Genomic DNA, 72,089 nt, shown 5'->3' with positions numbered 1-72,089 from the left:
CAGTTTTTTTCCGCTTCTAGACGGCAGCCTTATGAAGAATTATTTTGCTTAAAAATGGTCATTATGTTAGTAAGATAGTATCTAGTGTCTTATGTAAAAGGCTACGTCTTGATCTGCATTGTATTTAAATAGTTAGCCAGGAAGATATTTGTCAATTTGCTAGTAGGAGCTATCTTGTATCAACCATGGAAACCTAACTTCAATTGCAAGTTATAGACTATTCTAGTTATTACTTATTAGAGCCTCCTTAGTTGAAATATTGAGTACCCTTTTTCATTATTTGTAAATCATTCAATTTTATTAAAAACAAATCATAGTAGTCAGAGCCCCAAGGGCAATACACCAAACAGAGAAATGATCTGTGAGCACAGAAAATACGAGCACAATAGTGTCACTACAATGCCGGTTTAACAGACTAAGTCAGCCTAACCCTGAAAAACAAAATAACAAACCAACAGAGCAATACAAACCTAGTAACATCATGACACCTTGTGAACGAAAACAAATGCCCCATCCTGAAAAAGCCTAGAAACAGCAGCCATCATCAAAACTAGCCTATGTCTTCTTAAAAGAGCATACTAGGATTCAAGTCCCATTTACAACACAAGATCCTGTTCAAAATAGAGTCATTGGCTTTGCATTTGCTTTCCAACATGCCCTCAACATCTCTCCTGATATCTTAGACAATTTGTTTATCACTCCTAACCCTGCTTGAATGGATTACAGAATTTCTTTGCTGCCAGATGTGATGCACAGCAACCCACCAAGCTATCTTGCAAATCACCAGTCTCAGACTATTCCCTTTAAGATAATTGGTATCCCAACCCACCATGTCCAGCCAATTATACTTGGCATATGAGGTCAAACAAAGGTCCATTGGTAACGCTGTGCCCATACTTTTGGAACAAAACACCATTAAGATGCCATAAATTCATACCATAGGAAGATTCCTTTTCAATCTCCAACCTCAAAACTCAGGAATTTCCCTGCTTCCTGTCTTAGTTTAGGATAGAGACACAGGGAAAGTGATGGGCTGTGATATGAATTAGAACCAAATGGGAGGTGAGTTGCTTTGAACAAATTGATGGGTCCTTAGGCACCTCTCCAAAGAACACAAAGTTCTCAAGAAAAGCTCTAAAAAGCTTGTTTCATTCACATACAAAAACTTACTTACAAGTGCTTACATTATGGTACTTATACTATTTGTGTGGCATTGGCAACCTTCTGGATGATTGGCAAGTGTCTAAAACCTATTGGCCAATGCTTAAACAATCATCTAACCTACTAGTTTGATTCTTAGACCTTCTAGTGAACCAATCTTGTGAAATCCTCCATGGCAATTACAAAAATGTAGGGGGACAGGGAATTCCCCTGCCTTAGCTCTTTGCCTCCTGAAAGTACCCCATAAAAGAACCATTAAGGCCAAATGAAAATCTAGGAGTTGTAATACAACCTGATCCAGTGAACAAACTAGGGAGGGAACCCATCAGGCACTAGGCACATGATTATGAAGTTCCACTCAAAAGAATCATAAGCCTTTCTCCTATCAGCCTTGATAGCACACATGGCGGGACCGTTATTTCTTTTGTAGTGCTTCACCAGCTCAAGACAGCAGTATGTTTTCAGAAATATTCCTATCCTTTATGAAGCCAGTCTGGTTGGAGCTCACAAACTCATCCAAGATAGATTTTCAGCTGTTAGCTAGAATTTTTGTGATACAGTTATGACTTATATATTAATTTGCAGCAGGTTGTAGGTCTGTAATCTGAGATAGAGGAGGGATTGGGGACTTAAGGAATAAGAGAAATAGCTGTGGAATTAAACTCCTAAGGAAACTTTCCAGAAGAGAAAATTAAGAAATTACTGCACATTCAGATTTTTTTTTTTCACTATTAGCCAGGAAACCTTGAAGCATTTGGCAGTAAACCCATCTGGACCAGCACTTTTGTCACTACCCAAGCTGAAAATTGTTTGCTGGATTTCTACTTCAGTTACCTCTCTAACAAGCTTTCCTTCACTGCTTCAGGCATATGGTCCTTAATTAACCCTGTAACAACTTCCATCATTTCACTTGCAAGTTATAGACATATTATATAGTTATTTCTTTTTAGAGCCTCCTCAGTTGATATATTGAGTGCTTTATTGATGATCCATTGTTCTATTCTGTATTATATTGCTTTCCATTGCCAAAATTTTGTCTTTGGAACGAAATAAACTATGACTGATTATTTTATTAGCGGTTTTTGAATCATGCATATATAGTACATCTTATCCTTTTTCTTATTCTAAGCATGCTGTTACTGTTCAGTTATACGCATTCAGTTTTAAGCTTTCAATTTCATTTTTGTTATTGTGTTTTCTGCTATTTTAAATGGAATTGGATAGGAGGGAGCTTGGAATCAACTTGTGCTTTTGTGTTTCAGTGAACATGGTGCTTTGCCTGATGATCATTCCCCCGGAAGCTTTGTGGCTAGTTTGCACAGGAGGATGGATTACTGAGAGTTGTCCGCAATCAAGCAAATCCGTGCAACCTTATTCATTTGATGGAGTCTGATTTCACTTTTGAATTGCATTACATCTTAGATTTTGTTTTTGTCAAGTATGATACTGATATTGATGTTAATTCTGGCTATAGGAAGACCACAATTTTACTGTTTATCTAAATTTCACTGGCATTGAAATTTCTGTTATGTTTTGTCAGTTGTGGTCTCAGAATTTGTGGCACCAGCATACTGTCCATCTAACCAACATAACTGATAACCTGGTTAGACTAACCAGTTGATCTGTGAGCTCAAATGTTGGGGAGGACTGTATCCATTAAATTAACTGCAACTATGGATATTCTCTTTTTACTCTTTTTTGGATTAATTCTTGGCTTATTGAAGTTTTAGTTGCGTATATAGAATTCTTTTTATCTATTGTAATTTAGTTGTGCTTTGACTTGTACATAAACCTTATATATATATATATATATATATATAGATTTCTGTGCGTGTTCCCAACCACTAGGATTTCCATTCTATTGTTACAAAGAGATTCCTCCAGAGAATGTGTCATGGAGTACACAATAACAATACACAAAAAAGCGAAATACTTTAATTTTTCAATGTTTTACTTGTTAATGGACACTTTACATTTACAAATGAAGGGGAACAATGTATGTTATTGCTGTTTTGTATGTTGTCTTCGTGCTTTTATGGTGCTGAAGTATTTCGTTTGTTCATTGACTAATTTATTGCCCAAATGAAGATATCGATATCGTTCCTAGTGATATGAAGCATATAAACTAGAAGCTATTATACTTGCAGCTTCTCTTATACTTTTTTACTGGGGTTCATGATCCATTGGATTACCAATAAATAAAATAAAATTGCAAAAGATTTCAACAAAAAGGGCAAGAGCAGAGCGGAATAGAGAGAATTGTAGTGATATTGATAGCTTCAATTCTGGTTGTGTCACTGCAAGCCAATTACCTACCTCCTACTCATACTTTTCGGCCTTCACATCATGTTAGTGTTCATTTGACTAATAAGATGGAATATTCACCTCACCTAATCAAGTTTGGCAGAGAGTAATACACGAAGATATTTGAGTTGAGTGGAATGTCTATCACTGCTGGGAGAAGACGAGAGCTGGGAAATAAATTACTGAGTCACTTAAATAAAATCAAAAAAAATTTTCACCAACAGTGGAAGAGAGAAACGACCATTTGTGTGGAGTTTTTATCTATAGACATTTTGGGGGCATTCAAGGAAACCATAATAACAATCATTCCTTTAACTTTTACATCACTTTTAGTTACTTCAGCATATCCCTAATGTCAAACTAAAAATATCATTCTTGCTGATGATGGATACTTGTGGTTTTATCTTTTGCCTAAAGCTAGTTGCAAAACTAAACAATGCCTTAAAATAGATAATCATTTTGTAATTGTAATATAATGTATAATTTGTTATCTAAAATTTGTTAAAGATAATTTTGCTCTCCTTGAAAATTAAACAATTTTTCAAATTACTTTTCATCTTTCTATCTCTACCAATATATCATTCTATTATTTTAGGTGTATTTGATTGATATTATTCTTGTATAAGGTGGTCCATATTTTTCAAAATTATTTTACAGTATGTTATTTTTTTTTTCCTATAACTAAACTTTTTAAGTTTTAAATAAATTATTCAAATTCTTCATTCTCTTAAAGGAGATTATCATAATAATCAAAATTCATAACAAACTTATACTGAATATGTATAATTTATTATCTAAATTTTATTGCACATAATTTTTTCTTCCTAAAAATTAAACAATTTCAAAGAGTAATTTCTATTACTCTATTTTTACAAATATATAGTCTTTTATGTTTTTTTATTGATATTATTATGCTTTTTTGAAATGGTCCATATTCTTCTAACTATTGTTATTATGTGTGGGGGTGACAAACCAGGGAGCCCATACCAATGTATGTGTTGGGCCAGGGGCCTAGCCCAAAGAAGAACTCCTCCTCGGCCAAGCAAGGCCGAGGACAAAGGGGATGGTTTGTCATTGAGAGTGACACTCCGGACCATTCCATGGAAGAAGATAAGTATTAAGAAAGAAAAGGATAATGGAAGGCCTAGAAATATTTAAGAGAAAGCTGCTACTATTGCATTAAGTGCTCTGCAACTAAACTGAACCCTGCTTTTCAACTTTTATAACCACTCCCAATGACTTTGGGGAGGGATTGATGGGACAAGTATCATCACTATCAACCTAAATCTACACGTGGACGGTGGAAATGGGAAGAAGATAGTATAAAATAGGAGGGAAGGACTGGAAAAAAGGGGGGCGAACAATATATATGAAGAATGAGTCTCCTCGGATTTACGTCTCTTCCTAGTAAATCTATGTCATCTTTCTTTCTTTATCATCCAGACCTGTTGGTCGATCGTCTGATTCGATAAGGTCCAAGTTTCCAACCCATTCTCTACAAATTCATTGTATTGGGCTCATTAGATCAAGACTCCATACAATTTGGACTTGGGCTTCAAAATTGTGACCCTACATTATGCATTATATTTTCCTAATTTTTTGATACAACTAAAATTTTTAAATTTTTAAGGAGATTATTATGATAACCAAATTGGATCAAATGGACCAAATGGACCAAAATGAACTGAAATTGATCAAATGTACCAAATAGGACATATGTGGACCAAATGGATTGAATAGATCAAATTGAAAAATATAAAGAAAAAGAAAAAAGTATTGTCTTCATCTCCATTATTCATCAAGTCTCAAGATACGAACTAAACAAAATAATAATAATAATTTACAAAATTACTTGAATTGGTATGGATAATTTTTAAGTGATATTCTCAGAAATCATAACATAATTCATGATATAGAGTTCTTGAAGGCCTGTTTTTTTTTTTTTTTTAAATGAATGCTTCAAATTACATTGCCTCTATTGGTCAATTAGCAAACATCAAAAAGCATGTTTAAGTTTAACACACTTAAGAAATTTTGTCATCATCTTCCTTCCCAAATACTTTGTGGTTGCATAATCTAGAACCTTTGTTTTAAATAGACTGTTTAAGTTTATTTGGGTGAATTATTATTTTGGTCATTGTTGGGTTAAAATTAACTGACCCCTTGCAAATTAATTAATTACCCAAGTTAATTAATTAAGTTCAATTACATGCAATAGCGTGGCAGCACAAACAAATAACCAATTATACTAAAATGCATTAGAAAATAAATTTGACATGGGTGATTTGTTTACAAATGGGGAAAACCACGAGGCAAAACCCCACCGGGTGATTTTAAGGTCACCACTCCCAACAATTCACTATTATCAATCACAAGCGGTTACAAGTATAAGGAATCTTACCAAACCCTTTGGCCTATCCCGAAATACCAACCTACAGTTGAACCCTTACCCCAATACCCAATTGGACTTATATTGTAGCGACAATCTTTCTGTTCAATGCAAAAATCCCAATACGTGACTAACCAATGATGCACAGATTCCAGTACGTGACTAACTCACCAACTTGAAGAAGATTGTTAGCTACAAAGTTCTTCAGTTCATCGACAATGAAAATTAGGAAGCTCCTGGGTTACAAAACTCTTGGCGTAAAGACCCAGTAACTTCTTCAGAGAGAATAATGAACTAGGGCACTTTCTGCATGTATTCTCTTTTCATTACCTTCTGACGACTTTTAAAATAATCCTTATATATGTCTAAGGTTGTGAAAAAAGAAACCCTATACAAATATACAAGCATGGGCCGAAAATCAGATTTGAAATTTCTGATTTCGTAAGTCTCGACAGAAGCAGTTTGCGTCAAGCTTCAACATTAAATCTCGATAGAATGGATGGCTTAATGACTATCAAACTCTCATTAATTTGTGGCCAAAACTAAAAAGGGATTTCTTCGCACCCCTAATAACATGTTTGTGTCATCATTAATCCATTACCCCTAATGTTCATGAATCATGACTCAAAAGAAGGCACTTCTTAGAGTGAATTCTATGGGCTAAAGACTATATAAAAATAAAAGGTAGCGTCCTAGACACCTTTTTTGCTTTTACAAGGACAAAACTTTGGGCTTGTCTTGTAGAGCCTTCATCAAAATGTTGCGCTGCATACCTTGAGAAGAGCAAAACTTATCTCTTTCACGAAAGAGGAAGTCTTCTTTTTACATTTTGAAGGTGCAGCAACAGGTTTCCTTAAATATGTAAGACAGACTACATTGGTCTCTCAATAAGAGTTCGGCTTGGGCTTGCGAAGAGCAGAATCACGTGAGTGGTGAGGGCTGTACTTATTTGGCAAGGAATGAAGTTGCTTGTTGCTTTTCCCTTAATATTTGGTGTTTCCATTTGCAGGTCCAGCTTTGGCTTTCGGCCTCTTCTTGTTTTTCTCCATGGGATTCACTTGATTATCCTCTGGACTAAGACTGTTGTCCCATATTCCACCAGCAGGTTGCACTAATGAGATGGCAAAAAAAATCTATTAGAGAAAAATTTAATTTTATGAAGATGCGAAATTAAATAATTTGATAATAGAAAATTTAATTCCACACACACATATCATCCTATCTTTTATAAAAGATTTTAATGACACAAAACAATTTTTTTACCAGTTTATAATCTTATTGGTGTGTGTGTGTGTATATATATATATATATATATATAGAGAGAGAGAGAGAGAGAGAGAGAGAGAGAGAGAGAGAATGCAAATTTATGATAAAGTTCTTTTGTATAAAATGTAATAATGAGTATCCAATTAGTGTTATTCATTTCTTATTATTCCAATTATTTTTCAATTCTTTTTTACCAGTCTATGGGATTTAGGATTCATTTAATCACGATTTTTGTCAGTTTTTTTCTCACCAAATTTTTAAATAAAGTGCTTTGTGCAATATTCATATTACTTATATATCATGTGCTTTATGAAATCCACTATACTTATATATCATCAAGCACTACATGATATGCGATTATTGACATTATATTTAGTTATAATTTTTTTTTTTTTACAATTAAAAGATCTTAAAATAAGAACATAAAATATAGGGTAAATACTATTCTAGTCCATAATATTTGAAAAAGTTTGTTTTTTATCCTTGAACTTTAAAATATTTATTTTTTCAATCACTTTTCCCCAAGACTACCAAACACTTTTTGCATGAGTGGGGCTAACTAAACTACAGGACCCTTGATAATCAGGTGCCTTATATGAATAATACAAAGATAATTTTATGAGTTAGTGTTATATGTTAGAGGAAAACTTTGTGAACATACATACGTACATGATATGAAAAATCATACACACACATATATATATCATTTAAAGAATGCACCACATATCAAAATGTTAGACTATTATAGTTGAAGGTTTCTACCGGTCGAAAAACTATGTTATGCTAGAGGTGTTTACAACTATACATTTAGCTTCTTAGAGCTTGTGAACCTTAATAGTGTGTAAGTACAGTGAAATTTTTATGAAATTTTTAGAATAGCCATTAAGAAACTTAAATCATACTGAATCAAATCATTTTTTTAAAATATATATATATATATATATATGTAAGGACACGATTCTGTAACGAACATAAACAGTATTGGGTTCGCACGTAAACAGGCCCAGACAATATGATTTGTAGAGCGTGGGTGTAAAGAACTAGGTTAACTGTGGTTTCACTTACAAAGATTCACTCTCAAGAACGTTCAAGATCTAATGTTGTTACAACGAACGTTTTCTCTAGTGACCAGGGCAACTCTTTTTCTCTCTTCCTGCTTTCTTCTTTTCTGTTTTTGTCTTTCTTTTTCTCTCCTTTTTTGCTTTTCGTGATCCCCTTCTTCATGCTCTTCTTTTAGTTTATATACTCCCCCTTGCGCTCCATCCTTACCGCACATGTGTAGGTTGGGTCCGGAGGATTTCTTTCTGTCCCATCTGGCACCTCCTGGAACTTCCTATGGGCAGCTGTAAGACTGCTTCCTTACTATTCAGGTATCACCTCCAAATTAATGCGGCCAGAGAGTTGGTTGAGAGGTCATTAATGCAGAGGCAGCTGTAGTTACAGATATTTATTTGCCTTATCTCTTCTATCCTTAGTCGGTTACTCTATTATTTACGGTGACTTAATTCTGAGATCTGATCACAGTAAGATCACGTCCTGAACGTCCTCGGACGCAATCGTCCTCGGACACGTACTGCCGAGGAGTATGATGTCCTCGGACGGATACACATCCTCGGATGGGCCACGGGCCCAACAATCCTGAATCAATTCTGAACCCTATGGGCCTATTGATCGAACGGTCCCCAAAATATATATTAATATCACAAGAAAAAAAAAATGTAAATAAAGTTAAAATGTAGTTTCTCAAAAAAAAAAAAAAAAAAAAAAATCAAATGTAAAAAAATATTGCTGGTTCATGCTTTGGCACCTTTTAAGTTAAAATCTATTTTTGTCTATAGGAGCAGCTTAATCTTGGCATCGATGAGCGTGAATTGGTTCAGGTGTCTTGTATATTAAAAAGGAAGTTTTTATACAAGAGGTCAAAACTTAGGGCTACGGTTTGTCTTGAAGATCTTTCACCAAAATGTCGAGGAGCATGTCTTATTTCTTTCACCAAAGAGTCTTATTTTTTAAAGTTTTGAAGGTGCAGTAATATCTTTCCTAATAGTTGTATTAAAAGTACTTTATAATGCCACTTATTTAACAAAAAGCAAAGGTTAATCAAATGAAAATAATCGGATGAATGACATATTTTAGCTTTTGCAATTATATTTTCATTATTATTATTATTTTACAACTATGCATATAAAGAAACTTAATTCTAATTGTTTATTTGAGAATCTTTTTTGGTGGATGAATTGTAATTTCCACAAAGAAAATAACCTCAATAGATTATCAACAACAAATTGTTTTCCTAATTGGTCCAGTTAATCATTGTTAAGTTTTATTAATTTTTTAGATACATTTTTTGGAGTTTTGGGTTGTAGGGTAGAAAAAATATGGTTTGAGAAAGTTTGTTTAAAACTAAAAGAATAATTTCCAATTTTTATATACTTTTTAATGATACACAAAATGTTGTAAATAAATTTTATAAAAAAATGAATATGTTCACTAACTTGCCTTTTGAATTCCTATAAAAAATTGTATTGTTCTCATTTTGGTATGACATAAAAGATAATGCATAAAAGATGAGTTTATAGATCAAATGGTAAATTACATCCAATTGGCATGTAAGTTAAGAACATATAGAAAATGTAATCCAACGGTTGAATTTTCAAAATATGAATTCAATAAAAAGTTATTGGGTGGTGTAACATTTTTTAGAATTACGTTAGGTGTAACTTGAACCCAATCTTATATTTCTTAATTCGATATGAATTTTGACAAATTTATTGTGAGATTACACCATCTTCATATATTTTTCATGCATACAAATTTTAAAGGTAATCAAAGATTAATAGCCATGTCATCGATCAATTGTCTAAATTCAAGTATTAGTAATTTAAAATAATGCATAAAAGATGAGTTTATAGATCAAATGGTAAATTACATTCAATTGGCATGAAAATTGGTATGCATGTTAAGAACATATAGAACATGTAATCCAATGGTTGGATTTTCAGAATATGAATTCAATAGAAAGTTACTAGGTGGTGTAATTAACATTTTTTAGAATTACATCAGGTGTAACTTGAATCCAACCTTATATTTCTTAATTCGATGTGAATTTTGACAAATCTACCGTTAGATTACATTATCTTCATATATTTTTCATGCTTACAAAATTTCAAGGTGATCAAAGATTAATAGCTATGTCATTAATCAATTGTCTAGATTCAAGTTTTAGTAGTTTAAAATAATGCATAAAAGATGAGTTTATAGATCAAATGGTAAATTACATCCTATCAGCATGAAAATTGGCATGCATGTTAAGACCATATAGAACATGTAATCCAACGGTTGGATTTTCAAAATATGAATTCAATAATAAGTTATTGGGTAGTGCAACATTTTTTAGGTTTAGTGGTTATTTCGGTCATTTTTTAGGTTAGGATGGTATTTTGATCATTTTTTTAGGTTTAGGGGGGGTATTTTGGTGATTTTTAGGTTTTGGAGATATTCCGGTAATTTTTTTAGGTTTCAGGGGTATTTCGGTTATTTTTTAGGTTTAGGGGGTATTTTGATTTTTTTGGGTTTATGGGGTATTTCAATCATTTTTTAAGTTTAGCGGATATTTTGGTGATTTTTAGATTTCAGGAGTATTTTGGTAATTTTTTAGATTTTGGAGGTATTTTGGTCATTTTTTAGGTTTATGGGGGTATTTTGGTAAATTTCAGGTTTCTGGGGTATTTATGTCATTTTTAGATTTAGCGTGTATTTGGTAATTTTTGAAAGTTTATTGGGTCTAATTGGTTGCTCAGTTAAAACCCAATTAAATTAATTGGGTTTAATTAGGTTAATACCTATTTTATAACCTATAGTTATTAAACTTGGACCGAACATTGACTCAGTTTATGAGTTGGGTCATTGGGTCATTGGTCAAATTGCATGGTCAAATAAAAAAAATTAAAAATTAAAAATATATAAAATTAAGTTTGAGAAATCATAACATGAATACGTAAATTAAAAATAAAAATAAAAAGAAAAAAAGAAAAAAAATAGGCATATGCCTAAATTAAACTCACCAATATAATTCAAAATCAATATTTCATAAGTAATAACATTAGAAGAAATAAACAAATTAATTTATATTTATTAGTAAAGTTAAGGTCAACTAAAACCTAAAGCAACAAACAAATTCAAAGTAACATAATAGTCAAAACTCAAAGAAGAAACAATGTCACACACTGACACTATACATGACAAAAATAAATAAATAAATAAATAAACCAAAGATGCTTAAACTAAAAAGCAATCAAGAAATAAAGTATTAAAAACAAAACCTCAACAAAAGAAGATGGTGGCGTAGAGTTATATGGTCATACTTACATGCTAATTGTTGGCCAAGTACATCTGTTCAGACTTCAAAGCATAAAAAAATTTATGCACAATAGCAGCTCGTAGCAGTAGGTTTTGAGAATTGTGAAAACTGAAAATTGATGATACACGTACAAACTACAAACTGCAAAGTGTGAATCCGTAGGGTAGGGCACTAGGAATAATGCTTTTTTAGATTCTTTTAGGTTTTCTCTTGTTTAAATTACCATCTTATCACACATTTATATAATAAAAGAGTCATTAAAATAGATCTATTAATGTAATTTTACATAATTCACAAATCCGGCCAGGTTAATAAAACCCAACCGGGTCACACAGGTTGCTAAAAACCCATCGAGTTGCACCGGTTTTGATCGGGTCATATACTTTTCCGATCCAATTGATCACCCGACCTGGTCAATGTGCTGGGTCATTGGGTCACCGGTCTGATTGGTCGGGCCGAACCGGGTTTAATAACATTGATTTAACCCAATTAATAATTTGGTGGGTTTGGGTCTTATTTAAGTAGGTAGGTTTGAGTTGGCAAATGAGTTTATTTTGTCACTCCTACCCAATATATAAGATTTAGATTTCATTAGAATAATTTTCATAGGGGAAAAATAAAATAAAGGTGGGCCTTCAATATTTTGGGCGCCAGCCTTCAAAAAAATAAAAATAAAAATTGGGCGCTAGAATTTTTTTTTCTTCATTATAATTATTTTTTCCCTTTAACCCTAAATCCCCAATCTCACGTCTCTCTCTCTCTCTCTCTGTCAGTCACGCCTTTCTCTCTCTCTCTCTCTCTCTCAATCACGCCTCTCTCGGGTACAATTCTTCTTCTATAGAGCCTAAGAAAGTGATGGGTTTTATCATTTTTTTTTAAAGATAATTGTTGCTGCGTTTATCCATGGGTATGGAGAAGTCTAGTTATAATTCCTTTCTGAGATCACTTTTCATTTGGATGAGGGTGATAGTGGGTTTTACGGTTTTTAAAAACTAATTTTATAATCAGTCTCAAGTTATGAGAGTGAAATAGCTTGGACGCATTAAAGGAGCCATGGCCATGGTTACATGTCCATCGACTCGTGATGGACATGTTTGCCATGCTTTGGTAATTTAAAAAAGAATATTATTATTATTTTTGTCTCTTTAGGACTCATATTAATGAGAATTGATATGCTTATCACCTGACTTTAGATATATTGGTTCTGGAATTTATAGAACACATTGGAAATATATTGATTCTGTTATTTTTGTAGTAACGGTACCAATGTATATAGGGAATCAAAATAATGGAGAACTTATGTAACCAAATACATTTGAAAAAATTTCACATGAACAACAGTATTGTTCTTTATTATGTAGTTTTTCTTGCAAAGTAGCATAATTCATATGCAGTTTTAATTTTCCACTCGTGTAATGAAGGCATTCTTTCTCCGTTTAATCATAAATTAAAGGATAACATATTTTTAGGTTAGGGTGGGGTCTGTACAATTATTAGACTGATTACATAAGATTACATAAGACATTTTAGACTTATTATCATAGTTTTACACATAGGTCTAGAGTACTCTAGACTACCAAGTAATAGAATACAAAAATTTCGTTGGCATATCCTTTTTTTGGGGGAACCACATATATCTAGTGTTTTGTTTGTACTATTTTTCAATTCGTATCCCTTAGATCCTAGCTTAGGTTTCATATTCCCTAACAGCTAGAAGCCATAAGTTTAATAATTTACCAATTAATTACTAGTTAGAGCATTTTATACTCTCGAAATAGAGAACAAATTTAGAAAAAAAGACAATTGGCCTTCATTTTTTTTGTTATTACAAAATTTGCAGAGGAAAAAGGGTGGTGAGAAATGATTCAGGGGCAACAAACATTGTAGATGTTTATTTGGTCACAGTGATCCTAGAAGTTGTAAAAAAGCGTTGTTTTGATTATTATTGGATGCTGAACTAAAAATTATATTCCTTATGGGAAACCATAACTTGCATAAGAGGAAGTGGTCATGTGGCACTAATGAGGACAATAGGAGGTGTTAGTGACACGTTGTAGACTGTCTAAAGCGTCTAGGATCATGTCCTATTCTAAATATGTCTACTTTGCCATTAATAAATTTAAGATTTAGCTTACTTATTTGTCTCAACGTTGCAAACAGCTCCAATTTATTTCTTTGATACTTGTTCATTTGTGCATCTCATAAGTTTACTCATTGTGTGGTAGTAAAAAGTTCTAGCATTAGAAGCTATGTTTTACCTTTATATTGTGACATTCCTCAAAAGATTTGAATATAGAATGGGCTATAGCCACTGGACTTGCATACTACTTGTGTTTGTGATTTCTTTTCTTCTTGCAGTGCACCTAGGTTGCCAGTCATTATCTTGATAACCCTTTTTTTTTTTTTTTTCAGTTTCTAAATAATTTTCCTCCAGCATAGAATTAAGCTTAGTATTCTTCTCTTGGCAGGACCAAACATTTAAAATAGTAGAAGCATCACTAAGGGTTGATGCTCTGGCCAGTGCAAGATTTAAGATTTCGCGATCAAAACTTGTTGACTCAGTCAGGTACCACCTTCTTTATTAATGCAAACTGTCACTTGAATATATTGTTGAGGATTTACAACATATTTTGTTCTGTTTAGTGGTCAAGTTATTGAATAACCAAATGGAGTAATTCCTTAAAGTTCTATATCATGTTAAACTTGGTAACCTTGTGGATTCTTTTGCCATTTGGCCTTAAATATCTCTGCTTACATTGACTAGCGTGGTTGAGTTTGTGGTAATCTCACAAAACTGGTTTAGTTGATCATTTGGGTGTATATGAGGCCCTGCTTGATTTAGTTTTGGTTTATGCCATGGTAGTAGTACACTATCATTGTGTTTTTTAGAATATCAATAAAACCAACTTAATGATTCTTTGCAGTGATCAACTCAACTCAAATATCTTTGGTAAGTGAATATTCCAGCTTAATAATTACTCCTGGCATATTGAAATAATGAGATGTTTATTATTGTTTTGATAGATTTGAGTATTTTGTCATCTTAGAACATATATGAATAATTTATATCGGGTGTTTTCGTTTTGAGTTTTGACTATTACAATATTCTTGAGCAGTGTGAAGTTTTGTTTCATTGATTGCTAAACACATGGTTTCGGTGGGAGAAAGATTGAGAGGGATTGTTCTGCACTTTTGCACTGTGGAAGAGAGACTGTTTGTTTTGCTTCTGTTACTGCATTTTTACACTGTGGAAGAGAGACCGACTGAGGAGGAGGAAGAATTTGTGAGGGAAAGCTAAAAAGGAAAGGTAAAGACCAGACTTTTTTTCTTTTAGAGACGTAAAGACTAAACTTAAAAGTGATGACTTGGGGAAACTTAAATAGGGTTGGGTGCTTTTCATGATATATTTTAAAACTAAATATTGTTGTGAAATATTTTAAAACTTTGTTGTTTCTCTCCTTGCATTACGTTCTGATAAAACTCTTAGTTCCTCGCTTAAGTCTATAGTTCTTCTCCTCTCCCCATCAGAAAGACCCCAAGGCCTCAACTATTATATTCTTTTTAATACTATCAATTTATAATATTTCAATTTTCATTTTTTGGTGGACAATGAATATATTATATTTTGGATAAGGAATAGACTTTTTTTTCCACTCTAAAGAGTAACCTTTTCTTTCATGCTGTTACTATGGAAACCCTGAAAATAACCAAACTAACTTTTTCCTTTTTTAATTAAAAAAATCCAATAAACTTTTCAAGTCACGTAAATAAAAGGTGATGTTATGGAAACTCTTGAATTCTATTCCAATCGTGCGTGTATATCTAAAATGACTTAAATCTTGGATACACAGTATAAGTTTTAAACTTATTTTGCTCACACTCATTTTTCAATATGGAATTAACCCACTATTTTTTCTTTTGAGAATACTAAGTATTTTTAATATAGACACACATGGGGAGAGGGGAGAAGGTTTTTCACACATGGGGAGAAGGGAGAAGGTTTTTTAAAAAACCTTCTCCCCTCTCCCTGTGTGTGTGTTAAAAATATTTAGTATTTGTAAAAATAAAAAAAATAAAAAAATTCCAATCGTGAGTACTAACAACTGCAAAAATTGGTTTTCATTTGAAATTAAAATAAGAATTCAATTCTAAAATTCATTATAGGATATAGGTCAATCATGTGGATCCTTTTTGTTTTATTGAGTTTCTATTCCTCTTCAATTTTACTACTAATAATAGTTAAATTATTGCTTGAATTCTATGAAAATTTTCTAGCTTTAAATAATACAATTCATCTTGATTATTGATATTATGGTTTTATTTTGGTGTTTTGAATTGCGCTAAGAGTCAAGTAACTTAATTAGTTGGTATTTTTTTGTGTTAATTTTCAAGTCATTCACAAGGTTCAAATCCTCCCTCCCCAATGCAACTATAAAAAATTTGGCGTTCTTTAATTCTATATCAAGACTGGTGTTGATTATTTCCTCAATTATGACAACCATTAAAATGATAATTTATTTGGTTTCTTTTACATTTATATTGCAATAAAATTCACAATTTCTCTTTGCGTCCATTGATTTATATATCTTTAATCTTTGAAATATGGTGGTACTGGTGGGTCTAGATACTGGTAGTTATTAACCCTAAAAGTTTTTTTAAAAAATAAATCAAAGAATTATTAGATTTTACATGCTTTTGCTAACAAGATATTTAAAATTGAATAATAAATAAAGTAGCACATGTATTGGACAGGTTAAAATGCTGGTTAAAAAATTTTATAGACTAAATTGTGCATTTTTTTTTTGGGTGCAATTCTTGCCTTAATTTAATGATATTATATATATATATATATATATATATAAATTGATCGGAAATACCTGTACAAATCACAATATGACACCAATCTAAACATAATAGTATTCAAACTATACCTCTAGAAACCAATTACAGGGCCTATACAATCAAGGAGAAAATGGGCTTTTGCCCTTTTTTTTTTTTTTAAAAAAAAAATCCAGCATTTTGTATTTTTGTCCCATTTCCCAAACTAATTAGGAAAATGCTCTTATTTTGAAATTCGATATTCTAAAACTTGAGTTTTAATTTAAAACTCGATTTTCTAAAAATTGAGTTCCAATTTAAAACTCGATTTTTGGACAATCGAGTTATAACAAACTGAAAATTAAAAAATAAAATAAAAATAGTGGCGTTTTAAGAAGCCTATAATGATGTTGAAACTCGATTTTGAGAAAATCGAGTTTTAAAACAGGGGCATTTTCCTAAATAGTTTGGAAAAGAAGGCAAAATGCTGGATTTTTTAAGCGAAAGGGGCAAAGGCTAATTTTCTCCATATAGTCAATGTATTTACAATTCTAAAATACACAGTAATTAGGAACACACTATTAGTTGTAGATTGGATGCTTTCCTGTTGAATATTTTACAAGGGAATTCCGGCTTCTAATAAAGCTTCATTAATTCTTGATAAGAACCCAATTTATGGAATGAAGAAGATTAGGAATAGTTCTTCAAGGAAACTATTCCTCTTAGAGATTTAGAACACAGAGAGAAGAGGAAGAACTCCTAGAGAGAAGAAGATACTTTTGCTTATTATTTCCAAAGATGGTGGATTACAAGTAACCTTAGCCCTTTATAGCAACTAATCAACAATCAACTACAATTATACATTCTATTACAAGTTGCTAGGCACTAACATTACAACTAACTAAATGATGGCTCAACAACCTATCTCAACTAACTGCCAACTCAAATAGCTTAGCAACTCAATCTCTTAGTTACTGTGCTGTTCACCCAATTAAGTAAGCCATCTAGCTAGTTCTAGTCAATTCCTATCATTCCTTCCCCTTTGAAACACCTTGTGCACAAGGTGTAGGTGAGGGAACTATACCAACCATGCCCTTGAAAGCGCTCAAGTCAAGTGTTGATGCATCAATAGCAATTGGTACAACAGTTTTCAAGAATATCAAGGGTGATCTTTCAATTGCACAATACTTTAAGGACTATTTTGATTACCTGGGAGATGTGCCCTTCTTAAGAAACTTGTACTTGCCTTGATTTTTGTGCCTTCCCAATAAAATTCCATATTAGTTCTAGGTAAGGATCCTTGAGTCTCATTATATTTTTCACTTCACAACATTAATTCAAACCTCATAAATTTTTCTTGATTTTGTGCACTCCACAAAAACTTTTGTTGGGAAAATGAAAACTTTGTTGTTTCTCTCCTTGCATTACCTTCTTATAAAACTCTTGGTTCCTCGCTAAAGTCTATAGTTCTACTCCTCTCCCCATTGAGAAAGTCCCCTAGACCTCAATCACTAAATTATTTGCAACAATATCAATTTATAAGACTTCAATTTCTATTCTTTAGTGGACAATGAGTACGTTATATTTTTTACAAGGAATAAACTTTCCTTCCACTCTAAAGAATAAAAATTTTCTTTCACACTAAGAAAACCAAAAAAATAACCAAACTAATTTTTTTCTTTATTTAATAAAAAAATCCAATAAGCTTTTCAAACAAATCCCCAAAAAAATGGATGTGGTAAAACTTAGAGAAATCCTAGACCTATAATAATCAAGTTATTTCATCTGACTTCGGGTTTTGTTTTTGTCCAATCAATCATATTTTACTCATTTTTCTTATAGGGGTTGAAAATTGGTGGGATAGTAGGATAGGCCCCACACTCTAAATCCTATAAAATAAGTTAATAAAAGGTGAAGTTATGGAATGTGGAAATTATAGGATATAGGCTAGTCAGTTTTGTGGATCTTTTTTGTTTTATTGAGTTTCTATTCTTCTTCAATTTTACTACTAATAATAGTTCAATTATTGCTTAAATTTTATGAAAATTTTCAAGCTTTAAATAGTGCAATTCATCTTGATTATTGATATATGGTTTTAATTTATTGTTCTTGAATTGTGTTAAGAGCCTTGTAGTTCAATTAGTTGATATGTTTAGGCGTTTCCAAGTGATTTAGGGTTTAAATCTCTCCTCCCCATTTCAACTATAAAAAAGTTGGTGTTCTTGAATTGTATATCAAAATTGGTGTTGATTAATTCCTCAATTATGACAACAATTAAAATGACAATGATCATTCTCAAAAAAGAATTAACTATAAAAAATTTATAATTTCTCTTTGCATCTATTGATTTATATATCTTTAAATCTCTGAAATATGGTGGCGACTGGTTGGTCTATATACTAACAAAAAATAGTATTATCTCACATCAAAAAAAAAAAAAAAAAGTGTTATCTTAAAAATAGGATTCTATCATGGTTATTAACCCTAAAAATCAATAAAAATCAAATAATTATTGGATTTTACATGTTTTGCTAACATGATATTTAAAATTGAATAATAAATAAAGCGGAGCATGCATTGTGCATTTTTTTGCAATTCTTGTCTAAATTAAATTAAATTAAATTATATTGTATATATTGATCGGAATTACATGTACAAAGCACAACAAAACATCAATCTAAACACAATTGTATTTAAATTTTAAACTACACCTAGATAACCATTACAGGGCCTATACAATCAATGTATTTACCATTCCGAGATACACTTATAAGTCAAAACCCACTATTAATTACTAGGAGGTTAGGATGCTTTCCTGTTGAATATTCTACAAGGGTGTTCCCAACTTCTACATAAACCTTCATTTCTCCACTGATTTAGTGTAGTTGCCTCTTTCACAATAGGGGTTCGAATGGGGAAAAATGGGAATGGATTAGGGTTTTGGAGATTGTTGAGGGCCACCACAAACATAGCAAAGACATTTTGAAGTTACCTAGCTACTACAACGAGCATCTGGTTCTGAATTCAGGTATTGATTTTTGAACGATTCCATTTAATTGATTATTTTTTAATTTAGAGAAGAGAATTTTATTATCTATTAGGATAAGGATAGAAAAATTAGGAATTAGATTTACGCTACACTACGCTACAGAGTATAATACCATCTAATATAATACTACTACTAGTATATATTTGTTTTGGTTTTGGTTTTTCAAAAATTGATGATGAGAAAAGTTGTTATTGGTGACAGGGAAGTTTGAAGTTTGAATTGGAAATAGAGAGATTAAAGGGGAGTGATGGAGGGCGATATCTCGCCAACATCAACATCAACATCAACATCAAGAAGCCTATTACCAGTACCCTCTCATCCGTTCACTGGCACCATCGTTTGGCTGGTGAATTTCATTACCGAGTTTCAGAACACATATTTGTTGAAAAAAGAAGATGCTGAACGCTTCTTCTATGTGGAGAGGCTGAAGGAGTGGTTATTGATGTTAAGGCCTGGGTTGATAACTGCGCACAAGGAAATTGGCAGCTCAAGCAAAAACAAACTTCCATTCCGTGAGTGGTACTGCAAAGTGAAGGATTTGGTATATGAAGTAGAAGATTTATTTGAAGACATTGAATTGGAGATTAGAGCCGAGTCTTACGAGTCTCCTCCATTATCGTGTGAGCTCTTTGAAGAGTTACTTGAAGATGAAGACGGCATGGATTTGGAACTTACTTATCTATGAAGCACGGGTGCGTTTCGGGACTCGGGTGCGGGTGCAGGTGCGGGTGCGGGTGCGGGTGCAGGACTTGGCAATTTTTGAAAAAATAGGGTGCGGGTGCGGGTGCGGCGGGACTCGGCGATTAAAAAATTATTAAAAATATGTTTATTTATATTTTCTATATATTTTTACTATTAAAATATTTTTAAAAAACACATTAATATACTTGATTCACAAAAAAAAAGAAAGAATAAGGCAAGAAACGCATCTGAGGTCAGAAATTCGGCCTCTCCGACGAGTTTAAAGGCCGATTTCGGCCTGTTTCAGCCGTATCGGCCGTATCAGTCGTCGGCCGATATGGACCAATTCTGGCCGATTCTGGCCGGTTCGGTGCGAATCGAAGCCGATTCGGCTCGAATCGAGCTGCGTTGGCGTAAATCTAAGAAAAAAAAAAACACAGACGCGGCACTGACGCGCGGTGAACCGCATCAGACGCCGCGTCCCGCGTCGCGCCGCGTTGGACTCGGGTGCGGCACCCTCCCAGCCGCGTCCGTGCATTCTAGAGATTAAGTACCTTTGGTCTCTAAAAAAACATTCACATTCTGCACTTCCTCCTCCTTCACAAACACAAACATTAACATTGTGGTCATTATTGCTTCAAAGGCAGCGAAGGGCAAACGAGTATCTCTTTCTCGAAAATTATATTCCTGCCCATATGCTTTGTACGGTAAAAAGAATGTCCCTCATTATGGCACATCTAGAAAATCTTGTTGAAGAAATGCACTCTTTACCCTCACCCTCACTACCTCCGTTCTCCTCCTCCTCGTGTAGTAACAAAAAAAACCCAGGATATGATTTACTTCCTTGGTATTTGAGAAGATGCCTGGAATTCTGCTTCATATTCACCCCTGGTTTCACCTTTTACAAGAAAGATTTGGTCTTATTATGGGTAGCTGGGGGACTTGTTCACCCTGTTGCTGGACGTAGCTTGGAGGAGGAAGCAAGCCATTACTTTGATCTAATGGTGTCTTGGAACTACTTTCTGGTCGCATATCCAGATCACCCTGAACCAGCTTTTACATCATTGGACCTGGACCTAGACCCTCCTCTGTACAAACTAAGATTTGACTGGATAAACATTGATCGCTTTACCATGGACCATGAATTCGTGCGCCACTGTCTGTTTGATGGTCTTGTCTCAGAGAAGGCACGCCATGCATCTATGGGTCGCTGTTCCATATCTGAAGGATGGCTACAACCTTCAAGGGGTTTACGCACAATCTTCCTTAGGAGGAGAGGCACCCACTGTTACTCCAACTCTCCATTGAATGATGCTGGGCAATTGTTCCTAAAGGTAAGATTCCTACGTGTACTTGATCTGTCACATGCCGGTTTCAAAAGTCTTCCAGATTATGTTTGTGACTTGCTCCATCTTAGGTCTCTAAATCTCTCCTATAATCCAATCGAGACATTGAGTAGATCAATCATCAATCTCTTTCGGCTTCGAACCCTGAACCTCTTTCGTTGTCATGAATTGACCAGCATTCCTGACAACCTGTGCTTGTTGTCTAACCTGCGCCATCTTGTTATTAGTCTTGTTAAATTGAATTTGATGCCTACATTTATTGGGAGATTGACCTCTCTTCAAACACTACTTCAATTCACCATCCTAAGGAAAGATGGGTGTCAAATTGCAGAGCTAAGAAACCTAAATAACCTTTGTGGGGAGCTTAGCATTGAAAATCTCGAGAATGTGGCAACTTTGGATGAGGCTAAGGGAGCAAGGTTGCATCTCAAGACTGGTATTCACAAATTATCCTTGGTTTGGTCCGAAAACGAACCTAATGCAAATTTTGACATTGCCCGAGGTCTTTGACCTCATTGCAACCTCAAGGTTTTGAAGATTTACAACTATAATTCCAAGTTTCCATCTTGGGTGTCAAATCCTTCATTCACACATCTTATATCTATCACCCTGACCAAATGTTTAATTGAAGAGCTCCCACCATTTGGTCCATTGCCTCTCTTGAAATCTCTTCAAATTGTGAATGTTAATGGGGTTAAACATATTGGCCCCAACTTCTACAGATGGGGAATTGTCAAAATTGCTTTCCCATCTTTACTTTCACTAAAAATTTGGCATATGAATGATTTGGAAACTTGGGCTCAGTGCAAATCCAGTGACTTCCCAGTGCTAAAAAAAATTTATCTGAGCGGCTGCAAGAAGTTGAAGAATCTCCCTAAGATGCGGCCACTTGTCAAAATAAAGATTTTCGATTGCCCGAAATTTTCACATGTTAGCGGTTCAAATTGATCTTTCAAACATATAGTAATCCTTTTTCAGGTACAATATTCCTCTGTTGTTTTGGTTTGTTTTGTTTTTTGTTTTTTTTTTGTTTTTGTTTTTTTGTTTTTTTTCTCAAGTAATATGATTCCTTTGTGTAAACTAGCTTCTTAATTTGACCTGGTTTAGTATATATGTTATCTACTTCTTCTTTTTTCTTTTTTTGTAGCATTTCACAATGTTATGGTTGTTATCAGCAGACACTGTAAAATTAGAAGTTACAATTACAATTAAAGGGGAACAATGTAAGTTGTTCTTTTGTATGTTGTCTTTGAGCTTTTATTAATATATTCTGATCAATAAAACTCTTACTTACCTATTAAAAAAGATAGTAGATATTGCTTTGAGTGATTTGGGGAATATAAACTTGACTCATCATGCTCCTTCTCTTCTAAGTTCTTGGTGAAGGGTGAGGTTGTGGGCTCAGGACCCATTGGATGTGTGTGTAACTTACCAAAAATAAATAAAAATCTTGACTTCTTGTTATGAGTTTAGTTTGTACCTGCCAATGAGCTCCAAACTCAAATGTAGTTTCCTTCCTTTATAATAATTGGGTTGAATCTGAGATTATGAGCCCAAAACTGACTTTAACCTACCAATGAAAAATAAAAACTTGATTTGTAACCTGAAGGCTGAAGTTCAACTTGTATGCGGTGTCCTATTGTCAATGCTAGCTTCTTTTCTTCTTTTTTCCCTTGAAGTTTCTTGGCCTCTTGTGTCAGCTTTGTGATTTATAGGAAATAAATCATATATGAGTGATACAGGGTGCAGCCTATCCCACAAGAAGTATACAAGATAAAATATTAATTTTCATATAGAAATATTTGGAAGTCTTAGGATGCCTTGCATTTCCGTGGGTGTATACTCTTGCATACTTCTTAGGTTATGCCCATTTGGCATGATTGGTAATATTTTAAAACTAAAAAACAAATGATGTCCTAAATACTAAGCTGGTGAGAACTTCCATAACAAGAAAGATTTTGGTTGCCTAGATCTAGCTAATTTTCCAAGATTAGGAGTGATCTTCAAAACATATTAAGGTTTTCATACTCAAAAATGACTCTCAATGAGTTATTAAAGCTACTTTGTGTTTCCTTTTTTAGCTTGTTTTTTCACCTGGATTACAATTCAGGTGATATATCAATCCCTACTAGTTCTCCTGGATGACTTGATACACGGTTTTGAGAAATGCAGAAGAGAGAAAGAGTCAGTCACGTAGAAATGCTAAATTAAATGGGTTGTAATGAAAACAAATTTTTTTAATGAAAAAGAAATTTACTAAATTAAATGAGTAGTAATGAATGTTATTGATAAATATAAGAAAGCATAAAAAAAATTATTAAAATTACTTTTATAAAATTGATGACACGTGGATAAAATTGCCTAATAAAATTACTTTAATGAAAAAGTACGCGTTGTTATATTTTATATTTAGAACAATTTTTTAAGAAATTTCTTTTTATATTTATGTTCTTATTTTAAGATATTTCTAATTGTAAAAGAAAATTATATAAGTAAATATAATTTCATAAATCACATATCATGTGCTTAATGAGATAAATTTATAGTGGATTTCATAAAGCACATGACATATAAGTAATATGAATATTGCATAAAGCACTTTATTTAAAAATTTGGTGACGACATGTTTGACAAAAATCAGGATTAAATCAATCCTAAATAACATGGACGTGATAAAAATAATTCAAAGCTAATTGGCATAGTAAGAAATGAAAAACACTAATTGGATACTCATCATTACATTTTATACAAGAGAACTTTATAATAAACTTGTATTATCTTTTTCTATTTCTCTACACATATATTCTAACAAAAATATAAAATAGTGAAAAAATTGTTTTTGTATCATTAAAATCTTATATAAAAGATAGGCTAACAATATATATATGTGTGTGTATTTTGAATTAAATTTGCTATTTTCTTACCAAATTATTTCTAACAGATAGTTTTGCCATCTCATTAGTGCAACCTGCTAATGGCATAAGGAAAAGCCCCTAGATTTACTTGTGAAAACAATCAAAGTCTAGAGGATAGTCAAGTGAAGCGCGTGGAGGAAAAACAAGATAAGTATGGTCACTTATATGTGTGTGTGTTGAATTAAATTTGCTACTTTCATATCAAATTATTTAATTTCTGCATCTTCTTAAATTAGATTTTTTTTTTCTAATAAATTTTTTTGCCATCTCATTAGTGCATCGGTTGGTGGAATAAGGTAAAACCCTATGAAGCACGGATGCGTTTCGGGACTCGGGTGCGGGTGCGGGTGCGGGTGTGGGTGCGGGACTTGGCAATTTTTGAAAAAGTGGGGTGCGGGTGCGGCGGAACTTGGCGATTAAAAAATTATTAAAAATATTTTTATTTTTATTTTCTATATATTTTTACTATTAAAATATTCTTAAAAAACACATTAATATACTTGATTCACAAAACAAAGAAAGAAGAAGGCAAGAAACGCATCTGAGGTTAGAATTTCGGCTTCTCTAGTGAGTTTCAAGGCCGATTTCGGCCTGTTCCGACCTGTTTCGACCGTATCAGTCGCCGGCCGATATGGCTCGATTCTGGCCGAATCAGCCTGGTTCGGTGTGAATCGAAGCTGATTCGACGCGAATTGAGCCGAGTCGGCGCGAATCTGAGAAAAAAAAAAAAAAAAAAAAAAAAACTCAGACGCGGCATTGACGTGCGGTCAACCGCGTCGGACTCGGGTGCAGCACCCTCCCAGCTGCGTCCGTGCTTTCTAGGTAAAACCCCTACATTTACTTGGCAAAACAACCAAAAGTCCACAGGACAATCAACCAAATTTAAAAAAAAATGAAAAGTATTAGATCCACTATTTAGCAAAAATAAAGCAGACAAAAAAAAAAGAAAAAAAAAAGGAAAATTTCACAAAAATTAGACAAAAAAGGGTTTCAAATATATCCTCTTCCTCATTCAGAAAGAAACTTCTCAAGCTTACTTGGCAATAAAGACCGAGTGAGGTTGTGTTTCTGTGTGAATCTTTGATTCCTTTTGTCAGTTTCTCTCCTTCTCCTCTATCTCTTCTTTTCCATGAATTTCTTAGTCTTTCTCTAATATATTTTCTCTTCAAGTTGTTTTCTTGATTTGTTTTCAAACTCTTTAGTGCTTTACAGTGGTAAGCACAAAAGCCAAATATCAGTCTATGGAAGAAGTACAGTGACTAGCTATGTTTAGTCACCAAAAAAAAGAAGCCAAAAGTCAAAGCTAGCCTATGTAGCACGGGTGTGTTTCGGGACTCAGATGCGGGTGCAGTGGGACTCAGCGATTAAAAAATTATTAAAAATATTTTTATTTATATTTTCTATATATTTTTACTATTAAAATATTTTTAAAAAACACATTACTATGTTTTGATTCACAAACCAAAGAAAGAAGAAGGCAAGAAACACATTAATATGCCTCTGAGGTGAGAATTTTGGATTTTCTAGCTAGATTCAAGGCAGATTTCGGCCTTTTTCGGCATGTTTTGGCTGTATCGGTCGCTGGTTGATACGAATCGATATTGCCGATACGGCACGATTCTGGCTGAATCAGCCCGATTCAAAGTGAATCGAAACTGATTCGGCGCGAATCGAGCTGTGTCGGCCCGAATATGAGGAAAAAAAAAAAAAAAAAAAAACTCAGATGCGGCACTGACGCGCGAGCAACCGCATCGGACGCCGCGTCTCGTGTTGGGCCGGGTCGGACGCGAGTGCGGCACCCTCCCAGCCGCGTCCGTGCTTTCTAGAAGCTAGCTATACCTGCAAATGGAAAAGCATGCATCAAGCAACCTGCACTCACATGATAATGGTCTTCCCAGATTCAGATTGAGAGATCAACGTAGTCTTACTTACATCTTTAAGGAAAGAAATTACTGCACCTTCAAAACTGTAAAAAATAAGACTTTCTCTTTGGTGAAAGAAATAAGACATGCTCCTCAACATTTTGGTGAAAGATCTTCAAGACAAACCATAGCCCTAAGTTTTGACCTCTTGTATAAAACCTTCCTTTTTAATATACAAGACACCTGAACCAATTCACGCTCATCGATGCCAAGATTAAGCAGCTACTATAGACAAAACTAGATCTTACATTTTATTTTATTTTATTATATATATATATATATATATTGCAAAACTACATTTTAACTTTCTTTACATTTTTTTTTCTTGTGATGTTAATATATATATATATATATATATATATATGATGATGCCGAAAAAATCATCAGTGAGTTACACAATCCTCGCACACTCGCAACTATACCTGCACAACAACATGAAAGGAACTAACAAAGAGCACCAGTGTGGTGCCAACTAAATACCCTCTGAAGGTCAAGTCAGAATGTTTTCACAACTCTAGAGTATCAAAGCTGGAGTGAATTATGCATACCTGTTTTCTGAGGGTATTTGGGCTTTTATCGTGGTGTAGAATTGAATTATTATGTTTGCGTAGCAAGTCTTTTCCATATAAGGAAGATCCTCATTAATGAGCGTATCTTCTGGAATCTTCTTTGTATTAGAATTCTATTCGTATTGGGATTCTATGGACTAGAGTTAACCGTGAGGTGCAAGTCATTTCTATTTAGGATTTCTTGCGGCCCATATAATGAATAATTAAGTGCCACGTTGCCTTTTGGTCCGTCCACATAGGATCCGTCTATTATTGGCCCATTTGTTTAACAGGCCGTTCATATAATCTGATCTATCACCTCCAATATTCTTCCTCTTCAATATATATTTAAAAAAAAAATTTATTTGATTAAGTATAATTTAATTTCCTTAATGATTATTCTAAAAAAAAAATTCTTAAAAATGCCACTGTATGTTGACATTATTAAGGCTCACAAGCTTTGAGAAGCTAAATATATAGTTGTATACACCTCTAGCATAACATAGTTTTTCGACTGGTAGAAACCTTCAACTATAATAGTCTAACATTTTGATATGTGGTGCATTCTTTAAATGATATATATGTGTGTGTGATTTTTCATATCATGTAAGACTTTAAAAAATCTTGTAAAAATATGACATAAATATACGTATGTACATATGTATTTTTTTTTTTTTTTGGTAAACTGGGATTTTATTAAACACAACTAAGCAAAGGAAACAGCAACAACAATGCTATGGCCATACAAAATTTCAGTCGAATCAAGATTCAAAAGTAAAGACACCTTCGACGGAGGTTCAAGAAAAACTACAAAATCTTGTGACAGATAAGCTCTCTGTCTAGCTAAATCATCCGCACACCTATTTGCCTCTCTATAACAATGCTGAATCGCCACCGAAGGGATCTCTCTAAGCCCTTTCCTATAGTCAACCACTATATTATCATTGCTATGGCTAAGTTGGTCATCCCTCTTTAGCAGGTCTACAAACCGATTTGTCATCCAATTCAAACACCACTGCCTGGATTTTTAGAGCAATACAAAGCCGGATACCATCTCATAGTGCCCAAAGCACTGCTGCTACACTTGTGGTTAAGCCAATTGCTCTTGCATATCCTTTGATCCACTTCCCCATTTCATCTCTAATGAGACCACCTCCCCTAGCAAGATCCAGGTTGCCTAGGGATGACGCATCAGAGTTTTCCTTATACCAGTTTGTAGGGGGTTTGGTCCATTTTACTTGGATGGTGTTGCAGCTAGCTGCATGCTTTTCATTAATTCCAAGGAAAACAAATTCCATCACTTGCAAAATGGTATTTTCCCTCACAGATCCTCGGGTCCTACCATCATTAAACATCACTGCATTTCTATGCAACCAAATATTCCAAATTCCTAGAGGGAAGACAACTTTCCAATCAATATTTTGTAAGGGTATGTTTGGTTGGGGTGAAAACAGGGAGAGGAAAATAGGTGGAAAATGGAATTTTCTTTTGTTTGGTTCAGGAGAGAAAACAAGAGAAACAGAAAATGGGGTGGAAAATAATCCTTTCGAGCCCACATTTTTTTGTCCTCCCAAATTGGGAGGAAAACTAAGGAGAAAAGATGATGAATGATGTAATTTACACAAATTCCCTCACTTTATTGCACTCACATACTCCTCTCACTTTCCCACTACACTTGTGACTTGATTAACCTTTTGCCTCTTCATCCTTATCACTTTCTAGCATCTTCACAGCACAGCAACGTGAACTCCTGGTTCTCTTCTCTCTTTTTTATTTTTTTTATTTTTTATTTTTTTATTTTTTTGTCTTGTCCTCATTAATTTCCGTTTGTTTTTTTTCTCCAGCCAAGGGTCTTTTGATTTCCTCTCTAGTTGAGACAGGTATGACCTTCTCCACTCTTTTTGCTATTTGATTTTTTTTTTTTTCCGTTCTTCCAAGAATCTTTCTCCTATATATATATATATATATATTTTTTTTTTTTTTTAGTTTTTTTTCCTTTAATACACACACACCATTGTGCTATTTTTATTATCTATTTCTTATTTTTTGCAAACCCATTTGGGATTATTGAATCTAAGCATATAAAGAATCTGTGTATTGTGTGTGAAACAGAAAGGTTCATGTGCTTTGATGAGGTTGGATTTTATTGTTTGGTATTAGTTGTGATTGTTAGAATCTGTTGGTGTAAGGTTTTGATTTATTAGTGGTTGTGTTTTGTGTGTGAAAGAGACTGTGGATTGTTTAATGCAGTTGCAGTTGGTTTTTATTATCTAATTTCAGTTTTGCTTTTTTGGAATCTGTTGGTGCAAACTTTTGATTTATTAGTGCAAGTGTTAGTGGCAAGAGCAGCACTTGTTGATTAAGATTCATGTCTTTGGTTATGTTTCATATTATATATATAGACTTATTTCAATAAGCTTTCTACAAATAGATGTAAAGAATGATTTTTATTTGTATTATTATTCATAAGTAGTCTATTTTACATGATTTGTTATGTGTATTAGTTTTTTTTTTTTATAGTGTTTCTTTGCTAGTTATGTTTGGGATGATAAGAACAAAAAATCAAGGGTAAGGTGCTTTAATTAGTAATTATTATGACCAATATGTTGATTAGTTCTCACTTGTGATGGATATTTGGTAGATGGATAATCCAACTAATTGGAATGGCAATCCAATCTTCCCAGTCTACGTATGGTCATGTCGATAATTTTTTTTTGAAAATGTCTTCCCAATTAACGCATAATCAATTTTTGTTGCCCATAAATTTTAAATTATATATAATAATAAAGAAAAGTAATATAAATGTATATGTATTTGTGTTACTTTTTATATTATTTAATGAGTGTAAATATATCTATTTCTTATATATTATATAACAAGGACATAATAGTCAATTTATATAAACTACATTTTCCATCCTCCCCTTTTTCTCTCTAACCAAACAAAAAAGTTTTCCACCCTCCCATTTTTCCACCCCTCCAACCAAACACACATGAGGGAAAACCAAATATTTTCTATCCTCCTACTAATTTTCCATCCTCTCGTTTCTCCACTCCTCCAATCAAATGGACCCTAAGTGAGAGTGAAGGGAAGAATAACAATTTTGGCGGAGCCACTCCATGAGATTGCTCCCATAGAAATCATTAGGATCAATTGGAGGCTGAACTATTCCAGAAATTTTGGGAAGAGGGGCAATCTTTGAGCAGGTGAATGATAGTTTCAAGGGCTAACCTGTATAGTGGGCAAAGAGGGTCAATGTCGATCCCTCTTACAGCAAGCAATGCATGAGATAGGATACTTTGATGGTAGCATTGCCAAAGGAAGCACTGCACCTTTGGAAGCAATAGGACTTTCCACACCCAAGAACCATGGAAAAGATTATGGTCACTTACTGATTTCTCCGTACATGCAATCTTATAGGCTTCCTTGATGTCAAAATCTCCATTTGTGGAGGATATCCAAGAGATCCTATCCTCACAAGTTGATGAAAAGGGAAGAGGAGTAGCTTTAATTTCAAGAGCCAACTGCTTGAAAATAAAGGACAGAGCGTGCCAATTCCAACCATTAAACCCCACAATGTCCTTGAGCAGTAACTGGTCCTCACCTTGATTCAAAGGCCCTTCAATTAGATTCCTCATTGTACCTCTAGAAAGCCATTTGTTAAACCAAAAGGAAAGGTTACCATTTTTGCTAGCAATCCATTTGGAGCCCTCCATGAACATATCAACTCCTTTTTTCATTGCCGCCCAAGTGGTGGGGCAAGTTTTGGACTTTAACAAGTGGTTTGGGGTCCTACTGCGCATACAATATTTTTTGGATAGGACTTTGGCCCATAAGGAGTCGTTCTCTTTTTTGAATCTCCAATTTAGTTTAGCTAAAAGCACTATATTTTTCTCTTTGGCTGCTTGCAAACCTAATCCCCTATCTTTTTTTGTTATGGTAATTTTCTTCCAGCTGATCAAATGGAGTTTCCTCTTATTCTCCGATGACCCCCAAAGAAAATTTCTACTAACTCTATCCACGTTTTGAAATATTTTAGGCGGAAGCGATATCCATTGCATACAATAGTTTAGGATAGTTGAGATAACTGACTAGGTAAGGACCAATTTGCCTGCAAACGAAAGAAGATTAGCTTTCCACCCCGTAAGCCGGCTTTGCACTCGCTCAATGATAAAGTTGAAATCCTGTGGGGATGAGGAATGCTTGATTAGGAAGCCCAAATATTTTCCTAGGGTTGGGGTGGATCGAAAACCCAGCAACTCACACATCTACAACCTACTCTCAGAGGATATGTTACGGGGGAAAAACACCCGAAATTTTTCCATGCTCACCTTTTGGCCAGAGAGAGAGAGCAGAATGTATCCAACACATCCTGGACAGCCATACAATTTTTCCTATCCGCCTTTTCAAACAGCACGAGGTCGTTTGCAAAGAAAAGGTGTGAAAAGGCCTGCCCACCTTGTGATGTCTTGATTGGGTTCCAAAGCTTCACATCACACTTATTGTTGATCAAAGCTCCAAGCACCTCCATACAAAGCATGAACAAGTAAGGGGAAAGGGGGTCCCCCTGTCTAATGCCCCTTGAAGGATTGAAGTAGTTAAGTGCTCCCCCATTAAAAAGAATAGCAACCGATGAGTAGGAAACGCATAGCTCATGATCAGAGTGATATGGTGCTTTGGAAATCTAAAAAGGTTGAGAGTGTCCCTAATGAAACTCCATTCCATTTGGTCATAAGCTTTATCAAAATCAATTTTTATTGCCATCACCCCACCTCTCCCTTTTTTCCTAGACATAGTGAATCAATTCTTGCACAATTATAGCACTATCAACCCTTTTTCTGCCCAGAACAAAAGTCATCTGTAGTGGCGACACTAAATCTACAAGGAGGGGTCTTAGTCTTGTTACTATAATCTTGGTTACCACCTTATAGATTGAGTTACAAAGGCTGATAGGATGACAATTTCCAAGGGTCTCTGGGTTTCTTCATTTGGGGATAAGGGTGATGAGAGTCTTATTCAAGTAAGCCCGCATGGAGACCATCGGGTCCGGGAGCTTTGTAAGGTTTCAAGGACCATAAGTCGGACCAAATTTCCGCATTTGTAAGAGGGCCTTCAAGATGGGCGACATCGGCTTTATGAAGACCAGCCTGCCAAAAAGGTGGAGTCCATTCAGCCAGCTAGGAACTACAATGACTGGTGGAGAAGAGCTCTAAAAAGCCATTCCTAATATGATTAGCTATTTTAGAATCTCCATGGATCCAATTCCCCATTCGATTTTTCATTGTTGTGATGCGATTCCTTCTTCGTCGGACAAGCACTGAAGTATAATAAAAAGCAGTGTTCTTGTGTCCCTCAACTAGTCTAGATATGCGAGCTTTCATAGCCCAAAATTCCTCTTCTAGTTTCAGAACTGTTGAAAATTCTGCTCTCAGATCTTTCTCAAGATTAATGATGTAGTCATTTGGCTGATTTGCCAAATTCTTCTAGATACCTCTTAACCAAGCCCGAATTCTGTTCTTCCTTTGTAACAAGTTACCAAAAATATTCCTATGCCATTCTCTTGCCTGCAAGGTAAAGCTTGAGATAGTAGAAGGTAAGGATGTCATTTCAACCCATGAATCCCGAACTACCTCTAGGAAAGATGGGTGGGATAGCCACATAGGCTGGAACTTAAAAGGTTGGGTAAGCCTAAGCCCAGCGTCATGGTGAATAGACAGTATGATAGGACAGTGGTCAGAGTGAACTCTCTCAAGATGTTGGACAACGGCTTCCGGATACAAAGCATTCTACTCAGCATTAATGATAAATCTATCAATTCTTTCTTGGATAAGACCAGTGAGAGGCCTGAGGTTAGACCAAGTATATCGTGGCCCTGAGAACCCTATATCAATCATCTTGCATCTATCCAGACATTCCTGAAATCTAATTGCTCTGTTAACATTGACCGGTCGCCCACCGAATTTGTCATCCCCCATCAAAACTTCATTAAAATCTCCAGCGATAACCCAAGGGAGTAACTGAAGAGATGCCACATGGACTAAGTTTTCCCAAAGCAATTTCCTCTCAGCATAACATGGGCTAGCATATACTGCAGAAAGCAACCAATTTTGAGTTGGGGAGTTGGTAGAAACTAGAACATATGTATATTCACAAGGTCTTCCTCTAACATATAACACTAACTCATAAAATTATGTTTGTATTATTCAAATAAGGCACCTGATTATCAAGGGTCTTGTAGCCTAGTTAGCCCCTCCCGTGCAACAAGTGTTTGGTAGTTTGGGGAAAAATGATTCAAAAAATAAATTTTTTAAAGTTCTAGAATGAAAAACAATTTTTTCCAAATGCTAAGGACCTGAATAGTATTTATAGTGGATTTCATAAAGCAAATGATATATAAGTAATATGAATATTGCATAAAGAACTTTATTTAAAAATTTGGTGAGAAATAAATTGACAAAAATCGTGATTAAATGAATCCTCCCATAGACTGATAAAAAGAATTGAAAACTAATTGGAATAATAAGAAATGAATAACACTAATTGGATACTCATTATTACATTTTATACAAAAGAACTTTATCATAAATTTGCATTCTCTCTCTCTCTCTCTCTCTCTCTCTCTCTCTATATATATATATATATATATATATATTATATACACACACCATGAAGATTATAAAATAGTAAAAAAGTTGTTTTGTGTCATTAAAAACTTTTATAAAAGATAGGATGATATGTGTGTGTAGAATTAAATTTTCTATTATTTAATTTTCGCATCTTCTTAAAATTATATTTTTCTCTAATAGATTTTTTTGCCATCTCATTAGTGCAACCTGCTGGTGGAATATGGTTCAACAGTCATAGTCCAGACTCCAGAGGATAATCAAGTGAACCCCACGGAGAAAAAACAAGAAGAGGCCGAAAGCCAAAGCTGGACCTGCAAATGGTAAGACCAAAAATTATGGGAAAAGCATCAAGCAACTTGTTCAAACTTCATTCCTTGCCAAATAAGTACAGCCCCCACCACTCACGTGATGCTGCTCTTCCCAAGCCCAAGCCGAACTCTTATTGGGAGACCAATGTAGTCTGTCTTACATATTTAAGGAAACCTGTTGCTGCACCTTCAAAATGTAAAAAAAAAGACTTCCTCTTTCATGAAAGATATAAGTTTTGCTCTTCTCAAGATATGCAGCACAACATTTTGATGAAGGCTCTTCAAGACAAGCCCCAAGTTTTGTCCTCGTAAAAGCAAAAGAGGTGTCTAGGATGCTACCTTTTATTTTTATATAGTCTTTGGGCCATAGAATTCACTCTAAGAAGTGCCTTCTTTTGAGTCATGATTCATGAACATTGGGGAAATGGATTAATGATAACACAAACATGTTATTTAGGGGTGCGAAGAAATCCCTCTTCGGTTTTGGCCACAAATTAATGAGAGCTCGACAGTCATTGCCAATAGATATGTGATATATATGTCACTTTATCTATACAAACAAAACTGTTTTGCGGTTGACTTCTTTATGGGATTAATTTTTATAATTTTTTGAAAAACCTTTTGTACATGGTCAGCTCAACAAATTTCCCAATTCAAAAAGAGATGGTTTCAACGTACTCATCATTGTATAAATGTAGAAAGATAAAAGTGATAGTAGTTGATTAAGTAATGGAGAAAAGTGGTAAATTCACATGAAAGTAATTATTCAACACTTACAATGAAAGTGATAGTAGTTGATTAAGTAATGGAGAAAAGTGGTAAATTCACATGAAAGTAATTATTCAACACTTACAATGTACTATCTCATTAAGATGTAACAAAAGTTGTGGCCGTAAAAATATTCATGTAGAAAAAGATGTCAAACAAATAAATTGATCTGAAGGATTGATATTCCAATTAATAAAACTATTAGCAATACTCACTTCATGTCTTACCTTAAAAAGAAAGAAAAAAGTTGTCATTCGCTTTGATGCCAATTAATGAAACTAGCAGTAATACTCAACTCCATTTCTTACCTTAATTAATCAAGCAGAGCTAATAATTATATTAAACTAATCACATAAGTGAGCTAATAATTATAATCAATTAAACTAATTAATCGATTATATTAAACTAATCGAGCAAAACCAAAGATTAGAAGTATTTGGGAACACTTTTAATCTTCATTCTAATTCCACTAATGCCGAAAAAGTGTGGTCTCCCAATTAGTTCAAGGGAGAATAAGAGAGCGGCTTACACTCACATACACACCATTTCACACATGTCATGTGTCTCATACAAAATTATGTATGTTTCTCTCCTTATACATAACTAATTATCTATTTGCTAGTCTTTTAAGCCATTCCAATTGGGTTCTAGTATGTGGTTTGGAGTGGGACCAAAAGGGACAAATAAGACACTAGCTCCAATGGATTTTGGGTCTTTCTATCAACTCCTGACAAGTCTAAAATTACCATTAACTATATTTAATGCCACTATATAAATATAGTTGCACTTAGACCTTATTAATAAATTATATCCCAATACTTTATTATACATTCAACTTCTTCATAAAATATTCGTAGTAATATAAAGTCATGAATGTTGACTGCCCTTTAAAGATTACTACATCTTAATCCTTGAGTACCCGATTTAATCCTTTAAGTTATTCATCATATATTTGTGAAATCAAATCTCATAAATATATACTTTAGTAACTCCTTACTAAAGTAGTTAGGCCTAACACTCTAAATAACCAAAACAATTAAACTTATCTCAAGGGAATATTTTATATCTCCTTTAAGAGATTATGAATTTCATCTTGATAATATATGTTCCCTCAATACTAAATGTGGTTGCCCAACATACTGAGGTTTTGATTGTGACTTTAGATCTCACTCTTGATATATCAAAGCAACCTACACTTCATGATTAAGTTCATTATTCTTTCAGGATTAAGAGTTGATGTAAATAGAAGTCGTGAGATTTATTATTCATTTGACAGTCGTTAGAAGAATAATAAATCTCACAATGGTCCAGTTCAATATGTCTTAACTCTTAAAACATATCAACATATCAACTAGAAGTTTCTACTTCTATGATCAAGATAAATCATTTTAATTAATATGTTATAGTTTTCGCATATGAAATGTCCAATTTCATCACCGACTACGAACTAAAATTCTATGTTTACAAAGAACTTGTGATTTATATCTTCTATGACTAAATCACATAAATCACTTACTATGCATCGCATGAAATATATGATAATGTTCAAATATTCATGTTACCATTATTTTAGATAATAATAAAACAACTTTATTAAATACAACATAATGTCATAGGATTTAAGGACACTAATCCTAACAATCTCCCACTTGCCATAAAGACTATTAATTATGCACTAATCTAATTGTCATTCCCTCCAAATGTGACTCAAAAGTCCTTTGGGGCAAGGCTTTGGTAAATGAATTTGCTAGATTATTTGCACTATCAATCTTTGCTACTACTACATCCCATCGAGCAACAATATCTCAAATGATGTGGTACTTTCTTTCTATGTGCTTTCCTTTCTTGTAATTCCTTAAATCTTTGGATTGTGCAACGACTCCACTATTGTCCCAAAACAATGTGATGGAAACTTGCTCAATTTTCACAACACTAAGATTAGAAAGGAATTTCTTGAACCAAACAGCTTCCTTTGCCACCTCACAAGCTTTAGTACTTAAAAAAACTTTTCTTTTACTTGGTAAACTTGAAAACGGTGAATAGATTGATAATATTTTTTTAGTCTCGTCTCTAGATTCTAAAGAAACTATTATCAATTTCTTTATTGTTTTTAAGCTTTTCAAGCAAAAGAAAAGTCCTTAACTTCTTAAATTTCCGTACGTAGTCAATCTTAGCTTATGTAACATCTGCAAATCCATCAAACATGCACAATTCTCTGTCCTTAGTGGACTTAGGCCATATGCCACCCAAATATTAGGTTTCGGAATTTTTAGGTGGGCTGACAGTCAGTCATTTTACAACCTCGTAAGTATAAATTTTTAGGTGCAACTATTGTCAGAGCCTCCGAGACCTTTAGAAACTTCATAACTGAGTTTTCTCTTTAGACAGTGAAATAATGGTCTAGCTATAAGGATTTTATTCCTAGATATAATTTTGATTACGGACATGCTTAAATTAAAATTTTGGAATGGACCAAGCGAAGCTTATTGTTCTAAGTTACAGGTAATTATAGATGGTAATCACTCGCAACTTAGGGCAATGATCTTCGCTTAGTCCATTTCAAAGTTTTAATTTAGGCATGTTCTTAATCGAAATTGTATCTATGAATGGAAACCCTGTAGCCACGCTATCATTTGTAGTCATACCAAGAAGATTAATACTTTCACTATTTCAATCTATTTAAAGAGAGAACTCAAGGTTATGAAGTTTTTAAAAGTTTGGGAGACTTTGACAATGGTTGCATCTAGAGATTAATATTTACGATGTTGAAGAATGATTGACTTGTATACTACCTGGAAATTCTAAAGCAGGATGTGATCTAAGGCTGCTAAGTACAGAGAGTTGTGCTAATTTTGATTTTGCACTCCAATGTAAGTTGCTTAGAAGGTGGTGTGACTTGTGAGCATACTTTTGCAATTGTTTCTTTATTTTGCCTTTTTTTGTAATTTTCTTTTTAGAATGATTTTTTAATGTTATTTAAATAAGAGAATGGTCATTCATATTGATTGATCCACTCAAATTGTATGTTTTTATTTGAACCGTTCATTTTTTTCTTATTAGTTGAGGACAATGTTGGTGTAATGTGTTATGATTTGGAGATAAAATTTTAGAACATAAGGTGAGCTAGTGATTTTTGTCATCTTCAACCAATTACATGTTACGTGTCTCTATTATGAAACTTTATTTATTTATTTCTATTGCTGAAGTGGGCTCTTAATTAAATTCAATTTCTTTTCTTAAGCTTAAAATTTCTGTGCAAAATTATTTTAATATTAGTCTTCCATTTATTACTTTAGAGCTGTCTATGTTTTCAAGGCAAAGAACATTGAGGCATGTGTAAATGGTGCTTTGTTTTGTTATTGTTGAAAACATAGATAGTTTTCTTTTTCTCTTCACTATTTTCTTCTTTCATACTTACGTTATTGCAAGTTTAGCTGCTAGCCTAATATGCATGGAAACTTGAGCATCAATTTGCATTCTGTTAACAAGCAATGGATTTTAATATTTTGGTTGAGTTTAGATTGTTGAGCCTGACTGTATTTTAGATATGATTGAGCTTGACTGTATTTTAGATTTTTGAGCCTGACTGTATTTTAGATATGATTGAGCATCAATTTGCATTCCATAATTTATTATTTATTTTTTATATTTTTAAAGTTTGATTACCGATAACTCGTTTTTTCTACAAATCGAGTTTTACATTGAAACTAGATTTTGAGAAAATCGAGTTTCAAAACAGGGATATTTTTCTATATAGTTTCAAAATATGGACATATCGCTAGATATTTTAAAAAATAAGGGCAAAAGCCCATTTTCTTCAAGTAAATTGATGGAATCGATCACCTTATGATTGTACAAGAATATGTGGAAGCCCTCATCCAAACAAGTATTTTATAGAATCGACAAGGAATTCCATTAATAACTAGCTGTTTTGACCCTTTGGAACAGTTCGATAAACACAGAGTAGTCATGACCTAGTCATACATCTCTCAAACTATCCTCCAAAAATGTTCATACGAGTAAATAATTTGTGCAACCACCTAGCAAAAATGAAGAAAAGTTGGGATTACTAAACCAAAATCTTGCCATAAGAACATCATAAGTCAAAGCAACATTCTTAAAATGTATAGTTATACACTAAAATAATTCTATCATAATGAATCAATCATCTCTAGTCCCTCTTTAAGTATAACAACTCAAAAACATGCTTGACCTGGCTACCAAAATAAAGTGTCGTAGCCCATAGGCATAAATTAGGCTATGAAAACTCACTTAGTGTGTAAAACACTTGTGAATGTTTAGACCCTCAAATACAAATTTTCCAATGCAAGCTTATATTCAAACAATATATGTGCGGAATATGAAAAATAAGCAGTACCCAAATTATCAAAATACTCTAAGCCATTAAATAATCACAATCAGCAGAAATTAAAAGTTAAGAGTAAGGGAAAGAGAGATACAAACACAAGATAACACTGGCACGTGTTATTGAAGAGGAAACTGAAGAACTCAGCAAAAAACCTCTCCGCCGCCCTCCAAGAGGTAAATGATCCATTAAAAAATCAGTTGAGATACATGAATAGCAATAGATCCTCCAAGCATAATCTACCCGATGCACCTAAACCCTTCAAGCTTTTTGCTCCAATAAGGTTACGCTGAACTGTGTCTTCTCTAACTTATCAAATCTCGCAATTAGCTCATTGCATCAACCAATATGAATTGGTTCTCTCTTGAACTGGTTTCCAAACAGCAAGAACCTTCTCACTACTCTAAATTTGGTGAGGGAAGGATTTGGCTTACAATCAGGCCGGCTGAAGCTATAGGCCACTTAGGCAGTGGCCTAAGGCCCCCACTGATAAAGAGGCCCCCAAATAGTAATAATATATTATATACTATCCCATCAAAAAATTATATAGTTTGAAAAAAAATTGTCTTAATCTTGAATATTTTCTCACACATGAAACTTATTCCGATATTGATGGCTTAGATTTATTTTCAGAACTAAAAGTTTTAAAAGAAGTTTTGCAAATAAATGAAAACTCTCTAATTAATGTACTAAATTATATAAAGAGGATAGAATATTTTCCAAATGCATGGATTGCTTTCAGAATATTACTAACTATACCTGTTACAGCTGCTTCCGCATAAATAAGTTTTTCAAAATTAAAATTAATAAAATCTTATTTAAGATCAACTATATCACAAGAAAGATTAAGTGGATGAACCATATTACCAATTAAAAAGGAAATGTTAGCGGAACTTGAATGCAAAATTTTAATTAGTAATTTTGCCTCTCAAAAAGCAAGAAAAATAAATTTTAATTGAAAAAAAATATGAATTTATAATTAAATATAATAAAAGACCTCATTTAAAGATTTCGCCTAAGGCCCCTAAATTTATTGAGCCAGCCCTGCTTACAATCCTCTCATGGGTATGACAATGGAGAGGGTGAGAGTAAAAGAATTTAGAGAATCAAATATATAAGATTATGGTTGAATCAATTTTGTTTTTCTCTAGGGTTTTTTTTTTTTTTCCTCAAAATTCTCTTTAGAAGCTCTCTACATTTCGTGGGTATAAAAGTATTTATAGTAGGGTATGAAATGGAATGTGAAAAGTTAGTTTTCAGCAAAACATGGTGCATTGGCAACTCACTTTGCGACTGGGATGAGTTGTGAGTTCCAATTGCCAGTTACTAGACTGGTTAGACTGTACTTTTTGTCCTGTAGTGATCCAGCTATCTTGACCCTTCAACTTCCTGCATGCTTCAAGCTTTCACGCGTGTGCTACATTTTGGCAACTCATCACTCGCGAGTCACATCTTGTTGCACACTCTTGATCAAATCTTCACACTTTCACACACACAACCCTTACATTATTCCCACCTAAATATAGGGTTTCTAAATGTTGAATTACAAGCAATTTTGATACGGAATAAAGCGAACACATAGTTGAATAAATTCAACTTTATAGGCTGCCATACTCAAAAGTCACCAAAAAGGCATAAATTGGGTTGCTAACAATAATCCATGGTCTTAATACACCAATGAAGCAGAAATCTATTCACTCACTCAACTCTTGGTATAGTTTAGTTGTTATCCATGAGTGCTAAATCAAAGCTGCCTATTGTCATGTTCAATGCAAAATTAAGGTCTCACGTTTGGTAATCATAAGCTACATGAATCGTGGCCTATCTAATATCTATGCACAGTCTTACCAAAATACATAACTCATATTACCTCATCTAAGGCAAGATAAATTTGTGTCAGCTAACTCTAATTGCTACACCAACATAAGGGATACAATGTGTTTGTTACGTTTATGCCAACAAAATGCTATATGATAAATTTAACAATTTAGACATGGCAAAATGGGCAAGTGGAGTCGGGTTTGGGTTTGAGTCGGGTCAATCGAGTTACGGGTCAAACGAGTCACGAGTCCAAATGGGTCATTTTAAGCAGGTTAAAAACAGGTTTAGGTCAATCGGGTTGCGGGTCGGGTTGACCCGTATTTTTCAACTTTTTATTTTTTATTTTTTATTTTTTTATAAAGAAAACAACATGTTTTTGCTACTTGGAAAGTTATGCAACAAATTACTTGATGTAAAATGCATTATTTTGAATTCATCATTTATATCAAGAATGAATTCAGTTAAACTTATTAATTTTTATTCAAAAATTTTAAAATTATACAAATCCTAACATTGCTATCTAAAACAAAATAGCACAAAAATAAGTAAAATAAATACACAAGTTTTATTTTTACAGAATATCAACATTCTAAAACATAAAACAAAATTACAAATGTCTTATTGGATAATTCATTTGATAAAGAATAAAAACATATAAGAAATTTACAATTTTGAAAATTAATTTTATAATTTATTATCAATTGTGATTGACACTCTATTTCAATTTGAGATATACATTAAAGTTTGATTGCTTACTTATTTATACATGGTCTCTTTTTTGAATATCATTTCATTGTTAAACAACACACACTCTAGGAAATATCATAACTTATTTTGAAAAGCCGTTTATTTTGAACATAAATTGTTAAAAAATAGGTCTAAGCATTCATAGTTTATGCTAATTTGATACTTTGGCTTCACTATTTCACACTTGTGAATGTTTCTCACACATGCCTATAATTTTAAATCTATGTTTTTAATTCTACTGCAACCAGATTATCTTGACATGTACTTTACTATTTGATATCTAAAAATATTTACTCATTACAGAATGCTCAACCATTTATCTTTCAATTAATTTACATACAGTTATGTAAATGTATCAATTGTTTCCTTAAAACTCACAATAAACAATTAAACCAATATTGTCTTAATTTTACTATTTTTTTTTTTACCAAAAAAAGAAGTTTTAACAAAATGGTTTGGGTTCGGGTTTGAGTTGTGGGTTAGGTCGGGTCGGGTTATGGATCAACCCATTTTTGCTTCCGGTAAAAAAAATCAAGTTCAAGTTGAGATTTTTGGGTCAAGTTGGGTCGGGTTGGGTCAGAAATTTCTGACCCACTTTGCCTTTCTGACCCACTTTGCCATGTCTACTTAACATAAACTAAATACCATGCATTGATACAAATATCCCAAAAGGGAGTGTAGCATGCAATGACTCGAACTCAATTCAAAGGTTTAGATACATTACTTTTCATATAACGTTAAGCTTAAATTAATGCCTATATGGCAGCAAATTGAACCCTATGGTTTTGGTATACTATCTTTTAAGAATTTAACATAGCGTAACTAAATGCCAAAAATATAATCAGCCAGAATGTCATTACAATATTTCAGCATTGATAATTAGTCAGTTTTATTTATTTTGGGCTTTTTGAAAAAGTTTTACAATTCCTGCTCAGAGGATGCAACACGAAATTGCACTTTTTTTTTCTTTTTTTTTAATGTTTATAAGACTAAAAAACTCAATTTCAAGAGTCAATTGCGATTTTGACCCAAAAAGCTCTGACCAAACATGCACTTTAATAGGGAAAATTAGACTACCATATACATCCTAAAATAATTTCAAAATTATCAAATTTAGAACCCCAAAATTCATAACAAATTGATCAATTTAGCTAAAGTATTTTCTCTTAAACAATGAAGTATCCACTGTTATAACTTTGACAATCATCAACTAATCTAACAAAAGTAGAGAGAGGAATTAGGTGAACACAACCATTCAATACGAGTCTTCACATGACATTTGCAAAGCAAAACTTACTATTTTCAGAGCATCAAGTAGATTAAATTAAAACAACATTGTTACATCTTTTGATGCGATAAAAAGCTCAGGGCATTGGTCCAAAATTTTGCAATAAAATGCTATTGTTAGTCTCATATGCTACAAATGAACATATATCTCTTTAACTGTCTTCAAGTGGAACAAAATTGGTATTTGAGATGACGAGAATCGAGAGAATGCCATGCTGACACTAGAGTTATGAAAACCTACTATTTAATTTTTTTTATTTTTTCTAAAAATATCTATTTTTTTAATTTTATTGATTTTTTAATGAAAGAAATTTTTGAAAAACCAAAAATTACATCATTTTTAGGTATTTTACAATAAAATCACCTAAATTTTATGGTAATAAATTTTGAATTGTGCAACCATAAGAATTTACATAATATTTTTTTTAGTATTTTGTTATTTTTGACATTTAATATATTATTATTTTATATATATTTAATTATACATATAATCTGAAATAACTTGATTAAATCGACCCAAACTCAACTTAACCCAATCAATTTGCTAGGCCTAAAAATAAAAACCTAAGAGAGTCAGTCAAATTTATATGAGAGTATTTTTGGACTCTTCTCTCTAAATAAGTAAATAAATTAGAGCCTTATCCTGAAATAGGGAGCCCAACCAAATGCTAATTGCTAATTATGGTTTGAGATTTGGATACTAACCTAACCTCAACATGAGGGGCAAATGTGGAAATCAGAATGACCTGCTTTGCATAGGCTGGCTAGCGACCAGTTGGCTTGTCTACAATAGAGGTTGTCTCTCTGTTTGTGTGCCTCTCACACTCATCAGCCAAAAGAGTTTTGAGATTCAGAGAGAAGTTAGAGAGAGAGAGAGAGAGAGAGAATGGCAGAGTCCAAGACCGTACACTCACCGTTGCTGACATATTTTTCCGTGCTATCTCTACTTACACTGTGTCCACCCTTTGTTATCTTACTGTAAGCTTTTTGTTGTTTCTCTGGAAAATCAGAAAAAATGAGAAATGGGTTTTGATGTGTAATGGGGTGTGATTTGAATTTCAAGTGAAGGGACATTAGAGTTACACCTGAATCTCGTTGATCTTTTGATTTTCTGTTTGTTTCCATGAAAACTCTTTTTCTAGCAAAAACTTTTACTTAACTTAGATGTGTAAAGGGTGTTCTTTTTTGGCGTTTGTTTCTATGGTAATGAATTTTCTGAGTTAAAAAAGAAATGGGTTTTGATGTGTAGTGGGGTGTGATTGTATCCAAGTTATGTGAAATCCTGATGGATTCATCTGAATATTATCAAATACATAAATTAAGATTAAAACAAAATGTTAAATTTTGTAAAGGGATAATTTTTGGTCGAGATGTATTTTAGTAGCTGATTGCTAAGTTCTGCTCCATTCATATTGGGTATTGATATCATAATTTGGCATTTCTTTCAGATGGTATACAATGGTACATGCTGACGGGTCTGTGTCCCAAACTTTTGATTACTTGAAGCAGCATGGGCTTAAGGGACTCATAGATATATGGCCAAGACCCACTGCCACTGCTTGGAAAATTATTGCTTGTTATTCAGCCTTTGAGGCTGCACTTCAACTTCTTCTACCTGGGAAAAGGGTTGAGGGCCCATTAACTACAATGGGAAATCGGCCTGTTTATAAGGTACTTGATACTATTTGTTGAATTTTTCTGAGTGATTTGTCAGTTTTGTCGCATTTATGCTTGTATACTTGATAGATTATCAATTTAAATATTTTTTGCTTTGAATTTTCTTGTGCTCTGCAAAGGGAGGAAAATTCTCTACTTATATATTTATATCATTTGATAAGTAATGTGAATTTTATTCAAATCATAAAAAGAGTTGCCAAAGTATACAGGAAGTATACAAATGGAGACCAAAACTATCAAATACACAAATCACAAGCTTCCATCAACTTCCTTCCTACGATGGGCATCAAATCTAATAGCCTTTTTGTAAACAAAAAAACCACTTTTTTTTTACTTGTATATATTACTTAGTTGTTATATGTTAAAACTAATGTTTTACTTTATGTTATTCTTATGCTAATGCATGTTGCAGGCAAATGGTATGGCGGCATATGTAGTGACTTTGGTTACCTACCTTGGACTTTGGTGGTAAGGACTCTCCCCATCAAATCCAGTGTTTAAGCGTGTCCATCTGGTTTTTGAGTGTGATATGTTGTGTCTTTTGAAGACTTGGTGTATCTTCTGTCAGCTGCTGCTTTTAGCAGTCTTTGTTTTGTAGTTTCTTTGTGAGGGAAGTGCAGAGTTATTGATCTCTGTGATTATTGTGGATTGCATAGAAAATTTGTTTATTTGTCATGTCTTTAGTTATTGATGCACTAAAATGTTAGAGTACCAAGCAAGAAAAAGCAGTATTATTGTCATTCTGGGTTTTTGTGCTGTGTTTTTCTCTTAATGAAAAGTTACGAAATAGTATTTTGGCATCAAGAAATCATGATATGACTTTTTCTTACTCTGCTATGTTTAGTACCTGATTATTGATCTTTGAATACTTCGCATCACTAGCCTTACTATCAAATTAGAAATTTCCATTTGCTTCTTTGAGTTCTTTCTCACTTTTAGCAACTTTATATTTCACCTAATATAAGACTATATTAAAGGTTTTGTGGTATCTTACTTTACTGATTCTCTAATCAGTTGATTTTCAAATTGCTTGTTCCTATTTGTATGAACACATTTCTCTTTTTGGATGCCTTGTAGTTGTCTTTTTCAAGCTACATATATCACTGGCTTTGGTTTTTTATATGTCAATACCACTTAAATTTCAAGGTTATTTGATCTTTTTCCTTTCTATGTTCTTCAGGTTTGGGATATTCAACCCCACAGTTGTTTATGATCATCTGGGAGAAATATTTTCGGCGCTTATTTTTGGAAGCTTTGTCTTTTGCGTTTTCTTGTACATTAAAGTGAGGATTGAACCTTGATGTAAAAATTCTTTTCAAGTTGCAACACACACAACTTCAGTTTATATTTCTATGACTAACAGTTTATGTATAATAGGGTCATGTTGCACCATCTTCGACTGATTCTGGTTCATCTGGAAACGTAATAATTGATTTCTACTGGGTAAGTGTCTTCAGATATATATGATTTTCAGATTTTACGTATCTAATTTTTATAATTTGCAATTGATTAATAATGTGGTATACTTTTCTAATCATTATCGTATATGATGTTACATAGTTTACTTTCCTCATTTTCCTTAGTAAAGTTGTCCAACATCTTATATATTCTGACTCGATGTGACTATTTTACTATATTCTAAAAAGTATTTCTGCATCTTTAAGATCCTTTTTGGTTCTAAGAATGTGAGAATAAAGAACTTTACGTATATTCTGCAGCTGTCTGACTTTTTATATATTGTTGTTTCATTAAGTGTCACTCTTAAATTTTAATGTTGCTTTCCGTACCCTTTTGTGTCACATATCAAGACCATGCAATCAAGAATCCACATGTGCTACCATTTGAAAATGAAAAATAATTAAATGCTCCATCTTAATATGGGCCTTTCAGTTTATCTATCAGTACCATGCTATTAATAATCCACATTTGTAGAAAAATGTACTTAAAGAGATGAATTCAGGCTGCCAAATGCTATGCTTAAATTGTAACCTACAAATTCTTTGTGCCCCTTCTCTTGTACTTTTTTTGTGTGCTTCTCCTTACATTTATTTGATGATTATGCAAGATAAAAAAATTGTCCTCCTTTACATATGATCATGTTGTATTATGGTGTGAAGTATTCTTTTGATAATTACCCCTTTTACATCTGTCCATGCTATAATAATTACTCATCAGCACAAGATTTGTTTGAGAAAACAATGGATCTTCTAGTCTAGGGTATGCTCTTATGTAAAAGTACCTTTTTAGTTAACCCCGTTCATTCTTGCAGGGTATGGAGCTGTATCCTCGAATTGGGAAACATTTTGATATAAAAGTTTTCACAAACTGCAGATTTGGGATGATGTCATGGGCAGTTCTTGCTGTGACATATTGCATAAAGCAGGTAGGTGCTCCAAGGATATCTCTATATACAAATATCAAAGTTACATATATTGTGTCAGTTAGTATGTTACTTTCAAGGTGTGTGATGTTTAAAGCGTGACATTCTGTTGGTTACATTAATTAATTGTGCAATCTAAGTGTGACATATGGGCAGGTTAGGGAAGATCATAAATTTAATCAGTCATTTATTTCCCAGTTTCCCATTTTAACCCATATGGGATATGTCAAATTCCTACTGTCCACCTGTTCTAATAATTTGCATGGGCTCCAACTTGCGGTTAACCTCATCGATTTTCTCTTTTGATAATTTTTTGGCTGAATATTTTGAAAAAATTAAACCATCATTCTGCTTGATTCCTCTCTCTATGTGCAATTTAATGTAAAAAAAGGTATTTATTAAAATACAAATCTGCAGTCTCTCTATAGTCTTTTCTATTGGCTACTAAACACAAAAAGATCCAAGCAATCGAAATAAAACGATGGGAGGTAAATTGTCATTGAAACAATGGACTCTATTCCATGATCATCCTGCAACCACTGTGATCACTTTCTATCTGAGGACTGTGTTTTCTATTTTTTCTTCCATTGCCAAATCATTGACACCATGACTGGCATTGCCACTGCAAAAATCAAAAACACCATATCAGCTTCAAAGATTTAGAAGTAAAGGAACAAAAAAAGGCAAAAGGCATTAAAAAATGTGATAAAATTTGAGGTGTGGGCTGGTCATGGCCAAAAACTAATTTTGAAGTGAAGCAGTTGGAGGCATAGGAGAAGCTGAAGCACATGGTGAAGGAATTTCTGGTTGAGGTCCTTGAGGATATAGAAAAGACTTTTAAGTTGAACAGTCAATGAGAGAAACAAAATGTTGAAAAGTAGGAGGTTAAGGTGGTGGTGGTGAAGCAAATATGTTTTGTGGGTAGCAGATACCTGCAATTTTGTTTGGTCTACATGGGTACATAATGATCATCCAGGTTTCCATTAGCTAAACCTGATAGGTAAATTCTTAATCCCGACAGGTAACACAATCAGCTGGTAATTGGTCCTCTTGAAGCAGAGGTCACTAGTTCGAGTCTTCTACTCCCCATTCTCTTGGGGCCTGAACTAAAAAAAAAATAGGGGAATGGGTAGATCTTGCCATTCTTAGTGAAATAAATGAGTTGCCCTTGCCATTATTAGAATAGATTAGGGGCTGCTTCTGTCTTTTTGTTTCTTTTTTCCTTCGTTCACTACCGTGAACTCCTTGTATTTTTCTTGCTTTTCTTTTATTAATAATATTCTCTTCTTACTTATTAAAAAAAAAAAAATAGTTGACCCTTGTCTAATTTCTTAGGGTGCATATGATCAGGGAAATAGGAATGGGTAGATCTTGCCATTCTTAGTGAAATCCTAATTTAATTTATTGCATTCTAAAATAATCTAGTGATGTGGTCAGGTTTTAGATCTAGTGTAGAAGAGGGCTTAAGGAGAGATTACAGCAATAAACTTGATTAAAGCAAAGAATACGATATTAGGATTTCATGTTGGAACACTAAATATTTTTATATGAAATTTCATGGATTAAAAAAGAAAACCCGTGTACTTGAAATGGTCATTTATAATGAAGTACTAATTTACTTATAAAAAAATAGATTAGATAAGAAAAGGCATCCTACAACGATTCAAAGAGGCTATTTATAATAGCATTTAGTAATTCTAGAATCCTATAGCTTCATTTTACTTGTAACAATTAAATCCTGACTATCCAACTGCATTAAAAGTCATATGCTAGTAACTTGACCTTTTAAAATACTCAAATACTCCAGACATAATGATAAATAAAATATAACATGGAGAAAAGAAAAGATAGTCTTATAATAACTAGGGGCTAGACAAAATAAACTATTGGGCCTTCTTTGCTTTTGGCTTAGATGCCGTTGCATAATCTAGGAATTGCTATTGGTGAGGGAATCTCTCTTCAGAATGCCTCATTGAACTTTGATGAATGTCCTTGTTTGGTTGGATATAGTATAGGATTAGGGGGCATTATTTAATTAGGGATTTTATCAGATCATGGTCTGATAATAATCCATGATCTGAGTAATGCAATTATCCAATCATAGTATAATAAAGCGACTTAAGCATATTTGAATTCAGCTTGACACAATTTAATGTGGTTACTTCTGTCTTCATAGCAATTACATTAGGCATTCAGCCCCAAAAAAACTGCAATTATCTTAGGTGAAGTATTACAACATACAAAATCTTACTACTGTCATATTGACCAATCCTCCCTTTCTCTTGTTATACCATGCTAAAATCTCAACTTTTTCTGGCATCACCCCAAAGCAACCCAAATAAAGGTTACACCAATGACCACAATTCCCAAGCCACAAGTGAAATGCAATAGGAAGTGACCAACTGTTTCACTACCGTTCTTATAGTTTTGTGTAATTGATCTTCCTATTTTACCAGGTGTCTTGACATTGTGGTGATTTGCAGCTACCATAAAGTGGATGTCATTGGTCCATCCCATTCTTTTTTGAGACACACAAACATGCACACATAGGAAATGATCTTTTGCTTGTTTCTCTAATATCGATCTCCTTTTCCAGTATGAAGTTAATGGGAGAGTGGCCGATTCTATGCTTGTGAATACTGTATTGATGCTAGTCTATGTTACAAAGTTTTTTTGGTGGGAAGCTGGATACTGGAGTACCATGGATATTGCACATGATCGAGGTATGAAAGTGCTCTATTGTTTGAGTGTTTCACAAGCTACTTTTTTGTCCTTGTGTTTTGTTAATACATAGTTATAAAGCCTGCTTTCTTTGGTTTTTTTTTTTTTTTTGTTGATAAACTATGAAGCAATGCTAATAACAAAGAATCACCTGTGCATCTAATATGAAATGTTACCTTGTTGTGTAAAATTTTTAATTATGCTTCCTTGGTTGATTGTAATGTCATTCTATAACCATGAGCTGCTATTACCTAATTGTTATGTTTTGGTTTCTGACTTGGTCTGAAGAGGGGTTTGTGTGTGTGTGTGTGTGTAGACACACGTATATATTTGATAAGTGAAGAAGGGTATGATTTATGAGAGGAAGAAGAAGGGAGAGAGAGAACACATTCTAGGAAATCTTGCCTCAGGGTTTGAGCACAACTCTACTTTCTTTGTGTAAGTAAGCTGTATCTATAAAGATTCTTAACTCTTCCTTAACCTACTAAGATAGAAAAACATTAAGACGGCACCCTAAAAAGACTGCATATAAATTTTTGCAGCATTTGCATAAAGAATGTTTCTGCCAATGAATAAAAGAAATAACTCCTAATCATCAATTAAAACTAAAATTTTTTTTGACCCTTGACTTAAACTACTTATGAAACATATTGCTTCAATTTGAAATTGCATGTGGGCTCCACAATATAAATCATGAAATTGTTGAAATTGGGGAATAGCACACATGTAGCAGAAAATTGATCATCCACATACTGGTTTAGACATGAGCGAGACATTCTAGCTCCAAACCGAGCTCACAAAATAATGGTCAGTAGCATGATCTTTTGATTAGGTTAAGCATGAATTTAAATAAAATACCAGGGGTAATATGAATACGTCAAATTCCAAAAGTACTTACAGGCAGCTCTGTACTAGTAGTTGATCTCAAACCTTATGTGCATTACCCATGCTTCTGTTATTGCAGTTCAGAGGCACTGTTCTCTGTACATGCCTTCACAATATTTAAGCTTCCACCTATGAAAATAAGTGGTTGCTTGAACATGTTGGTAGCCCATCTTATTGATGCTACCATTTGTTATGTGTTGGTGCATGTCTAAACCAACTTAATTATTACTTTTAGCTATCTGTATTCTTAGCTTCTCTTTAATCTTACTCTCATTTTCTAGCTTTCTGATCATTTTATTTTATTTGATAGATAAAAATAATTTTATTAAGAAAAGACTACTTCATGAAGAAGGCTAGACAATTACAAGATAGTAGCATGTACAAATATAATGATCCTACAAATGTCACAATAGAATCACAATGCATAAAACCCCATGCACCAGACCAATCAAATTAAGAGCTAGAGAAAGTTGCTAGCAATTGACTCCCCGTACACTCTATGTTGGCGGTTACGCTCCCTCCATATAGTCCAACATCAAACACAAAGGAACCATATTCCAAATAGCCGAGGTATGCTTACCCCCCCAATTCCTCCCACCAGACATGACATCCATCACCTTCCCCAGTGGAACCCAATGGATTCCGAAGTACATGAAAACAAAACTCCATGGATTATGAGCAACCACACAATGAGTCAAAAGGTGGTCCATCGTCTCCCAACTACACTGGCACATGAAACACCATCCTACTAAAGTATAACCTGTCTTTATGAGATTATCACATGGAAGAATCTTCCCCTATGCTGCTGTCCACACAAAAAAAGAGACCCTCTGTGGGGCTTTCACACCCAAAATGCCTTTCCAAGGAATGAATGAATATCAAACGGCTTTCTCCCTTAGGTCATTATAGAATGAATGAATATCAAAATCCTTGCTCTTCTTAAGTTTCTACTTTCTACCTTATCCGATCACCATCCTCTAGGGATATGGGAATTTAAGAGTTGGAGGAATGAGGCCACCAAATTTAACTCCCAATCATTAAAGTCCCGAACATATCTAACATCCCAACTCTTCATCTCCCCCATGGTATGCATCACCAACAAAGACTCCACTAAAGCCTTTCCATTAGTGGAATTTTCATATGATACAGGGTAAACCACCCTAAGGGTTGTTCACCAGACCAACAATTGTGCCAAAAATGAATCCAGCACCATTCTTTTCATCAAACAGAATGTTCTGCAGGAATTTTTCCCATACCATCCTAATACTCTTCCACAAACCACACCCATGAGTACCTTGTGCAGGTTTCGTGGTCCAACCACCCCAATCCTCTCAAAACTTCTTAGTTAAACACACCTCCATAATCGTGATTCCTCTCCCCCAAACTGCCATAGCCACTTTCCAACAAGGCCTGATTAAAAGTTGTAAGCTTCCTAATCCCCAACCCCCCATTTGCAATAAGAGTACAAACCTTATCCCAACCCAACAAATGATGCTTAAACTCATCACCTAAACCACCGCTCTCATTCTTGAACTTCCGTTCTGTCTTTCCTCATTCTTTTTAGATAGATATGCACCCAGTGGGTTCAAAACCATGACCTTACCCCCTCCTCCCTCCAATTTTTGGAAGGAGGAAGTGCCATTTGTGTCAGAGCTCATTGGTTGTTTGTGCTTACTTTTATACATACTAGAAGTGAGAAGATGCAACAAGTGTGTGAAACAATAAGTATATATTATAAATGCAGAGAGAATGCAGGGAGAGAAAAAGGGGGGTGGTGGTGGGGGGGGGGGGGATAGTATATCTTTACAAATTTAGTGGAGTCCAAACCACAGAGGGCTGATAAAGGGAGAGGAAGAGTGTTGTCTCTTGTAGCTCAATTCGTAAGGAATCAAATCCCCCGTCCCCCAATCATCAAATTATCAAAATAAATATATAGGAGGTTGGTAGATGGGCAGTTTTTCTTGTTCTAATATGATGAGTTAGTTACATGTGAGACAGAAACTTGTGAGTGGAATAGACTTTCATGGAGATGAGAATACCAAAAGGGATATAGACATGCCAATGAGCTCTGTCTAAAGCTCTCATTTGGTTAGTGTTTTTTTTTTTTTTTTTTTTTTTTGAGAACATATTTGGTTACTTATAAACATTATAAGTGATGGTGTGTGTGTATATATTTATATACATTTTGAGTTCATCAAGGTAGGCCAACTGTCTTGAGTGAGAGACCAATTGAATAGTATAGGATTTATCTTTGCCTTTTTTATTGTTGACTTATCAAAAAAAGGGCTGATGATTTTCAATTTTTGGTTTTAGATTAGCCTTCATATGCCTTGAACACATCTTTCTTATTTTCTTCATTCAAATTTAGATAGCTTTTGCTTCCATTGTTCATAATCAAATGAGACCTTGTCAGATATCTCCTCTTAATCCACCTTTCTTTAATTTTGGGATACTTTTCTCTTGCTTTAAACTCAATAATTTAGTTTCTCCCACAGCTTAAATTTATTAAAGAACCTTGTATCATAAGGTGCTTCTATTCATTTCAAGTTTTGAGCGTTCACCATCGTGAACATGATGTTCTTTTTATGAAATAAATCTTCGATTACCTATTAAAAAAAAAAAAAAAAATGTAAACTAGCATCACATTAAAAAAATCTCAAGATAAAGTTTTGCTTTCATTTTTTTCTCTTCCATTGAGTAGAAAGGACTTGATTTCAGTGGTTGTCTTTAGAATTCAGATGGATCTCTGAATACTAGTTTTTGCTGGATACAATATAAAGGTGTTTGGTGGTTGAAATTGATTACAAAAGAAGAGAAGAATGTACTACATATAAGCTTAACTCTATTCAGCCTTAATTGACATTCTAATTTATGTGTATAAGTAAATTACCTATTGCCTCCCCCCCCCCCCCTCTCTTTTTCTATATTACGTGCTATAAAATCATGCATGACATGCACTGCATTATCAGCATGAATCATGTCTCAACCATGCACCAATTGAATTTTTTCTAAAACCATGGTTAATATTTTTTTTCCCACAAATAATGTCGGATATGTACCAAACTTGCTGCGTACTTTCTTAGAGATAAGTTACAGTTTTTTTTTTTTTTTTTTCCACACATCTTAGTGTGCTTAGTCCTTAAACATGAAAATGTCAGAAACATCATGTTTTGACAGTAGTCTATCTCATTTATCATGGTTTCTTCACCCTGCTTCTAGTGTTATCCATGCTCAATCTCAATATTGTTCATTGTACATATGGCTCTGGCAGCTGGCTTTTATATTTGCTGGGGATGCTTGGTATGGGTTCCATCTATCTATACTTCTCCAGGCATGTACTTAGTCAACCATCCTGTTAACCTCGGAACTCAGGTTTGGTCAATATCTTGGAACTTTGAAGCATACTTTTGTTGGTTATCTTCTTTTGGCATTTGGATGTAAGCTATGTTGTAGTTTTGACAAGATGTTCGCAATCTCCAACACGAAACACGTTCTATTTGCCAAAGTAAAAAGCACTCTTTTTTCTTGCACTCTACATTTTGAGCATTTGCGATGTAGTTATGGTTATTAATTTGATTAACAATTCACCACTCAGGCCCTGGAAGCAAATTGGGGTGAAGGTTGGATGGTAAAAACTATGTTTTGAATAAACAAAGTTACATCAATTTATGAAGTATAAGCACTATGGTTGAGACGAAAAAAGAAAAAAAAACATTGGTTTATTTGGTTAAAATTGGATGAATTATATCAGATGATTTTGAGATCCATCAGAATAAATGTTTTTTCTGTGGTAAATTTTATTTGTTAAAAGTCAGGTTTTATTAATTCTTTCCCCGAGAATAATTGGATTCTGGCCATAATCTACAGAAGGAACTTCGACTGAGCTCAAATAATGTATAATCCCAGCTAAATTGGTTTGGTCTGGTGGATCATTCTTAAGCATAAAAAGTACCGAATGGTTGCAAGTTAAAAACCATGCCTGGGCTAAAGTTATCCTATTGGATGAGCCCAAGCATTTAATTGTCCATGTCTTGACAAATTTCTGAAATTTCTATTTCTTGTTCCTTTTTCTTTCCCTCTTTCTGATAATATCCATCTCTTGTTTCAGCTAGCACTTTATATTCTAGTGGCAGGCATTCTTTGCATATATACCAACTATGATTGTGACAGGCAAAGGCAAGAATTTCGCAGAACAAATGGAAAATGCTTAGTTTGGGGAAAAGCTCCTTCAAAGGTGCTCTTTCTTGGCACTCATTTCTTGATTTTTGTTATTATGTACATTTTCTAAGACATCTAATTGCTGGGGATTGGCAAATTTTCCATAATTATCTCCTGAGAAAGAGAAATGATTTAGTTCAATTGCTTACACAGATAGTTGCCTCGTATACTACCACATCGGGGGAAACAAAAAGCAGCCTTCTTTTAACCTCAGGATGGTGAGTTTACCATTTTACCAATTTGAAATTTTATGCACAATGGACTAAGAAGCTCTTTTACGCTGTCCCACAAGCCCAAGGGGCTTGAAGTCACCCTTTTGCTGGTTTTTATTTTTTTGTTTTATATATTTGGGTGAGACAGTCAGATAATGCCAAAATTGACAAATATCAAATGTTTCATGGAAGTTAGTATCTTTAATTCTTTATTGGTGAATTAATTTGTGCATACATTGAGGATGCTAATGAGGGCATGCATAAGCTTGATAGAGAGAACTCTATTAATTTTTTAATTTTTTTTTTTAATAACAGATAGAGGGAACTCATCTCACTGCATTGCATAATCTTACATTCATACTCTTCATCTAATGGAATTGAATACTGAAATTTGGCTTTTGACTAAAACTAATTTTGTGATGCTTTTCTGTGGCTCCTGCAGGTGGGGATTATCTCGTCATTTCCATTATGTACCAGAAATATTATCTGCTTTCTTCTGGACTGTCCCAGCTCTCTTCAATCATGTAAGCTGTGTGTGTGTTTTTTTTCCCTCTCTTTTTGTGTGTAACTCATTCTTTTATTGTTTTTTTGCAGTTCCTACCTTTCTTCTATGTGATATTTCTTACTATCCTTCTTTTTGACCGAGCAAAAAGGGATGATGATCGATGTCGGTCCAAGTAAGCAAATACAAATTTCTGTGCTATCTTTACTATTCTCTGTCTTGAACTGCAATCATGCACTAAAAATCGTCTTGCTAGAACTTTCTAATACCATGAGAGAGGAATATATATATTTTTTGGTGATTTGATTGGTGTGCCCCTTACTCCATGCTAATGCTCTACGGATGAGAAAGGAATAGTAATGTGATGAACTGTAGGGATAGTAAACCATTTATATTCTTGGATGTCGCCACCCCATGATTTGTAAATGCTTCAAACAAAGACAGTTTTGAAATATTATCAACCAATTGTTTTACTTAGATAAAGATAGTGTGTGTGTGTGTTTGCATGTGCATGCAAATTCTGACAAGTTCCTGCTTGCAGGTATGGAAAGTATTGGAAATTATATTGCGAGAAGGTTCCATACAGGATCATCCCCGGGATCTACTGATCATACTAAACCATTCTTGGAATCTACGGAATAAAATTGTCTCTATTGATCATACCAAACCCTCTATTTGAGTTAAGCAATATTGTATATTGCTTAACTCATGCTAGGCTTACTTTGCGAAAGTTGCTTTTGGTGTGTACTGGTGATAGTCTTGTAGTACAATGTATGATGTGTATTAGTTTCTCCAAGTCTTTTCTATGATCTAGGAGGATTTAGCTTTTACTCGATATTAAAGAGACACCCATGTGGAATTTTGTCTGGATATCTTATTTAGATAACTTTTCTAATGTGTAATGATCAAATTTTAGCAATAAAATCTTCCTCAGTTTTATTGGTTTGGCAGGAAATATTTTATTTTATTTATTATTAAGAGAACAAGAAAAAAAAAAGAAGTGGTTTTAGCTGGCAGTAGATCATTAGTGCAAATCAAACAAGAGTTGAAATAAATGTATTCAAAGCGTAATCTAGGAGGGTGGGGACTGGGGAGTAAATATAATTACATGGTTTCTGGTATTAAGATCTTCTAGATTTACTAAATTAGTTTCAAGCTCTTAGGTTGATGAAAGCTCCTAAGTGTTTTTATTTTTTATTTATTTATTTTGAGTTCTTAGGTTAAGTTCATCATGGCTAAATTTTTATGCATCTACTTCAAACATAGTAGATGTGACATTAATAATCTATATGATATTTAAGAGTAATGGTAGGGGAGGTAATTTTTGTCAATATGCACTTTCTTTCTCATTTTCATATCTTCCTCTAACTTAAAATAATAATAATAATAATAAAAGTATCTTATTAAGTTTTCTCAAATACTTTCTAATATCCAAAACTTTGTAATGGTCTTATATGTTTTTACTTTATCTATATTTTAAGCGCATTATTTAGATCTCTTATAAAATTAATTATTTATTTATATTAAATAGTCACTTGAATATAATGCCCCACAAATGTTCTATTCATAGACTCAATTTTTTCATTATTATTTTTTTTAAAATTAAATATTGATATACCAACGCAAAGGCACTCCACAAATGTGAGATTATTATTATTATTTGAGTAATGCTACAAACACAAACTATTTTACAATATTTTTAAAAACTACTGATGTGACTTTAGTAATTTTTCATTCTACATGAACCTTTCTCTTGGTACTCTTTATGTTTTATAATTACGAAACTGATTTATGAACTATTTATAAAAAAAAAAAAAATGATATTGCTTATATTAAATGTAAAGTGAATTAAGTCTGAGTGCCATTTAGTAAGCCAAATTGATTAAAATGTTTACTAATTTCAAATTTGTATACATATACATGATGATATTTTTCTACTTATAGCTTTTATTATATTTTCATTAGAATTTGAATTATTTAAAAAATTATTATTATTATCATCGAAAACGAATTATTATTTGAATAGGTGACTAACTCTATAGTTTTTCATATAAAATTGGCCACCCATTAAATAATTTTGGCTTCTCCAATACATCAATCTAATACATTTAATCTATTGGATCGAGCCTTCTTCTCACAAAAAAAAAAAAAAAAAAAACTCAATTGGGTCGCAACTTTTTGTTTTATTAACATCGGATTAAATTTATAATAACAATAAAATCCTTTTTTTTTTTTTTGAGAAACCAATAAAATCCAATTTAAAACCCTAAAAGTAGATCCAACCTCTGATGACTTAATAAATATATTATTTATTTTCTTCTGAAAGCTTATGACCATAAGCAACGGATAGGAGTTGAAGGAAAATTCAGTTGGATCTAAAGACATCACATTATGCCAAAAATTACAACTATTTGTTTAAATAAAAAATTAAATTTCTAAAAACAATTTCATTACGAAAGCTCATCATGCCTGATGATAATATGTATTATTAAGAATCAGGGGCATTGAACTTTGAAAAAACCAAAGATTTCTATAATCTATAGAAGAAATATACATGAAAGCATGGTGATAGAATTAGTGATAATGTGGATTATGGTTGTGCTTTGCAGTAGGGCATGAAGATGTCATGTCCTATAATGACCTTAATTGTATCAAATATTATCCAAGATTTTGTTCTGCAAAATGTGGGCAAAAATGGGCAAATACCTCTTTTTGGCAAAATTTCTAGCAATATGTCTCATTTCTGAAACTATTTAGGCATATGCCCATATTTTGAAACTCGAGTTCCATGAACTCAAGTTTCTTGAAAAATTTCAAGTGGAACTCAAGTTCCACAATTTTTATTATATTTTTTTTAAGCTTTGGAATTTGCCTATAACTCGATTTTCTAAAAATCAAGTTTCAAGAAAATCGAGTTTCACATTGAAACTTGATTTTTAGAAATTGAGTTTCAAAATAGGGGCATAAACGTAAATAGTTTCAGATTGGGAGCATATCGCTGAAAATTTTGCTAAAAAGGGGTATTTGCCCATTTTTGCCGCGATATGTGTGAAAGATGTAGAGAAACTATTGCATAAAAAAGGAAAAAACTAGAGATGTTATATGATCATTGTAGGAAAAAGATTTGTGACAGCCACAGTAATCTAAATGATGTCTCCTAATTGTGTTTCAGGTTACTGAATCCATGAGATCAATTAGGGATGGACTAGGTATAAGACAATCTATATTCTCTGGAGGTTTTGTTTGTTTTAATGGAATGGTAAGTTTTTGTCTCAAGCAAGTGAAGAAATCCTAATCAAGCCCAAATCATACCGACCTAAACAATGAGTGTGTTTAAGCTCCCAATCAAGTTTTGTAAGGAACTCAATGCTATATGTGCCAGATTTTTGTGGAGACAATCCAACACATGAGTAATCCATTGGCTCTGTTGGAAAAAGCTTACTTTTCCTAGAATGGAAGGGGGTGCGGGTTTTCGTGATCCCAAGGCAATCAATTTCTCTATGCTTGTAAAGCAAGGATGACATCTTCTCCATGAGCAAGATTCATTATTCTATAAATGTTTCTATTTTTTTAGGAAACCATAAATGTTTCAAAGCTAGTACTTTATATTAAATTACCAATTGTCCTAAAAGTTTAAACTATTAAGAAATGATATATTTCTCAAAAAAAGAAGAAGAAGATAAATTCAATCAATTAACTATAATTCTAACACTCCCACACTCACATGTTGGACCTTAACTCCCTCTTAATAAGTAAGGTACAAGAAGTGTGATTTTCAATATTTTAAATGGGAGATAGAGTAAGGTTAGAGATGGAACTTAAGATCTCCTATTCTGATACAATGTTAAATTAACTATTATCCTAAAAGTTTAAGGTTATTAGGAAATAATGAATTTAATTATTTAACCATAATTCTAATACTTCGAACATAGTCATTTTCTAGATGCTACCAAGGGATCAAACAGCTCAATTTTACACTTCTCTTTCTCTTTTAATTAAAAAAGAAAAAGAAAAAGAAAAAGAAAAAGAAAGAAATACATTCGGGTGCCAATACCACTGTGAACGGTTTAGAATATTAGTTGTACACATTATGCTTAATTAGTTTAGATTTTGATGGGAAGAAATAGAATTAATAGATTCCATGATTGCATGGTTTAGAATAAACTTCCTCACCCATTATATAATTTTTTGGCTTCTCCATTACTTGAATCTAATCAATCAATAAGTGTATTAAAACACACAAACGCGTATATATGCAAAAATATAATTTACACTGTACAAGTTTGGTGTAAAAAAAAATACGAAAACAATTTAACACATAATTAAGAATATAAAAAAAGATAATTATGTTCTTAAGTTTGAAAAGTAATTAAATATTTGTCAATTTACGCAAAGAATATTACAATTGGTTCATATTTTAAATTATTATAATATTATTTATTTTTTTATTTTATTTTCCCTTTATCTAATGGCTTGTAAATAATTGAATCTTATTCCTCAAATATTATAATATTTACTTGAGTATTATTCCTCAAATATTAAACTTTTTCCTATTACAATCTAGTCATCAAATAATTTCTTCTCAAATATTTTATAATAAATTTATAGCATACAAGCGTATCACATGGGAAGCTCAGTTTAATTATTGGACCGCACCATTTTGTTTTATTAGGAATTGGAATCAGTTCGTGATAACAATAAAATCCAATTTAAAATTGTAGAAGTAGACACCATCTTTATTATATTTAAAATTATGCATAAAAAACAAGTTTGTTAATAGAATAGTAAATAATATTCGATTGTCATGAAATTTGACATAAATAATAACTAAAAAGAAAAACAAATTATTAAAAAAAAGGAAGATCTGACCATCTGGGCTACATGTTGGTGATGGGGGACAAGAACAAGCAGTGGTAGAGGTGTAGTAGAAGACGGAGGATAAAGTAAGTAGGTGAAAGACAAATGTAATTATTCATTCTTCAAATAGTACAAAAATTAAAAAAAACTCCTGAAAACGCTCTAATTATCAATCATTAATTTTTTTTTTTTTTTCCAAATTCCAAAACTCATTTTTTAAGTTTTACTATTTTTCATTTTAGTACCCAAAGTTTCAAAACCTCTCAGTTCAGTTATCCATTAACTTGGTAGAATCCTCCCAAAATGACCCTGTTTTGCCCTTAAATTAATATTTAATTTTTAGTTACTTATTTATTTCTTAACTTTATATATATATATATATATATATATAAATTAAAAAAAAAAAAAAAGCAAGGGAGAAAATAGGTAACTAGCACTAAAAAACTAACTATTTAATTAGTAGTTAAGGTTTCAAAACTAATTTATTTTCTAGCATCTCGAGTCTTTTAAACTCGATTTTGGCCAATAAATTGACCATCAAACGCTCGATTTCTATGCTCTTATTACTGTCGACGTGGCAAGTTTGCCACGTGGGAACACAGAAATCGAGTCTTAGAGACTCGATTTCTAAAAACTTACTGACGAAACACAACGTCAGGGAAGAAAGCAGAGGAAGAAAAAAAAAAAAAAAAACCAGAAATAGAGAGAGAGATCGGCGAGACCCAGGCGCCGCGCGCGGCCTGGGTCTCGCGAGCTCAGGCGAGACCCAGGCAGCGCGCGGCCTGGGTCTCGCGAAAGAGGATCGCGAGACCCAGGCGCGCGCTGCCTGGGTCTCGCCTGGGCTCGCGAGACCCAGGCCGCGCGCTGCCTGGGTCTCGCCTGGCTCGCGAGACCCAGGCCGCGCGCGGCGCTTGGGTCTCGCCGATCTCTCTCTCTATTTCTGGTTTTTTTTTTTTTTTTTTTCTTCCTCTGCTTTCTTCCCTGACGTTGTGGTCCCTCAGTGAGTTGCTTAGAAATCGAGTCTTAGAGACTCGATTTCTGTGTTCCCACGTGGCAAACTTGCCACGTCGACAGTAATAAGAGCATAGAAATCGAGCGTTTGATGGTCGATTTATTGACCAAAATCGAGTTTAAAAGACTCGAGATGCTAGAAAACAAATTAGTTTTGAAACTTTAACTACTAACTAAATAGTTAGTTTTTTAGTGCTAGTTACCTATTTTCTCCAAAAGCAAGCAAATCCCCAAACGGTGTCGTCCCCTACCCCCACCGTAAAATCAGAAAAACGAACCCACCCCCAAAATCCAAACCCCAACCGGAAAACTGAGAGAGAGAGAGAGAGAATGTCAGGTTATGAGAATGTGGTTGGGGGAAAGCTGAAGCTGAAGGGAAAAGCCCTGGATGTGAAGGCTGGTGGACTGAAGAAGAAAAAGAAAAACAAGAAACGTCAGGATCAGATTTCAGAGGTTACAGAAAATGAGCTTCCACCAGGTTCGTATTTTCTGTTCATCTCCAATTCAGTCTTGTATTTTGCATGTACCTTTTGTCAAAAAAAGAAAAAGGTTGAGCAGTGTAAGCTGCTCTTAATTTTTTTTTGGATAGATAATAAAAGTAATATTATTCATAATAAAAAAGAAACAGAGAATGAAAGTACAAGATGTTAACAACAACAAAGAACTAAAGGACTCAAGGGACTAGTCTAAGAGAAAAAAGGAAAACTCTAGGATAGAAGAGCAATTCGAGGAACCCAAACACCTTGGCCAATCGAAAAGAGTTCTCTGGCATAAATCTTTTAATTAAACCAGCGATTTCTCAGTAGCCTCAACAACTACCTCTGGTTCTTGTGCTGAAAGCAGCTTTCTTCGTACTGTGTACATGGCAATGGTAGTGGTCAACTACTTGGTGTTCCTGCACCGAAGTCTTGAAATGGCAGACCTGAAATTTGCTGCAAATTTGATTTCTATATATTTCCAAGAAAGGTTGTTCTTTTCTTGTTCCAGGATCTGGAACCTCTCACTATTAACTTGATTTGAATGAAAATATTAAAATTTGCTAAGAATTGGACTATATATGTTATCTAAAGAAGACAGAGTGAAAAGTATGGAGTAGAGGCTGCTGTTAAATCCAGAGATTGTTTGAACACTGTAACCATTTTGTTTGGTCCATATCTTTTCTACTTTCCATTCTAATTGTTGAACATCATGACTGTATATTTGTCATTCATTTTTCTTATTATTTGGTGCAGGTGAAACTGCAGAGCTATCCACTGATCCTAACGAGGAAGATGTAGATGATGCCAAAAAAATGAGTGGTGATGGGAAGACTGTTCATTGTGATGATCATCTCACTCCTGCAGAAAGGCGATATATTGAACAGAGGGAGCAAATTGATGTTCATAGATTAGCTAAGGTAGCTAATAAATCTCACCGTGACAGGATTCAAGATTTCAACCAGTATCTGGCAAACATGAGTGAGCATTATGACATTCCTAAAGTTGGTCCAGGATGATTCAGGCGAGTTTATGAGTATGAAGAAGGATCAACCTTTCATGTCAGTGCTATGTATACAATGTGGTTCTTGTCAACACTTTTTTTTATTTGGTCATATTGTGCTATATGGCAGATGATTTTCTGTTTGGTGGTTCCTTTCTGTTCTGGAACTTGATTACAAGTTGCTCTCTATGAAATTTGCATTTGCAAGAAAAACTCGTATATATAGCCATCTTAATATGCTAATTAGTGCTTGACTGTCATCTGTTCCTGCTCTAGGTTTCCCACAAGTCCCTTCCACTTCTTAGATGGTATTGGTGAATTGACACACTTAGAAGTAGATAGCATTTATCAGCTCTTAAGCATGTAAAAGCATTGGTTTGTTAGAATTTTTCCCGCTTGAAAACTCTCTTTCTTTGTGTGTTCTTTTGTTATTGTATTGAAAGTTGGTCTCGTATATATGATTAGAAGACCCTCTTAATTATCATTGTCAAGATATTCATGAACAATTATGATCAAAGTTGGAGCAGAAGTAATGGAAAAATTGAGAAGTGGCTAAAATGTATGTGAGAAGTGTGCATTATGAGATATACAATGTACAAGAAGATGATAATGGAAATGTGAGGAACTGATGTCTTATGTTTAAACTCTATTTTATCTATAAATAAAGTAGTATGTTAATGGAATAGGAGTATGTTAACGGTTCCCTGTGCACTCGTTGAGGAGGATAAAAACAGGTCCCACTTGCGTTGGTAAGTAACAAAAGCTAATAAATAAATACCCTTTAAATTTTAAGTAACTTGACCACTAAACCAAAAAGGAAAAAAAAGTCAATATTATATAAATAGCAATGTATAATTCTAAATTATTGATATTCTTGGGAGTTTTTATAATAATAGGTATGTATAATTCTAAATTATGATGTAGAGTTCTTTAAATTTCATTTCATCATTTCAAATACTTGAAATTTCATACCCTAGTAATTGATAAGCAAACATAAGAAAGCATGTTTAACTCACTTAGGAAATTTGAAAAAAATTTAAGAAAAAGAAAAATTGTATTGTCGTCATCTCCATTATTCATCAAGGGTCAGGATATGAACTAGACAAAATAATAATAATAATAATTTACAAAATTACTTGAATTGAAATGGATAAATTTTAAGTGATACTCTCAGTGAAATCCTAAGATAATTCATGATGTAGAGTTCTTGAAGGCCAGTTTTTGTGAAATGAATGCTTGAAATTACATCGCCTCTATCAGTCACTTAGCAAACATCATAAAGCATGTTTAAGTTTAACACAATTTAGAAATTTTGTCATCATCTTCCCTACCAAAGACTCTGTGGTTGCATAATCTACAATCTTTGTTTTAAATAGTCTGTTAAGTTTATTTGGGTGAATTATTATTTCGGGTCATTAAATTTATTTTGTCATTTTAGTCCTTAAATGTAACATTCCTATCAAATTAGTCCGTCCATCCATTAATATTTATAAAATTGTTGAAGTATAGTAAAACAGAGTTGCATCATATATGTAATTTAAGGAGTAAAATGGCAATGGATGGAATGACCAACTTGACAAGAATATCAGAGTTTCAAGGACAAAACAAAAAAGTAAATTAGGGAAGAAGATGACAATTCACTCTAATTTGGAATTTTGCCAATCGTATACTTTTTGTGTTGACCAAAAGGAGACGTCATTTTTGAGTTTATAATATTCTGCTTGTGTTGCTGCTAACTTCAACCTTGGCTGCTTGCTGTCTTTCAAGCTGGTCATGTCCATGCCTTTCCCTGCAAGTAATTTGACAATACCTTGAAGTCCAAAGAAGCTTCTCTCATTGATTTCCTTGTCAAAAGAGAATAAAGGACAATATGAGACCAAATTACTTTTCAATATAAGAATTTAAAAGTCAGCTTAGAAATGTCAGGATCATTTCTATGAAAACATATTCATCAAAAAAAAAAAATAAATAATAATAAAAGTCTATGTAGAGGAATGGCAATACAAAATTTTTCTAGACTCCACATTATAAACTCATTGAGGCATCCCACAAAAATTGTAGGAGAGTTTTTAGTGTCCCTCAAGAGCATAAATCTTGTAAAAGCCTTTTTCTCAAAAAATTATTTCAAAATTACGTATTGCCAACAAGATTGTGTGCTCTCTGAAAATGTCCCTAAACCAAAGAATTCCCAATGTTCAAAAACTTCTGTCAACAGCAGCCACTGTTGCTGCAACAGCAATGCTGGTTAGGAGCATTGCCTATGATTACATACCAAATGATATCCACCGCTACCTATCCTCTCATTTACATAACCTTTCCAGACTTTTCTCTACTCGATTCACCATTGTGATAGAAGAATTCCAAGGTCTCTCAAAGAATCAAATGTTTGATGCGGCAGAGGTCTACTTAGGTACCATAACTAGCTCCTCAGTTCAAAGAGTTAGAGTGGGCAAAGACGAGAATGAAAAAAGTTTAGTAGTTACCTTGGATCGAAATGAAGAGATAGTTGATGTTTTTGAAAATATACAGATGAATTGGAGCTTGGTTTGTACACAAGTTGAGCCATCAAATTGCAGAAATCAAAACATGAGTGATCTTAATGCCACTCTGAGGTCAGAGGTCAGATCCTATGAGCTAAGTTTTCACAAGCGACATAAAGACAAGGTATTAAGTTCCTACTTGCCATATATTTTAAGAAGAGCAAGGTCCATTAGAGATGAGTGCAAAACAGTGAAGCTACGCACGGTTATAGCATATAGATCATGTTGGGACCCCAATGCAGTCAATCTCAATCACCCAATGACGTTCAAGACCCTTGCCATGGATTCCGAGCTTAAGAAGGAACTGATGGAAGATTTGAACAACTTTTTGAATGGGAAGGAGTACTACAAAAGAATTGGGAAAGCTTGGAAACGAGGGTACTTATTATATGGTCCCCCGGGTACAGGAAAATCAAGTTTGATTGCAGCAATGGCAAATTATTTGAATTTCGACATCTATGACTTGGATCTATCTGAGGTCAGGTACAATACTGAACTCAGGCTTTTGTTGCTCAGCATGCCTAGCAGATCAATACTTGTCATAGAGGATATTGATTGCTCTATCAAGCTAGAAAACCGGGAAAATGAGAATGATCACAATACTGGAAAACAATAAGGTAATCGTCATTATATACTACAGTTGTCTGTGTTTCACCTATAAGACTAGAAACAAATTATAGTGTTAATTATTTAAGACTCCCACAAATTTTGACTAATACTTCTTAAACTATGCCTTTTAGATTTTAAGCAATCTTACATGGATATAAAAGAGAGGAATTGGTAACAGCTAGTTTCTAGATAATAAGGGAGGTATAGCATGGCTAAAAAGAAAATGGGTACTACAAATTAGGCAAATCGATTTTTCTTACATAGGAGCATTATAGCCTTGAAGTAAAATTCTCTCTAACATTTGCTTTGATTTATAAACAGATGACTCTCTCAGGATTGCTCAATTTCATAGATGGTCTTTGGTCATGTTGTGGTGATGAGCGTGTCATCATTTTGACGACCAATTACAAAGAACAACTCGATCCTGCTTTGTTGAGACCTGGTCGTATGGATGTGCATATTTGCATGTCATATTGCACCCCTTCTGTATTCAAGCACCTTGCTTTGAACCATCTGGGGCTTTGCCGTCATGGTCTCTTTCAACAGATCGAAAGGCTCATAGAGGATGTAAAGGTCACTCCTGCAGAAGTTGCAGGGGAGCTGATGAGAAACAAAGACACTGAAGCTTCCCTTCAAGGACTACTGAACTTCCTCCAGAACAAGATGAACGAAGGAGATAAATTTATTAGTAACAACATCTGAGTAAATAAAAAATAATTAGATCAAGAAAGCATATTTTAGGCTAATAGAGAAGGGCCTTTTTTTCATTGTTATCCAGGATTTATGTGATAAACCAGATGAATTTTTGTCCAGAAGTTTCTTCAATTCAAAAATGCCAAGCATGCCACATGCCATTTCCATTGCTTCTTAATAAAGTGATTATTTGCATTGGTATCAACAGAGTATGCTAATTCATTTAAAAGATTATAAATGCGCTAGCAAATTGTCAAATGCCTCACATTAATAAACCAGTGTTTCACACATCCATATGATTCATACAATGAGTTGAAAAGGTCACAATGACATTCGAAATGACCCTTCTAATGGAGTGTTTCAAAATTTCACATACTTTTTAATTTGGGTAAAGTGAGTGTTTTTCTGGATATATGTTGGGATACCTACATTCTTCGGATTTTGAGGAATCCAAAAGCCAAATAGTTTCTCAAAAGAGAACCAAATTAGTAAATCCATCTTGGTTCATGAAAAAACCAGATATGCTTATTGACAATGTTCATGAGTTCAATCCTATTTGCAACACCTGCCTTGGCTCTTAATGTCCTTAATATTCTATCACTGTCAAATAATGCTTGCCATATTTATCTAAACACGAAATTGAACTCATGAACATGGCAAGCATTATTTGTCCCACCATTTAACAAACCATCGTTGAGTAAGAACATCATCTTCCTTAACATATTGCCATTTTAATATCCACGGGACCTCGTATTTTTTAACAAAATGAAGTGTAGCAAGAAATTTTGCACCATGTGAATTTGTTTTGTAAACACTTGTGAAATTTTTGAAAGAAACAGCCAGAGGTCCTAGAAATATTTCAGTAATAGAACCAAATTGAATCCACTAGCGGCTGAACCAAAGCGGCAATTGAGCATCAAAATTTTTATCAAAGGAAACAAACCAAGAGTGAGTCATATTACTATCTTGGTGTAACATGAACTTGAACAGAGAAGGGATATATATATATATATGGGGTATCAGAGCCATTCTTTTCTGGCTGGTGATAGTGGTGTTGTGTTCTTGATAATCCTGTCTTGTTCCGTCCAAACTTTTAATACTCCCTTGTTGTGTTCCTTTTACCATCGTTGGCGCCACCTTAGTTGTAAAGAGAAGTCCCAAAACCGAACAATAAGGCTTGTTTGCTAGGAGAGCATTAGGGCATGAGAGGTGTAACACCCCATAATTTTGATATCAATTTAATTATTGTACATAAATTATAAAGAAGGCCTACAATTAAATGGATTAAATTGATTTGGGCCTAAGATATAAAAAATAAGATAAATACCATGGGATATGAAGCCCAAATGAGATGACATAAGTAAATATATGGGCCTTGATTTTACCTTTTAAGTTACATGTGAATGTACATAAAAAAGTTCCTTTTGTTTTCAGCCGCAACACATGAGTGAGCTGTTTCTTTTCTTCTCTACGGCTGTGCACAAGTAGCTCAGGTATGGTTTGTCTTGCTCTAAATTTAAGAAGTTTGAATTGTCAATAGCTAGCAATTGTCATGAACCTAGACTATCATTATACTAATAGAAAAAGGGCTCCTATAATTGTAATATATTAGATAAGGAATGGTAATATGTCAGGAAAGGGCCACAAGCTTTGAAATTGTACCTAATAGAGTAATAGGCTTGGACTTTATCATGTGAAAGGAAAAAGGTTGCTTCGTGGTTTTATATGTATATCCGTATATGGCCATCTTGGATCTAAAACTATGATTATTTTAAAGGGCAAAGGGTGCTTGTGGTTAATATGTAATCGCATATAGCCTCAATTGTTGATTGTCAAACCATTACACTTTTGTTATGGTCCAAGTACTAGTCCAGCGGCATCAAGGGAAAAATATAGGCAATCGGATTGATAAATTAAGAATACTATAATATGTGGCTTCTACTTTTAATTAATAGATATAAATATTAGGTTGATCAGATAGGTATATATATCATGTGGCTTCTAAGGAATAGTAGAATATATGATGGCTAGACCTATAGTGAATTGCTAGAGTTTTATTGAGTTGCAGTACAATCATGCTTATTAATAGATAGTAAAAATGCGAGAAATAAAACAATTAGATTAAAGCTGAAAGTGAACTAGAGAGTTACGTAAATAAATGTAAAATTTTGGAAATATTAGTGTTGTCTAAGATTATATTGTCTAAGTATGAAAACAGATTTTAGTGGGAAATTCGTGTATTGATGGACCTATTTTTGGTGTTGCTAGGCTTTAATTCTACTGATTCATTGTGACTCAAGGGCGATTGATTCCTTTTATTTTGCAACTAAAAGGTAAATGGTGTTTACTAATTTTGGGGGTTTTCCCAAAATAGTGTTGATTATTAAACTATTCTATATCAAAGAAATATGTTGATATTCTATATATAAATTGATATTTTATAAATGTTTGATATACACATTGACTATTCGTTTTATGAAAAACTTGTGGGACAACCTAAGTTTATTTAAACTTGTATGTGTGAATATATCTTTATATTTTGAGAATTATGAATGGATTATTTTTGTGAGCATATTGAAATGTGTTTTGAAAACCTATGACAAGTCGTGATTAAAAGCTCAGTATTATATTTAGTCCTTAGCAAGGGACTATCATACTGCAGCTAGTCCTTAGCAAGGGACGGTCCTAGAAAAGGGGATAGTACACATTTGATAGCTCCTTAACAAGGGAGTATACTATTGAGAATCCAAAAAGGAAGCTCCTTAACAAGGGAGTGCACCTTTAGATTCGAAAGGAGCCATCCTTAAGAAAGGGGATGAAAAGGAGGTTCCAGTCCCAAAAAGGGGACAACACAACCTTGTCAACGGGGTGTAAATGTTGACCACGAGAAAAGCCTAGGAAATTGTTTATGTGATGATATATATATATATATATATATATTATGATGGCTCACAATATAAAGATATTTTATATATATATATGAAGTATTTGATGATAAATATTGATGAGTTACAAGTTATGAAATTGTTGTAAGAATTATTTATTTGAAAGGTTTGTTCCCACACCCCAATGTTAGTGAATTCCACTTATTGAGTTATCTCACCCCCCCCTTTATTTCCTATTACAGATACATTAGAGGGATTATTGGAGTAGAGATTCTTGAGAGACAGCAATTATGAATTATTTTGTGGAACTGAGGATTTTATTATTATTTTTATGACATTAAACATTGTATTGGAGAATTATTTTGAGGATGTTTTGTCTTTGGTGGATTAGAGCTCTGACATTTGTGATGAGATTTGAGGTTGCTGGTTTCTTTCATTTAATATTTTTATGGATTATTCAAATTAAATAGACTTTTATTGCTTATGATTTTGGGGCGTTACAATTGTGGTATAGGGTTGATTAGGGTATGCGTTACGAAATGCAACGATGATAGAAAAAAAAAACATGATAATTGAGTGTTAAACCTCTGTTAGCTCCAGGACTAGTATCCCTCCTGATATTATAAATGAAGATGACCACATTGTTGAAGAAACTGATCTCTCGGATTTCCATAAATGGAATATTCCTAAAGTTGAACCTAAGTCCATCTATAGGACTAGTTGGACTGAAAATACTTTTTGTTCTCAATACAGAGTTAGAACTATGGAACAAACATATTCTATTTCAAAAACTCATGAAAAATGTTGCCCATTTTCTAAAATAAATATTAATGATTTCCTTGCTAAAAAATTGAGTTATTTACATATTGGCCTTGTTCAAGTTGCTGTTAAATCTCTTACTAGAAAAGGTATTAATGCTTCTATTCTCATGTGTTTAAGAGATGCTAGATTTAAAAAGTTTTATGATAGCATTCTTGGCATGATTACTGCATCTTTGTACGATGGTCCTGTTTACTTTAACTGTTATCTTGATATTTCTCTTGCTTTAGATGATCCTAATATTGTTAAAGCTTTAACTCTAAATATTTTAACTTCTGGTTATGATATGGATGAGGGCAGCAAACCTTTTGCTCTCATTTATCGTATTTATTACAGACTTCTGAGTACTCAACTTAACCCTCATGCTAGGATAAAAGACCCTGATGGAAAAACTGTTTTAATCCAATGTTCCACCCCTGACACTAAGATTCAAGTCCCAAATATGATTCAATGAAAAGATATTAATCTTCCCAAAGAATGGTTGTTGGAACAAGAATCTCCACCTGCTAAACCTGTTTTTGATGAATTAAACCTTGATCACATCCAACAATATCTTGATGGAACTATTAAAATAAGTTTAAATAAACCCCTGGTGATCAATGAAAGAAGACATTCCTTTTGTAGGATTTAAAGATATTTCAAAAAGAGACTAAGATCTCAATGAATTTCTACAAAAGAATTTTGAAAAACTTGATTTAAAGCTAAAAGGAGTTTCAAGTAACAACTCCCAAGTTAGCACTACTTTTTACTCCACAAAAACAAAACCTCCTTCTACACATAGATTGAAGAAGAAGAAGAGACCGAATCCGGATCTCCAATTGCTTCTGATTTTCAAATCCCTATTATTCATAGTCAACTAAGAGTTTTAAACAAAAGCTTTGAAATTGACATGGTTGCTTTGTTCAATGAATTTAAATATGTTAAAAACAAAGATAAAAGAAAAACCTACCAAACTACTTTTGATCAAAAAGAAAAAGATTGTGTTAAAAAAAAAGGAAAGAAAAAATGAATCAATTACAAAAGCATATTTTTGTTTTTTGATTTCCTTGAAAATCACTTTGTTTCAAAAAATAATTTGAATATGGTAAGGAAATCAAATTTTGTTAAAGAAGACAAAACCATTGTTAGGTCTAGTCATCCGCCCCTAGATGCAGTTATTATTAACTGTAAAGGGACCGAGATAAATGCCTCTCCTTTTAAAATTGTTGAAGTTATTGATACTAATGCTCCTATTTCCACTGAAACAAACAAAATTATTGAACAAAAAAATTTTGTTAACAATTCCTTACACATTATTGGTCAACAGTTTGACCATATTGAAGATAAAATTGTTGAGAAACCTACTTCTTCAAACCTGAGACACCTTTGATTGATCTACCCAGTCAAAGAGAAAAGTTGAGTCTTAAAACCTCTTAGGCTAAAACCATTGAAAAGGTTGAACAAATGCTTTCTAATTTAAAAGTAAAAACTGAGCAAAGTACTTCTACTAGTACTGCTTGGGCTATTTCAAGAAAAGAGAAAGAAACTGTTTTTGATGAAAACACTGACTCTGACTCTTCATCCTCTACTTCAGATAAAACTATTTTTGAACTACCAGAAATTAAAAGATTTATTGGAAAAACCAATCCCATGTCTTTTACAAAAATTGGTATTCAAAACCTATGTTTCTGTTGATAAACTTTATGAATGGAATATTGATGGTTTGTCTGAACAAGAAATTATTAATAAAATGAGCCACATGTCTATGGTTGCTAATGCTTACCTTTCCAATCATAATCTTGACCATGCTGAGATTGTTGATCTTCTTACTACTGGTTTTTCTGGAACTCTTCGTGGATGGTGGGAAAAATATCTTACTAAAGAATCTAGAGAATCCATTAGAAAATCTGTCAAAAAAGATGATGAAGGTCTACCAATCT

The 72,089-nt window shown here is 33.4% G+C and overlaps 5 protein-coding genes across 5 annotated transcripts; 4 read left to right on the top strand and 1 right to left on the bottom strand.

Moving 5' to 3' along the window:
* The first annotated feature begins 20,744 nt into the window (after positions 1-20,744).
* On the top strand, positions 20,745-21,884 carry LOC115991337 (putative disease resistance RPP13-like protein 1). The gene has a single exon (XM_031115042.1). It carries the CDS (start codon positions 20,745-20,747, stop codon positions 21,882-21,884), a length of 1,140 nt encoding a protein of 379 aa, XP_030970902.1.
* Positions 21,885-27,814: 5,930 nt separating this feature from the next.
* On the bottom strand, positions 27,815-30,499 carry LOC115991336. Its single transcript, XM_031115040.1, has 2 exons — positions 29,991-30,499; positions 27,815-28,124 (listed from the first exon to the last, which is right to left on the bottom strand). The coding sequence occupies exons 1-2, from the start codon at positions 30,497-30,499 to the stop codon at positions 27,815-27,817; spliced, it is 819 nt and encodes a 272-aa protein (XP_030970900.1).
* A 12,958-nt stretch (positions 30,500-43,457) lies between these two features.
* LOC115989826 (7-dehydrocholesterol reductase) lies at positions 43,458-56,227 on the top strand. The gene is made up of 13 exons (XM_031113703.1): positions 43,458-43,660; positions 44,131-44,353; positions 44,772-44,827; positions 45,540-45,642; positions 45,737-45,802; positions 46,629-46,742; positions 49,336-49,462; positions 53,617-53,717; positions 54,454-54,579; positions 54,717-54,781; positions 55,218-55,299; positions 55,370-55,452; positions 55,819-56,227. Exons 1-13 carry the CDS (start codon positions 43,569-43,571, stop codon positions 55,883-55,885), a joined length of 1,305 nt encoding a protein of 434 aa, XP_030969563.1. The 5' UTR covers positions 43,458-43,568; the 3' UTR covers positions 55,886-56,227.
* Positions 56,228-61,373: 5,146 nt separating this feature from the next.
* On the top strand, positions 61,374-63,080 carry LOC115989828 (protein FAM32A-like). The gene is made up of 2 exons (XM_031113704.1): positions 61,374-61,623; positions 62,378-63,080. Exons 1-2 carry the CDS (start codon positions 61,476-61,478, stop codon positions 62,638-62,640), a joined length of 411 nt encoding a protein of 136 aa, XP_030969564.1. The 5' UTR covers positions 61,374-61,475; the 3' UTR covers positions 62,641-63,080.
* A 1,663-nt stretch (positions 63,081-64,743) lies between these two features.
* On the top strand, positions 64,744-66,487 carry LOC115988773 (AAA-ATPase At3g50940-like). The gene is made up of 2 exons (XM_031112389.1): positions 64,744-65,777; positions 66,089-66,487. The coding sequence occupies exons 1-2, from the start codon at positions 64,791-64,793 to the stop codon at positions 66,473-66,475; spliced, it is 1,374 nt and encodes a 457-aa protein (XP_030968249.1). The 5' UTR covers positions 64,744-64,790; the 3' UTR covers positions 66,476-66,487.
* The last annotated feature ends 5,602 nt before the right edge of the window (positions 66,488-72,089 follow it).

Source organism: Quercus lobata, chromosome 5 (assembly GCF_001633185.2).
Source record: "Quercus lobata isolate SW786 chromosome 5, ValleyOak3.0 Primary Assembly, whole genome shotgun sequence".
Taxonomy (NCBI): domain Eukaryota; kingdom Viridiplantae; phylum Streptophyta; class Magnoliopsida; order Fagales; family Fagaceae; genus Quercus; species Quercus lobata.
Note: the sequence above shows the minus strand (reverse complement) of the source record. Positions and strands in the feature narration are given on the sequence as shown.

Excerpts from the sequence above, each read along its gene's own strand:
- LOC115991337 (XM_031115042.1), top strand. The coding sequence starts at position 20,745 with ATGTCCCTCATTATGGCACATCTAGAAAATCTTGTTGAAGAAATGCAC.
- LOC115991336 (XM_031115040.1), bottom strand. The coding sequence starts at position 30,499 with ATGAAAAAAGGAGTTGATATGTTCATGGAGGGCTCCAAATGGATTGCT. Across the intron at positions 28,125-29,990 it reads CCTCTTTGCCCACTATACAG|AAATGCAGTGATGTTTAATG; the intron begins GTTAGCCCTTGA and ends TTGGTTGCATAG.
- LOC115989826 (XM_031113703.1), top strand. The coding sequence starts at position 43,569 with ATGGCAGAGTCCAAGACCGTACACTCACCGTTGCTGACATATTTTTCC. Across the intron at positions 45,643-45,736 it reads GCGTTTTCTTGTACATTAAA|GGTCATGTTGCACCATCTTC; the intron begins GTGAGGATTGAA and ends TATGTATAATAG. Across the intron at positions 46,743-49,335 it reads TGACATATTGCATAAAGCAG|TATGAAGTTAATGGGAGAGT; the intron begins GTAGGTGCTCCA and ends CTCCTTTTCCAG.
- LOC115989828 (XM_031113704.1), top strand. The coding sequence starts at position 61,476 with ATGTCAGGTTATGAGAATGTGGTTGGGGGAAAGCTGAAGCTGAAGGGA. Across the intron at positions 61,624-62,377 it reads AGAAAATGAGCTTCCACCAG|GTGAAACTGCAGAGCTATCC; the intron begins GTTCGTATTTTC and ends TATTTGGTGCAG.
- LOC115988773 (XM_031112389.1), top strand. The coding sequence starts at position 64,791 with ATGTCCCTAAACCAAAGAATTCCCAATGTTCAAAAACTTCTGTCAACA. Across the intron at positions 65,778-66,088 it reads ATCACAATACTGGAAAACAA|AAACAGATGACTCTCTCAGG; the intron begins TAAGGTAATCGT and ends GCTTTGATTTAT.